General features: G+C 48.0%; 3 protein-coding genes and 1 long non-coding RNA gene across 17 annotated transcripts; 2 read left to right on the top strand and 2 right to left on the bottom strand.

Annotated features, from left to right (window-relative positions):
* Window positions 1–16,475: 16,475 nt before the first annotated feature.
* Window positions 16,476–18,508, bottom strand: C17H8orf33 (chromosome 17 C8orf33 homolog). Its single transcript, XM_061172149.1, has 6 exons — window positions 18,424–18,508; window positions 18,299–18,338; window positions 18,063–18,211; window positions 17,779–17,863; window positions 17,472–17,618; window positions 16,476–17,094 (listed from the first exon to the last, which is right to left on the bottom strand). The coding sequence occupies exons 1-6, from the start codon at window positions 18,427–18,429 to the stop codon at window positions 16,955–16,957; spliced, it is 567 nt and encodes a 188-aa protein (XP_061028132.1). The 5' UTR covers window positions 18,430–18,508; the 3' UTR covers window positions 16,476–16,954.
* Window positions 18,509–18,544: 36 nt separating this feature from the next.
* On the bottom strand, window positions 18,545–23,881 carry LOC133077379 (uncharacterized). 3 transcript variants are annotated; one of them, XR_009697707.1, is made up of 3 exons: window positions 23,798–23,881; window positions 19,089–19,284; window positions 18,545–18,710 (listed from the first exon to the last, which is right to left on the bottom strand). It is a non-coding gene; the product is annotated as an uncharacterized LOC133077379 (long non-coding RNA). The 3 variants fall into 3 exon arrangements; XR_009697709.1 differs by having other exon boundaries at window positions 18,545–18,707; XR_009697708.1 differs by having other exon boundaries at window positions 18,545–18,676.
* A 145-nt stretch (window positions 23,882–24,026) lies between these two features.
* Window positions 24,027–41,105, top strand: LOC133076843 (zinc finger protein 252-like). 10 transcript variants are annotated; one of them, XM_061171440.1, is made up of 7 exons: window positions 24,053–24,170; window positions 24,358–24,583; window positions 26,584–26,655; window positions 27,023–27,149; window positions 27,836–27,952; window positions 37,301–37,392; window positions 40,582–41,105. In XM_061171440.1, the coding sequence occupies exons 3-7, from the start codon at window positions 26,623–26,625 to the stop codon at window positions 40,591–40,593; spliced, it is 381 nt and encodes a 126-aa protein (XP_061027423.1). In that variant the 5' UTR covers window positions 24,053–24,170; window positions 24,358–24,583; window positions 26,584–26,622; the 3' UTR covers window positions 40,594–41,105. The 10 variants fall into 10 exon arrangements, with proteins under 10 accessions (XP_061027418.1, XP_061027417.1, XP_061027423.1 ...); XM_061171434.1 differs by lacking the exon at window positions 40,582–41,105 and having other exon boundaries at window positions 24,049–24,109; window positions 37,301–40,009; XM_061171432.1 differs by lacking the exon at window positions 40,582–41,105 and having other exon boundaries at window positions 24,358–24,459; window positions 37,301–40,009.
* Window positions 41,106–55,077: 13,972 nt separating this feature from the next.
* Window positions 55,078–69,285, top strand: ZNF16 (zinc finger protein 16). 3 transcript variants are annotated; one of them, XM_061172176.1, is made up of 3 exons: window positions 55,078–55,200; window positions 58,186–58,390; window positions 67,203–69,285. In XM_061172176.1, exons 2-3 carry the CDS (start codon window positions 58,195–58,197, stop codon window positions 68,966–68,968), a joined length of 1,962 nt encoding a protein of 653 aa, XP_061028159.1. In that variant the 5' UTR covers window positions 55,078–55,200; window positions 58,186–58,194; the 3' UTR covers window positions 68,969–69,285. The 3 variants fall into 3 exon arrangements, with proteins under 3 accessions (XP_061028159.1, XP_061028161.1, XP_061028160.1); XM_061172178.1 differs by lacking the exon at window positions 55,078–55,200 and adding an exon at window positions 55,210–55,398; XM_061172177.1 differs by lacking the exon at window positions 55,078–55,200 and adding an exon at window positions 55,417–55,491.
* The last annotated feature ends 343 nt before the right edge of the window (window positions 69,286–69,628 follow it).

The raw sequence follows: 69,628 nt of genomic DNA, 5'->3' as shown, positions 1-69,628 counted from the left end.
GGGATGTGCCTGTGTAGGCTCACCTGCGGGAGGAGAGTCATGGCCTCTCCGCCCTCCAGGGGACTGCGGCTCAGGGTAGGAATCTCTCAGCCAGTGTCTGGACACAGGGTTCTGTGTCCTTGTTTGTTGTAAATCCCTTGGAGTTACCTCTAACATTTTTTAAATGGATCTCCCCCTCAGCCTATTTATGATTTAAATTATTTACCACATTAAAATACAGGAATGACATTATTAGAATGAGCAGGAAGATATCGGTTGCCCCCCCCCCCAAATGATCTATTACTTGGAGGATTTAAAATTCTAATGAGAAAACACTCACTCTCCTCACCCTCTTGGGCGTCAGCACAAGGCGGGAATCAGTTGCATTCTTCATTTATCCCTCTGATTTTCCAGAACCTTTCCTTCAAGGAGAAATCTCTGGGCTCTGCGGGAACTGTGAGTGGTGACCATCAGGTAAATGTGAGACTGAAAAGCAAGAGGAAAAGAGAGAGGGGAGGAGATGAGGATTGGTGATGGGGAGAAGCAGGGGCATCCACGTTCATTCTCAGGCTGAGAGTCTGGGTTATTCTCCAATGAAGCTAAGGACCACCAGGATCTGGCCCCACCGGCCTTGTCACCTGGTGTGGGGATTGGGAACAGCCAAACCACCATGGCCACTCTCAGAGAAATAAAGAAGGTGGGAGGGCACCCCTGAGAGTCAGGTTGAAAATGGTCATGCTGTGAAATAATAAGATGCCCTTTTCAGAAAAGTGAAGATGGTTCTCTTGGTTCTCAAAGACTTGCAAATACTCTGTGTCCTTCTGGAGGCATGCTGAAGCCTTCAGCCTTTGAGGGCAGTAATGGGAGTGCATCTGGGCTCAAGACCGTCCAGCACTCACTCCTTGAGGGTGCAGAGGATGACCAGTGTCCACCCCTCGGGTGCTGTGGGGCCTGAGATCCCCTGATCACCAAGGACGGGAGGGGCCGCACAGACACTCCACTGGGCCACCAGGGGCTTGGCTGGTGGGCTACAGTCCTTTATCAGATACATGGTTTGCAAACATCTTGTGCCATTTTGGATGGTGGATTATCTTATTCCTTGCTCCTTTTATACACAACTGTTTTTCATTTTGAGGAAGTCCAATTCATCTATCTTGTCTTTTGTTGCTTGTGCTTTTGGTAGCAGATCTAAGAAATCATGACTAAATCCAAGGTCATGAAGATTTACTCTCATGTTTTCTTCTACGAGTTTTATAATTTTGGTTCTTGCATCTAGGCCTTTGGTCCATTTTGCGTTGATTTTTGTATACGGGGTGAGGGGAGGTAAGGGTCCAAGTTTCTTCTGCATGTGGGTATCCAGTCGTTCCAGAACCTGTGCTAACTGTTTGGGAGAAAATACGCGCAAATGATGCGACCAACAAGGGCCTCATTCTAAAATATACAAACAGCTCATACAACTCAAGTAAGAAAAAAAATCAAAAAATAGGCAGAAGGTCTAAATAGACATTTCTGCAAAGACATACAGATGGCCAATAGGCACATGAAAAGATGCTCCACGTCGCTAATTATTAGAGAATGCAAATCAAAACTACAGTGAGTTATCACCTCATAGTGATCAGAATGGCCATCATTAAAATGTCTAGAAATAAATGCTCGAGGGGGTGTGAAGAAAAGGGAACCCTCCTACACTACTGGTGGGAATGTAAATTGATGCAGCCGCTATGGAAAACAGTATGGAGGTTCCTCAAAAACTAAAAATAGAATTACCATATGAACCAGCAATCCCACTCCTGGGCACATATCCAGACAAAACTATAATTTGAAAAGATACATGCACCCCAACATTCACAGCAGCACTATTCACAATAGCCAAGACATGGAAGCAACCTGAATGTCCCTCAACAGATGAATGGATATAGAAGATGTGATACATATATACAATGGAATATTACTCAGCCATAAAACAGAATGAAATAATGCCATCTGCAGCTACATGGATGGACCTAGAGATTATCATACAAAGTGAAGTAAGTCAGACAGAGAATGACAAATACCATATGATATCACTTATATGTGGATTATAAAATGAGACCCAAATGAACCTATCTACAGAACAAAAACAGACTCTCAAATATAGAAAACAGACTTGTGGTTGTCAAGGGGAAGACAGGGGAGAGGGATGGATTGGGAGTTTGGGATTAGTAGATGCAAATTATTATATATAGGATGGATAAACAAGGTCTTACTGTACAGCATAGGGAACTGTATTCAATACCCTGTAATAAACCATAAAGGAAAAGAATATGAAAAATATGTATATATGTATGTATGTATATATGTATATATGAATCACTTTGCTGTGCAGTAGAAGTTAACACAACATTGTAGGTCAACTATACTTCAGTATCAATTAGTTTGAAGGCACTTTTATAAATTAGGCCTTATTTCTCTTGTCCTTTCACCCTGGGACAAATGTATAACAGAAACTAACCTGGATTACTCCGGGATGAACTCATATCACACAGAACTTTAATTGTTGAACAAACCATGAATATCAGTTACACCATGGGATGTCCTCATCCAATATGAAGTTTGTATACCTTGTATCAAGCCTGCAGAATCCACTAAATTTGGAAATTCAAACTGAAATGAAGCCACCTATCCCATGACTTCTCCACAACTAGTTATACAACATCAATTGGAAACCATATACAATCAAATGAATGCAGACAGAAACAACTATAGCCTTCCTTTTTTTTCCTTTTAGATAAAGACAGTATTTAAGGTGATGTCTTGGGCCGTTTCAGGGTGTTACTCAATTTCCTGGGTATCTGCCATGCACACAGGAGGTACACATGTTAGTTAACTTGTTTGTGCAACTATATGAAGGTAGTTAATACCACAAAACTGTATACGTAAAGTGAATTAAATGCTAAAGTCATGTTTTGTATTTTTAATGACAAAGAAAAAAAAAGTGTAGCGCTGATATTTGTTACAAAAATGAACATTAAAAACATTCTTAGTGAAAAAAGCCATACAGAAAAGGCCACCTAGATCCCATACTCATCTTGTCTGCTTTAAATCCATCAAGGTTGTCCAAATGAGGGGGAAACTCAGTAATGGTTCCAGAAAAAGAAAACTGGATCAGGATCGAAAAAGACATTTTCATACAGTTGGGACAGCAGGTGAAAGTTGAAGTGGGGCTGAGTATTAAATTATAATGTGGACACCAGGATTTCCTCATTTAGGGGTTATGTGCTGGTTCCTTGGGCAAAACACACTGAGCATTTTGTGTGAAGTGGCGAATGTGAGTACTTTTTGCCATTACTGCAACTTTTCTGTACATTTTAAATTACTGGAAAGTAAATTACTTTTCTAGACAACCATGTCAGTATCATGCCAGAAAATCAGATAAGACAGACATCAAATTTTGTTATAGAGGCCAAGACTCACCCAGACCAAGTTCAACCAAAGTTGTGATACTTATTTCCCTTGTAGGAGTCCGCATGGTATTAAGAGGCACCGTGGGAAGAGTATATTAGTAGCTACCGTGTCTTGGGTCCTGTGGATTACCTGGGGTGCAGTAGAAACAGTGAGATTTTAGTATTGCAATTTTTCACATTACTTCAAAAAATATGTTAAAAAATAAATTCAGTAAAGTTGCAAAATATGGAATCAATATACACAAATCAGTTTTGTTTCTATACGCTAATAATGAACCACCAGCAAGAAAAATTAAGAAAACAATCCCATTTACAATTCCATCAAAAAGAACAAACTATTTAGCAATAAATTTAACCAAGGACCTGAAAGACCTATACTCAGAAAACTGTAAAGCATTGATAAAGAAACTGAACACACAATAGAAAACAATATTCCATGCTCATGCATCAGAAAAATTACTATTATTAAAATGTTTATTCTACCCAAAGCCATCAACAAACAGTGCCAGGAAAACTAGACACCAGACTCCAAAGAATGACACTGGTCACCATCTACACTGCACATAAAACTAACTAAAAGTGCACAGTATTCCACATTAAACCCTTTCTCTCCTGAGTCCCCTGAAGAGGCACCCCACCCACCCAGCAGTCAGCTGCACAGGAAGATTCTCCACACTTGCTCATTTTTTCCTCTTGTGGAGTCTCCTCACCAGTGGCTCCTGAGAAAACCCAGCTGCTGTCAGTGTGGACAATGCCTCATGGTCCAGAAACCTAAGCCCTGACAGGAGACAAAGCTCCTGTCTGCTTGTCACAGAGCAAAGTCTGTGGGCAGGGTGCACCTGTGCCCCCAGGGTCAGAGAGGTGGGTTCGGCGCCCCCTGTGGGACGTCAGAGAAGTGCCGGGAGCGCCGCACTCACAAACCCAGAGGCCTCATCCGGAAGGCAGTTCTGCTGTATATACTAAGTTTGGAAATCCAAACTGAAATGGAGCCAAGTATCTCACTGTATCTTCTCAAAAGATGGTTAAGGAGTTGGGGCTTCCCTGGTGGCGCAGTGGTTGAGAGTCTGCCTGCCAATGCAGGGGACATGGGTTCGAGCCCTGGTCTGGGAAGATCCCACATGCCACGGAGCAGCTGGGCCCGTGAGCCACAATTACTGAGCCTGCGCGTCTGGAGCCTGTGCTCCGCAACAAGAGAGGGCGCGATAGTGAGAGGCCCGCGCACCGCGATGAAGAGTGGACCCCGCTTACCACAACTAGAGAAACCCCTCGCACAGAAACAAAGACCCAACACAGTCATAAATAAATAAATTAAAAAAAAAAAAAAAAGAAAGGAATGAACCATCACCCCATGGAAAGACATGGATAAATCCTCAGTATATATTGTTAAGTGAAAGAATCCAGTCTGAGGAGGCTGCACACAGTATGACCCCATTGATGACATTCTGGGAAAGACAAAGCTACATAGATGATAAGCAGATCATGGGGTGGGGGATTTGAAGTATTCCATGTGATACTTTAGGATGGATACCTGTCACTATGCATTTGTCTAAGCCCATAGATGTGTATAGCCCAAGGGATCAATCAAACTCTATTCAAATTTAGTTATTTACGGTATAGCAGTATTACAGGATGGAATACTCAATGTGACAGAATCTAACTGTATTAGAAATGCATGGAAAAAACTCACTGTAGGAGATGGGATAAAAGGTGCTGACCAAAGTTAACTTTCGAAGTGAACGCAATCTCTAGACCAAACGCAGAATGGACTGTACACAAACAGTGGACTTTATTTTACGAAGTTCTGTCCAGGCTGTAGCAGCTAACAATTCTGAAACCTCTGCACATGTAATCTGGAAAGGAGCAATGCATACGTAAATGGCAGATAGTGGGCACCAAGCTCCTCATTGTTGGAGTGGGAAGTTACAGATAAGCAAGGGGAGAGCCTCTACCCTCATGATACTTGACTGAGCTTCCTGGGAGGATGGTGTGGGGAGTTGACTGGCCGCAGGAAATGCACAGATCTTTACACTGCGAAGGCTCTGCAGACATAGGAACCACACACACCCCATCTTTCCACCCATACCTGCTGCAAACACTCAGCCCTCTGGAATCAACAAGTTGCAGCTTTTTAGACATTCTCGCCCCCAGGCACATAAAGGAGGGTAAGGGTCTTGCATTACCCCTAAGCTGTCCCAGAATCCAGGCCCTGGGGGATGGAGCCAGGATGGGGGTGCCTAGACCTCTGACCAGTGGGTGAGAGGAAGGAGGAAGACCAGTCCTGAGGGCAGAGGTTCCCTGAAGTCTGGAAGCCCCGGAGCCCTGATCGGATTCATCCCCAGGGGGGACATGGGCAGGGCCTGCAGTGGTTGTGTTTTCCACCCGGGCCCCTTTGATGAAACCACGGCAGCAATGGGCCCAGAAGTCTCCTGGTGGTGTTTCAAACTGACACAGCGGTTTTACAAAGGAACAGGAGAACGAAGCTGAGCCCCTGACGGCCACTCCTTCTGGCTCTGAGTTGCTTCTATGAGGGCCACAGTCACATCCGTGGTGTCTGCTGTAACCCGCCTTCCCCAGCCTGGTCTTTCCTCTCCCTCCCTGCGATGAGTCCCGTGACATTTCCAGCCCGGACCCCTCTCCCAGGCCAGACGCCTCTGTCCAGCCACTGCATCCCCATCTCACCTTGGGGGCTAACAGGGCCCTCAGGGGACCGGGATCCTGCAGCTCCCCACACCCAGGAGCAGCCCCACCTTTCCTGGTTGCTGAGCCCAGGCACCGGGTGTAACCGAGCAGGACCCTACGGGGCCTTCCCAGGACACACCCCTCCCCCACATCCTCTGCTGTAGCTCCTCTCTGAAGTACCTGGATAACAGCATCTGATGCACGCTTCCTCGGTTGTTTTACAGACTTCTACCAGATGGAAGACATTAACTACTATACTTGATGATCAAGAACCCCCAGACCTACTGGCACCTAAGGACTGATACTGTTCACCACCCTGTTACCTCACCATCAACCAACCAGAGAATTGTGCACCAGCTGATCTCATACCCTGCGACCCCCTCCTCCAAATTCACACTAATTCCCCTCTACACCCACAGCCCTGGCCCAAGCCCGATCTAGTGCCTGGTTCCTCCATCAGGCCCTCACAAAGCTCCCTGCCCCCATGGTGCGTCTCGCATCCCACCCCACCGTGGTCTTTCTGAAGCATAAACGAGACCGTGACTCTCTCCCACATGTAATCCCCAAATGTTTCCCCACTTTTGCTGGAGTATCTGCTGGGAGAAACATCTGCCAAGGCCTTGAGAGTCCCCGTCATCCCTACGACGCTGGTGGCTCTTGGGTTCCCTGATACTGAGCACCTCAGCAGGCCAGGAGACACGGCAGGAAACCCCAGAACTGCTCACCTCAGGATGGGGTTGGCATTGCTGCTGCCTGATCAAAGAGAGCAGAGAAGGGTTCCCCAGCTGGGACATAAACACTGCACGAGTGGCCTCTCCCTGAGCTATTACACGATCCCCATGGCACTTGAGGGAAGGAAGGACCGAGGCACATGTTAGTTCCTAAGCAGGATGCTGTGGGTTCAGTTGTGTCCCCCAAAATTCATATGCTGAATCCCCTAACCCCCAGGACACCAGTATATGACTGTATTTGGAGATGGGTTTTTTTTTTTTTTTTTTTTTTAAGAAATTCATGTTCTTATTTATTGATTGATTGATTGCTGTGTTGGGTCTTCATTTCTGTGCGAGGGCTTTCTCTAGTTGTGGCAAGCGGGGACCACTCTTCATCGCGTTGCGCGGGCCTCTCACTATCGCGCCCTCTCTTGTTGCGGAGCACAGGCTCCAGACGCGCAGGCTCAGTAATTGTGGCTCACGGGCCCAGCTGCTCCGTGGCATGTGGGATCCTCCCAGACCAGGGCTCGAACCCGTGTGCCCTGCATTGGCAGGCAGATTCTCAACCACTGCGCCACCAGGGAAGCCCGGAGATGGGGTTTTTAAAGAGATGATCAAGGTAAAATGAGGTCACTAGGGTGGATCCTAATCCAATAAGACTGATGTCCTACAAGAAGAGATTAGGACACAGAAGATCATGTGACGAGAAGATGGCTGTCTACACGCCAAGGAGAGAAGCCTCAAGGAGAAACCAGCCTGCAGACACCTTGATCTCAGACAGCATCCAGGACTAGGAGGTAGGTTTGTTGTTCAAGCTGCCCGGTCTGTGGTATTCGTTATGGCAGCCCCGAGCAGACTCACACACAGGGTAAAGAAGCTCTCACACTAGACAGCCCACTCTCCATTCCCCTGTATGTGAGTTACAGGAGCCTCAGGAACTGAGGAAGTTGTCCCCGAGGAGAGGCACAAGATATGAGATTTTAGGCATAACACGACTGCACTGATTTTAAACGAGCCTGATCTACATTCACACGAGATGGTTTTGTCCTGTATATACACCCACATTAGCACCTTCAGTCTCAAGGGCAGACCTTTGGCTTCACCACCTCCACTGAGAGCATTACCTTAATCTGCTCTGAACCACCTCCTGTAGGATTTCCACAACCACAAAGCATCAAACACTGCATGCTGATGCGTAATCACGTTTCACAGGACCCAGAGACTGTGCGCTAGCTTCGGGGTGACCCTGCCACAGCAGAGCCACCCAGCTGCCCACCAGAACCCATGTCCCTTTTTCCTGTTCACAGCCACCCTGCACCTCCCAGCTTTCCCACCCATTGCAGCTCAAAGGGGAAGTGGTGGAGGTGGTGAGGGCCTTGGCCAGCCTGTGTCCTAGGATGGAGGGCATGGTACCATGTGGTCACCCCATCCCCTGCTGGTTGGACCCCTCCACCTGAAAGCAGGGAACAGAAACAAGGAGGACAGTGTGTGGGCCCCAACACCCACCTGCCCTGAAGTATCACAAGAAAGGGACAGAGACATCTTGAGCTTCAGCCCATTTTGGGGGGGACACTTTGTTCCAGTAACAAACCTTTGCTTTAAGAACCAAGCTGCTTTACAGATCCCTCTCCAACTATAACAGAAACTGAGGCTTAATTTCATCACAGAATAAAGTTATGAGGAACTTACAGGCCTAAGAAACTTAGGTTTGGGATACTCAATTAGTGAAGAATCTAAACAGAGTTTGGGCTTGGGGCAGTAAATTAAAGAAGTACCAAGGGTTGTTCATACAGGCTTCTGTACCTTTCACATGAGAGACTTATTTCCTGCTTTCAAGGAGATAGAGAGTCAGAGTGTCCCTCTTGCATCAGCCATTTATTAAGGAACTGTAATTCAAAATAATCGATATGCCACTGTGGAGCAGCCCTCCCTGAGACCCAACAATACACAGAGGTGGGAATACATGCATATATTTCCTTGCATTATCAGCTGAGCACTTTTAGCTCCTATATGTAACTTTTTAATAACATTCTCTAGTAAAAGGAACCAGAGCTCTTTGAAATAATGGCTGACACTAGGACTGACACAGTAAATATATGAGCCAGGACAATCTTGAATCTTATATCAGAAAATAAGGAAGTACCAAGAAAAAAAATCCACAGGATGGAATGATGTCAAAGGAAAACAGGAACCAATGGAAAGAGCTCTCAATAGCCAAAGTAAGAATGAACTTAGCAACAAAATCTGGACTGCTGGATTATAACAAAAAGTTAAAAAAACAAAGCAAAACAAAAAACACTATCCACAGGTGTCCATGCTGGTAAAAATAAGTAACTGCACAGGGTTTTGTTTGTTTGTTTGTTTTAATGAATAGGGTTGAATAGAAATCTCCTATGTGGAAGTCCAAATGATCGATGTGGACACTCAGCCATCCATGGATTGTGGAGGTGGAGCTAACTCCTGTCTCCATAAGTGCTGGTTCCCAAAGTAGCTTCCTCCTAAAGAAGACACACAGCACGGAAATGGGAAAAACTTAACTTCATTGTGGGGAAATCTGACAAACTACCTCAGCCAGGTGACAAAAGTTAATATTAACAGTGATAAGTTGCCCTGAGAGCCTGTTCCCTTGATATAAAGTGATGAGAAAGCACTTCACCTCTGTGATCTGCTTACTCAAAATGCATAACTCAAGCCTAATCCTGAGAAAAACACCAAGTAAATTCCAATGCGGGACAGTCAACAAAATACCTGACCAGTACTCCTCACCAATGTCAAGGTCATAGAAACAAGGAGAGACTCAGAAACTGTGAAAGCCCAGAAGAGCCTAAACAGACATGATGACTACATGTCACATGATACCCTGGATGGCATCCTGGAAGAGAAAAAGTTAGAATGAAGGAAACCCAAGTGAAATATGGATGTCAGTTAATAATAAGGTACTGATATTTTATCATTAATTGTGACAATTCGGTTGAAAACTAGAATGAGAAACCTATTGCATCACACTAGAAATCTAGACGAAATGGGTAACCTCCTAGTAAAAACACACATTAACAAAATGGAACGTAATAAAGGAAAATACAAACAGAACAGTTAGCCACCAAAAGACCTCTTCCCCATTTTGCTTCTCCTTTCATTGTTCCGGGATTTCACTCTCCTGGGACAGGGAAGGAATGGAGACAGAGCAAGCTGGCAGTTCCCCTAAGTTCGGACCGCACTCAGTGTCTTCATCTCGCCCAGCCATGCCCCATCCAGTAAGGCACCCAAGGGAGTCTCAGGGATTATTGGTTCTGATGTTATCAGCTATGACTTTTGTGATTCCAATGGACTGGACACACTTACTAAAGTAAAATAAATCATTATTTTTAAATGATATAAATAAATTAATAACTGCAAGAGACAGGTTTAAGAGTGGATTTGGACCTGGCAGTTCTGGTGACTCACTCTCTTGCAGTGTGATCTCGTCTCTCTCCAATCCTCTGTCCTGCTAAATGCCTTTGGGTGGCCCCATTCACAGGAACAGTCTCTCTCACTGCATCCACGGCTTCCAGAAACTCCAGGCGACACCCACTCAATGTCCATTTTAACAGAAAGTAAGAGGTTCAGTTAAGGTCAGGGGCTGTGGTCACCCATCCAGGGGTCTTGCTGTCCTCCCTTGATGGCAGGAAGCTCTTCCACTTGCTAAAATAGTAACTTTGCTGTTGGTGGTAAACTCAAGACTCTTGCTTTGGGCATCTGGGCCTCACATCAGAGGCTGGCCCTGATTGCCTGTGTGCCTCAAAAGGCACACAGACTTCATTTGTGTCCCTGGGAGGTGGGGGCCCAGGAGTCACACCTGCCCTCTGACTATATTAATCACCCATCTCCACAGAACACATTTGCTCATTTTCCAGTCTCTGCTCTCTCCTTTACAGAGAACAGAAACCAAATGGTAGGTGGTAAGGAAACTGTTACTCAACGGAGCAGTGTCTCAAGGATTATTCTATACCGTGGAATCCACAGTTGGCTGGCTTTCCAGAGGCCACAGGGACTGGGCCCGGGATGCACATGGCTCCTGGAGACCACATAGCCTCAGAGGGAAAACACCAGTTGGGAAGCCACTTGCTCCCATACCTTTGATTTTTAATGAGTATGAATGTCAAAGGTTTGCAACAACCCGAAGGCCAAAGGATGGCAGGGCCACGGTCTGCTCTATGCTGGTTGTGGCCAGGGCCACACTCAGTGTCTGGAGGGTTATTTCTTCTCAGAAGGCTGAGAGGCTATGAGGGAGGAGGCCCTTTTCTCAATCACGTGGATGTAGGGAACTGAAACATCCCAAGGGGCCGTCTACGCTGCCCAGGTAGCTGTTCAATTGCCCAGCAGCAAGGTCAGCTCAGTGATTGGCCACAGGGGCTTGACAGGGCCCAGGCAGGCCTGAGCTGGAGGACCACAGATGCCTGCCTGGATGGTCAGGGGTCAAGGGATATTCTGAGATTTTGTTATCTACTACTGCCCACTCAAATGGGACGAAGGATGCAGGCCAGTCCTGAAGGGCACCGCCAGCCCTCAAGAAGGCAGCATAGGGGGGCTGGCAGCGCTTCAGCCTTGCAGACATGCCAACATGTCCCACTGAGCGTGCTGCGTGTCAGGGCTGGGCCGGAACCTGGGCCCGGCCCCACCCTCCCCATGTTGGCGGCGGGGGACCTTCCTGACTTCTGAGGCCCTCCACAACCACAGACTGAGGTTAAGTTGGAGATGAAACAGTCAGCAACCAGAGCAGACGTTTCATTCATCTTCTTTAGAGTCCAGGATGCGGAGAGGAAGCAGAGGCGGAGCAGAAAACCAACAGTCCAGCTTGACCCTGCGTCACTTGTACCAGGTGAGTCCCGTCCATCGTGGAGGCTCAGATAGACGAGAGAGGGGAAGGCGAAGCAGGCCCATTAGATCGTGAACACTAGGTGTGTAAAGTATGAGTACTTTCTGGTTTTCTTTTTATTTACAGGAATTTCTATTTTTCAATCATTAAGATACGCTATTAGTAAAATAAAAAGATTAAAATTGTGTATATCTTTTCACATTCCCCTCACTAAATGTGAATTCTGTAGAAGGTACACATCTTCAGAAATCTCTTCTTACAAAAGTCACGGATTTACTTACTAAAAGCTGGCTGGAATCAACACAGGTGACTTTGCAGTCTCAGGATTGCCTGGGTCCCTGGCTTGCTGGGCTGCAGTTTGTACTTTCCACCTCTGTAAGATGCAGATGGAGAAGCAAGAGTGAGACCTGTCTCTCTATTGTTAGGGACGTTGTCCCTAACTCAGGGCCTGACGAAATCCCTGACTCAAAGCCTGTCTCTCTCACTAACTCAGGCTCTGATGCTGTCCCTACCTCTAGCCCTGACGCTGGTACTATTTGAGGCCCTGATGCTGGTACTAAATAAGGCCTTGATGTCTCAATAACTAAGGTCTTGACACTATCCCTAGCTCATTTCCTGACACTATCCCTAGCCCTTAACCTGACACTGTCCCTAGCTAATGTCCTGCCTCTTATCCTAACTAAAGCTAGATTTACTACTTACCCTCTTATTGAAGAAAGTAAGCTCTGTGTGTTCAGCAATTCCTTCAGGAATGCCAGCCCCTCAGTTATCAGTTTCAAAGGCTTGAATGTCATTTTAGATATGTTCTTCCCAGCGTGTGGAATGAATTATAAAATTCTGCAAATCTTCCCCACACTCCAGTCTTCAACATGTTTTCTCGCTTTTTTCCCAGCATTTCTAGAGGTTAGTTTACAGCTTTAGATCTACTCCTCCAGCGTTCATTATTGTGAATGGTGAGTGAGAAGCTAGCATCCCTTTCGAAGGAAGACAACAGGAGTGTCTGGGTGTCACCTGTTTCTGAAGCTCCCCAGGTGTGCGGTCCACATGACCAGAGGGGAGTGGGCAGCTGGGGCCCAGGACTGGAAGGGCAAGACTTGAGGTGGGGATCAGCTTTTGGCGAGTTCCATGGGGGCACAGCAAGCAGGCAAACTAGGCTGGGACCCCAGGATACCAAGGTATGTATCGTTGCAGGTGGACATAGCTGGGGCTCTGAAATCTCAGGGGCAGAATGCGTATGCCTGAGCCAAACCTGTCCAGGCATCCAGAGGGTGGGGGACACACCTCCATTTTTCAGGAGACAACAGGACTCAAAGTGAGGGGGAGGGCCTCCCTCTGCTGGAAGGAACACAGTCCTCAGAACAGGCCATAGGGAACAGAGCAGGTGCTGATAAAATTTTGTAGGAAAAATAAATGGTCTATTTTACTAAAAACCAATGTGTACATTACATTTTACAAAACTGCATCCATTCTGACCTCTTGGCCCCTTCCCTAACTCCACAAAAAGGGGGTACTCAGTGAGCTATGAGGACAGGGTCCCTCCTACAATGCTCAAGGCTGCCCCAGGCACCCCCAGAGCCCTGGTCCAGTGCACACAGGGATGTGGGAGCAGTGGAGCCAGAATACTGCTGCCACCAGCTCAGGACACCTAGAGCCTGTCCAGAGTCCTCGCCGCCATCCCAGGTGAGGGTCCTGCCAGGACCACAGACACGGTGACCCACAGGCTGAACCTCAACTGGATTCACAGGTGGGCCCTGCCTGGGTGGCTCCCAGCAGCAGGAGGAAGAGACCAGGCAGCACAATTGTGGTCAGCACTGCCCGGGGCCAGTGCAGGGACAGGCAGGGTTTCCATCCCAGCGCCGCCTCCTCCACGCAGGATTAAAGGAGTCCAAGATATAGCTGATCTAGAAGACGGCGAGAGAGCTGACTGGATGGGGACCCGGGTAGGAACAAGGAACCTGGGGGCGGGGGGTGGGGGGCAGGCGGACGACGGGTTTCTTAAAGGTAGGAGGCAGATGTCTCCAGAAGGAGCAGGAGCGGGACACTAGGTAGAGAGTGGGGTGAAAGGAGGAGAGAGTGGGGTGAAGTGCAGGGGTACTAAGTGTGGGGAGCAGTGAGAAGAGTAGGGCCTGGGGGCGGGGCATGGGGAGCGGGACACCAGGGGAAGAGTGGGGTGGGGAGGACTGGCTTCTCAGAGCAGGAAGGAGAGGATGAGAGGAGCCCCAGGAAAGTAGGGGCTAGGAAAAGAAATAGGGTCCCTGAGTGGCGTCACTGGGCAACTGGGGGGGTCGGGGGGCTCACAGTGTGGCTGGACACCAGCACCCCTGCAGGGGTCAGACCAGGAGGACATCGTCCAGTGGTCTGTGTCAGACATGTGGGTGTAGCTCACACAGAGGGCAAAGGCCACCTGGAGGATCTGCAGGTGAGCCGCTAAGCCGTGGAGCTGCTGTCGGCCTGAGACCCCCACCCCACACCAGGGCCTGCTGCACAGACCAGAACACGCTGAAGAGCATGGCAGGTGGGTGAGGGCCTCCAGTTCACCTCGCCCACCACTACCTGCACCCGCCCCATGTGCAGATGGCTGAACAGAGGACAGGGGAAGGGATGTGACTTAGCTGTAGTTGCGCAACAAAAAAGTCACAGAGGGCACCCCGCCAAGACCACCACTGGGTACAGGCCAAAGGAGGAGCATCCCAAGTAGAAAGATGATCCCAGACTGGAGAGGGCGGCCTAGCTGACTGCCCACCCAGAGGCCAGGCAGTTCCCCCACATCTCTGGTCTCCAAATGCGTCCTGTTTCCTTGTCCCGTGTTTCCCAAAGTCCAGGACCTGCTGCAGGTGGACTCTATGGAACCTGCCGCGCTGCACCTCAGAGCTGCTCACCTCTGTGTCCCCCTCCCCAGCTCAAACTGAGGAGTGGCAGGGTGGAGCTCCTTCTCCATCAAAGCCATTTACTCTCCAGAGGCCAGTCCTGCTAAGATCTGAAGGAAGAGCAACCAGGCAAAGGGAGCAGCAGAACTGAAGGCCTTTCAGCAGGATTAAGTTGGTTGCCTCAGGAGCAGACAGGAAGCCAGCAAGGCAGGAACGGGGGTGGCGGGGAGGGAGCCACATCAGACAGGCGGTCAGGAGTCTAAATGTGTGCAGGCCCCGTGTGGGGCCTCATCCACCAGCCTTCATATGGTATCCTAGGTACGATCAAGTCACTGGGTCAGAGGAACAGAACCCAACACACATGGAGGAGGAACACTCTGGCTGGTGAACAGAGAGGAGGCAAGAGTGGCTGTCAGAGGGGACTCACACCTGGAGGCTCACGTAGCATTCAGGGTGAGAGACGGGGCCAGGATGAGAATGCTTAGCAGAGAAGACAAAGAAAGCACGGAAGATCTGAGACTTATTTTGAAGACAGAGCTCATACCAGCTGAAGTACTGAACACACGTAGGGGAGAAAGGGCAATAGAGGACGCAATACCATGATTTATAAGAAATGTATATATATATATATGTTCATTCAAATGATCAAAATATTTATTTCTCACATGTATTTGGTCTTCATCCAGTTTCTGGCTCACTGCTCCAAAAAACCCTTGGAATCTCCTGAGGAACAATGGCAATAGGCTATTTGGTCTCTTGTCCTCAGTTCCTGAAAACACTTCAGGGAAGGTGACTTTCGAATTCCGACAAAAGATGGAGGCTGGCTGGCAGAACTAAGCATGTGATTAGAGGGTTAAAACTTCCCACCTCTGGGGAGTGGAGAACGGCTAAAAGTTGAATCAATAACGTCTATGTAAGGAAGACACCATAAAATACAAAAGGACGGGGTTTAGAGAGCTTCCGGGTGGTGAACACGGAGACCAAAGGAGAGTTGGATGCTTTCCCTGTGCCTGGTGATATGTATCTGGCTTTTATTCATATCCTAGTAATAAACTGGTAATCTAGTGAGTGAACAAGTTTTCCTGAGTTCTGGTATTCATTATAGCAAGTTAACTGAACCCAAGAAGGGGGTCACAGGAACCTGATTTATAGCCAGTTGGTCAGAAGTATAGGGAACAACTATAGGACTCGTGACTGGCATGTGAAGTGGAGGGGGTCTTGTGGGACTGAGCGCTTTTCCTGTGGAATCTGATTCCACCTCTGGGTAGACAGTGTCAGAATTGAGTTGCATTCTTGGACACGCTGCTGACATCCAAGAATTGCTGTTGGTGTCGGGAACCCTCAACACAAACACACACACACGTTGGAATTGGATCCACAAACCCCTTTTGCAGAGGTGACACAGATTTTTGGCCTGATCAACTAGTTGGGCAGTAGTGCCACTCACTGAAAAGCAGAAAACAAATGGAGATTTAGGAACTAATCGGATGTTTTGGACACGTCAAGTTTGAAATGCCTGTGAAACAGCAAAATAGACATGTTGAGTAGGCAGGTGGGCTCCAGGTGTCTATCTAGTCTAGTCTGCAAGTCTGGGAGACACCACCAAAGATGGCATCACAACCACTGAAGAGGATTAACCCCCGTGAAAACCCAACTTAATGCAGAAGGCCTGGGACGATCACCTGGAGCAGCTGACATCAGAGCTTGTCCACTGAGGCTCAATGCCAGTGTCTGGCCGGGATTCCTAGGGCAGGAAGCTATCTGCTCCTCAGAACAAAGCCTGGGCTGCTGGGGGCTACGATGGCTCCCCAAGGATGATACCTGCTCAGGAATGAAGGCAATATACACAAAAGACCAAGCACTGGGGTGAGAGCCTGGACCCAGCAGTGCCACACACCACCTCAACTATATAGACAGTTAACACACGTTTTCACTCCTCCACTTCTATGAGGAATACTTTTATTATGGCAATGTGACACAATGGCATGGAGCTCTACACCACTTGACAGAACATCCTTCCATAAGTGAGCACCAGTGTACAACTACATAGCTTCCCCACTAATCCTTATCACCAACATCTACCTAGTCTGCTCCTAAGCCTGTTAAAAGAGTCCTTCTACAACATGCTAAACACTCACTTCAGTTTACTGTAGAAACTTCTGAATGGACCTCCCTCTTCTGGCAGGAGAGACATTTCAGCTGAAAACCTATAAACGGGGTCCTGGGCTTGTCTCACAGTCAGGTCAGTACCCAACATGCAGGTCTTGCATCTGCCCAACAGCCATGGCACCAGATTCACTGACCAGCCAGGGACAGAGCAACCCCACATCTGTCTGACAAAGCATTCCTGGGAAAGCTCTGCACTCAAGACAAACCCCTGCACCAACTGCAGAGGAGGACCGTTCCAGAATGGGGAACAGGCTAAAAGAAATTGAACCTAAACTCTTCATAAGGAGTGTCTAGGGTGTCCTTGGCTCTCCCTGTTAGACGAGGCCTGCAGACCCTTCGGCTCTTCTTTCTGGCGGCCTCACCTACAGGCTGCAACTGGACTGAGTGGGCAGCTGTACGGGAGGGGAGAGACCGTATCAGAATTGAATGATAATGCCTAATGTTAACTGTGCCCATACAACTCTATCCCCATTGTAAAAATTAACTGACTTACTTCTCAAAATTATAAGGTATCACACTATCATCACACCCCCTTGAGAATCACAGAGAGATTCACTAACTCTCCTGCCCCTGCCTCCCTGGTCCAAGCCCGAGCTCTGTGTTCCTGAGATCCAGGCTTTCTCTCTCCCTGCTCCCTGACGCTTTCCTGAGCCATCTTCTACCCCCGCCAGCCCTACTGCTCTGGGCTCCCTCCTTCCACTGCCCAGGCTCTCCCTCCCCGCCCCCTTGAACTAGGCAGGTGTGCACCAACCAGTTCCCAGGTCCTCACCAGTCCTGAGAGCCCGCAGGGCCACGCACCACTCAGCTTCCATCTGAGCCCTGTAGTCCCCGAACAAGGAGCGCATCAGCTGCCTCTTCCGGGGCAGGGGGGTTCTTTGGCTGCGCAGGGTTCGGATTGCCCCAAGAGCTTGCTCTTCTGCAGATGAAAACACAGGACTAGTAACCTTCTCTATCCTCACCTCCAACTGTCCTACCGCAAGGGTAACGATTCCATCCCTTCGGAGCACCTGCAGGCCACAGGACTGTCACCGTTCACCCCCCCCCCCCCCCCGCAACTCTACAGACAGGCCCCTCACTCTGCTTAGGGGTGGGTCTCTGCATCTTCAGCCCCAGCTCCAGCTTTTCCACGCACCAGGCCAATTCCCGGGCCAGCTGCTCCGCCTGCGGTGGATCGGGGATAGTGGCTGTGAGAGGGCACCTGGACCCCGCGGCCTCCAGCCCCATCCCACAGGAACCCAAAACGCCCCGTCTCATCCTCTCCCCGCTTTAAGTCCGCAAATCCGAGACTACACCCACCGGCGGATTCCCACCCAGAATGCACCCCGAGGCTCCACCCTTCCCGACTAAGGCCCGCCCTTGCCTGGGCCTCCGCACTGAGGGGGGCTTCCTCTGGGGCCGGCGTTTCTGTGGCCTTCCCGCCTCCATTCGCCGCAGAGGCCCCATTCCGGGTTTTCTTCTTTTTCTTTTGCTTCTTGGTCCTGGAGACAGCGTCACTGCACGTAGGGTGCCCTAAGCAGACAGACTGGATAGGGCCTTACAGTGGAAGGACTCGGGGCGCCGGGGGGAACCGGGGGCTGCGGGGTGCGCGGGCAGTACCTGGGGCTGCCGATGTCTCCCGAGCAGGATGTCCTGGCGCCTGGAGAAGGGGGGACAGTACGAGGGTCACGAGGAGCCAACGGCCCAAGGCCCCGCCACCGGCGCGCCCTCACCGCAGCACTTACCGCCATGCGCTGCAGCCGTAGCCAGAGACTGAGGAGGGCCTCGGGACCGACGCCAAATTCGCTCCCCGCCAAACACGCCTGCGTAGCAGAGTTCCGCAGGGCGCGGGCGGCGCGGTGGGCGGGCCCGGGCCTTTCGGCGCGCGGTGGGCGGAGCGCGGTGGGCGGAGCCCGGGCCGTTCGGAGCGCCGTCTGCAGGAGACCCTCCCCAACACTGACTATGTTGCAGGTACTGCTCTGGATAAAAGGACGACGCCTACACAAGGGAATGTGCCCTTAAAGCTCACCTGCTAGTGGGGAGGGAAAAGCAGGTAAACAGACATAAAAAGCTGTCAGCCACAGCGGCGCTGTGAATAACAGCGGCCCCAACGGGGCGGCGAGAGGTCAGCAAAGTCCTGCAAGGAGTAGCAGCCCTGGAGGGGCTGGTCCGGCAACGGAAAGGAGGGCGGGAGCCGAGGTGCAAGGTGAGGTGGGGTAGTTGCAGGGCCCTGGACCGCAGCGGGAGGCGGCTTCTGTTGTAAGCGCAGTGGAAGCACTGGGGGACGTTCATCCATCCGAGGAGTGACGCGGCCTTACCCAGATGCTGCTGCGTGGTGAGGGCCCAGAGGGGCTGGGGCAGGGGAGGGGAGGACCTGGAGGGGATTCAGAAACAGGAAGACCCCGCGCACCTGCTGACGTCTCGACGTGGGCACCATCTACCTGCCCTTCTGCGCTCCCTGCCCAAGGCCGCCCCACCACCAGGCGCCGCTCCTTGTCCCGCATCACAGGCGTCAGGAGGACCCGGGTGCGTGGTGCTGCTTGAGAGGACAGGAGTCTGAGGTGCTGCTGTCCGATGATTCCTGTCAGTGAAATCGGCGTTGTTTCCTGAGGAGAGGGGATGGGAGGTCTCAGAAGGTACAGTTTGGTCATCCCAGTAGTTAGTACCGGGTTGGTGAAAAAGTTCCTTAGGCTTTTAAGTAAAAACAAAAGACACATTTTTCATCTACACCAAGAACTTTATTGAACAACGTATTCACCGTTTTGTTCCACTACCTCCTGCCATTTTTCAGGCAACTTCATAATTCCGTCTTCCCTAAAATTCTTATCTTTTTGAGCAAAGAATTGTTCGAGGTGCCTTTTACAGTCTTCTGGAGAATGGAAATTTTTTCCAGTAAGAGAATTTTGTAAAGACTGAAATAAATGGAAATCCAAAGGTGCAGTGTCTGGTGAATACGGCAGATGAATCAGAACTTCCCAGCCAAGTTGTAACAGTTTTTGCCTGGTCATCAAAAAACATGCAGTCTTGTGGTATCCTGATGGAAGATTATGCGTTTTCTGTTGACTAATTCCAGACGCTTTTCGATGAGTGCTGCTTTCATTTGGTCTAATTGGGAGCAGTACTTGTTGGAATTACTCGTTCGATTTTCCAGAAGAAGCTCGTAATAGAGGACTCCCTTCCAATCCCACCATATACACATCACCTTCTTTAGATGAAGACTGGCCTTCGGTGTGCTTGGTGGTGGTTCATTTCACTTGCCCCACGATCTCTTCCATTTCACATTTTACTACAGTATCCACTTTGCATCACCCATCACAATTTGTTTTAAAAATGGAACGTTTTCATTATGTTCAAGTAGAGAATCGCATGCAGAAATACGGTCAAGAAGGTTTTTCCCGCGTAACTTATATGGAAGCCAAACATCAAAGCGATGAACATAACCAAGCTGGTGCAAATGATTTTCAACGCTTGTTTTGGATCTTTTGAGTATGTCAGCTATCTCTCGTGTGGTATAACGTTGATTGTTCTCAATCAATGTTCTCTCTTTGATCGCTATCAACTTCAACTGGTCTACCCAACCATGGAGCATCGTCCAGCGAGAAATCTCCAGCACGAAACTTCGCAAACCACTTTGGGCACGTTCGATCTGTCACAGCACCTTCTCCATACACTGCACAAATTTTTTTTTTGCGTTTCAGTTGCGTTTTTACCTTTCTTGAAATAATAAAGCATAATATGCTGAAACTGTTGGGTTTTTTCTTCCTTCTCCAATATTAAAATGGCTACACAGGGACTTCCCTGGTGGCGCAATGGTTAAGAATCCGCCGGCCAGTGCAGGGACGCGGGTTCGAGACCTGGTCCGGGAAGATACCATGTGCCGCGGAGCAACTAAGCCTGTGCACCACAACTACTGAGCCTGCGCTCTAGAGCCCGCGAGGCACAACTACTGAGGCTGTGCGCCACAGCTACTGAAGCCCACTCACCTAGAGCCCGTGCTCCGCAACAAGAGAAGCCACCGCAATAAGAAGCCCATGCACCACAACAAAGAGTAGCTCCCGCTTGCCGCAACTACAGAAAGCCCACGCACAGCAATGAAGACCCAACGCACCCAAAAAAAAAAAACCTAAATTTATTTTAAAAATTTTTAAAAAGTAAAATAAAATGGCTACACAAAAATTCACCAATTTTCATAAGTTCTTTTTAAATGTATGCTGATATGACTGCTGTCGCAATACAATCTAACAAAATTATTTCGAATGAAGTTAAGGACAACTAAGCACTACTATAGCCATCTTACAGAAAAAAACAAACGAACTTTTTGGCCAACCCAAATAGCTAATATATTAGCTATTTACTGAAGTGTAACAAATTACCACGAAACTTATCAGATTGAAAACAACAAACATTCTTTATCTCATAGTTTTTGAGGGTCAGGAACCTAGCAAAAGCATAGCTGGTTGGTTCTAGCTCAGGCTCTCTTTGAGGCTGCTTCACCTTTTGGAGGAAGACCAGAGACTTTTTAGACATATTTTAAAACAACCACAGTTAGGATGTATTTCAGTCCTGGGAGACTGAGGTTTTGGTGGTGAGTGGACTCAGACCCTAAGGGGCCTCTCCCTGCCTCCTTTGGCTGTGAAACCCCTCTATGACTTGGCCCAAAACTGCTTCCTACAGAAGCCTTCTCAGCCCAGACATGTGTGCCTGAGCACAGGCCTCAAACCAGATGCTTCCCCTTCCACAGCCTCTATTCCCAGTCAGCCACTGAATCCTATCAGTTTATCTCCTAAGTAATCTCCACCCCTACCCACCCCCACCCCCCCAACACACACCGTATCTGGCCTGAACTGCAATCGAGTTCTCACTCATCTCTCTGCCTGCACTTTCACTCTCTCCTGTCTTTTCTGAACCACCCTGTGGTGACAGTGGTCTTTCTAAAACAGAAACTGTGTTGCTCTCCTGCCTAGAAACCTTCTATTTCCTCCAGCATAAAGTCCAAGCTCCTTACTTCCAGCCAGCACATGCCCCATAAGTCATACAGAAGCAACTATTTCCAGACCTCACTCTGCTCTGGCCCTGCTGATCTGCCAGCCTTCCGAGCCTCACCCCCCACCTCTCCTTACAGGCCCCTGCAGCCCCCACTGCCCTCTGCCCAGCCAGCCGCCTCATTTTTCTTCCCTGACAGTACTAGCACCTGTTCAAACCCCCAAACTCGGACAGTAGGTCCTTGAAGAGCTCTAGAGAGGAAAGCATAGACGATCTAGTCCTCCATGTCACTAAGTCCCCAAATCTCCTCTACATTGCCTCCCACCCTGGCATGTAATAAAGGCTCATAAAATGAACAGCAAGTCTTCATCTAGCTGTGCCTGGCTGTCTGCACCTCCACAGCCACTGCAGGAACCATGCCTAACGTTTCACTCTCAACCATCATGGCTGCTTTCTGTCTCTTGAGACACACTAGTCTCCATTGACACAGTCTTTCCTTGGCCTACTCCCCTGGCCTGTTTAGAAAATATACTATAAATTTCATATGTGCAAATATAAATATTTACATACAGCCAATTCTCATCATCCACGGTAGTTCTGTAAAGTAGCTGAGAACGCTGAATTAGGGAATAACAAACCATTGCTCCTAGGGGAAATAGAGTTAGGTTCCTCGGAGCCTCTGGTCACGACATTTTCATCAACCAGTCAATACATAACCTTGTTTTATGTGTGTTTCTGCTTAAAGACACCTTATTTAATATATACTGTTGATTCATAAACACTGAACTCGGCCAACAGCACTATAACTTGTGCTGAATGAAGTTCATCTAGCACGCTTCCTCTATAAAGGCATCACATCACAGCCCTCTTGCACTTAGGGACATTAGACAGCACTTCAGCACTATGCTTGAGGGCCATTTTAAACAGTGAAATCCCCAAGAAAAATCATAAAAATACAAAAAGTGTGGCAGTTAATATACAGGCACACCTCAGAGATAGGGCAGGTTCGGTTCCAGACTACCGTAATAAAGTGGATGTTGCAATAAAAGTCACACGAATTTTTTTGGTTTTCCAGTGAACATAAAAGTTATGTTTACACTGCAATATAGTCTGTTAAGTGTGCAATAGCATTATGTCTAAAAAACAATGTACATACGTTAATTAAAAATATTGCTAAAAAATGCCAACCATCATCTGAGTCTTCAGCAAGTCATAGTCAAAACATCAAATATCACTGATTGCAGATCACCATAACAAATATAATAATGATAGGTTTGAAATATTTCGAGAATTACAAAAATGTGACACCAAGACATGAAGTGAGCAAATGCTGTTGGAAAAATGTGCTGTGCTATCAGTTTTTGTCTCATGTATTTTGATGCTCTGTTGTTAGGTGCATACACGGTAAGGATCCTTGTGTTTTCTTACAGACTTGATCCCTTTATCATACTTAATACCCCTTTTTGTCCCTGATAATTTTACTTGCTCTGAAGTCAGCTTTGTCTGAAATCGATATAGATACTTCAACTTTCTTTCCATTAGTGTTAGCATGGTATGCCTTTCTCCTCCCTTTATTTTTAATCTATCTGTGTCTTCGTGTTTAAAATGGGCTTCTTATAGACAACATATAATTATGTTATATGTTTTATTTTTTTTAATCTGCTTTGACAGTTCTGTCTTTTAATTGGTGTATCTAGACCATTCACTTTTAAAGTGAGTATTAAAAAGGTTGCTACTGTTTTTTATTCATTACACTTGTTTCTTTTTAAAAATCTTTCCCTCTTCTCCTGCCTTCTCCGGTTTAATTGAGCATTTTATCTGATTAGATTTTTTTTCTCCTATTTAGCATGTCAATTATACTTCAAAAAAATTTTAATGTTTGTCTTAGAAGTTTGCAATATATATTAGGACTAATGTACGTCCACCTTCAAATAACACTACACCGCCTCAAGGGTAGCACGGGTACTTATAACCCAGTGTCCCGATTCCTCTCTCCCGTCCCTAGGACACCGCTGCCACTCACCTTACACATGCGACAGTTACCCAATACACTGTCACTAATATTCAATATTACTCTGAAAAACAATGACCTTTTATTTTACTTAGGAGTAAGACAAGTAAAAGATTTTATTTTACCTTCACTTATTCCCTCTCTGATCCTTTTCCCTTCTCTGGGTACATCCGAGTTTCTTGCGTCACTTCCTAACTCTCTGACGAACTTCTAAAGCCTCTCCCAAGACGAGGGGGCCAGTGGCATAGAGTCCTCTGGGCCGCCTAGAGCGGCCCGACAGATCCCTAGGATCTGATTGGCCGGTAAGCTGGCGGCGGGGCGGAAGTTCCTAGCGGGCATTTCCGGCCTGGTGGGTCCGCCTTCCTCGGCGCGGTGTGTGGGGCACGTCTACCTTTCTCGGCGGAACCGAGGGAGTCCTGGCCTCCCCTGGCGCGGAGGTGCCTGCGGCGCTGCGACAGGCGGGACGGCGCGGGGCTGGGCCGAGCCGGGGGAGCACCTGTTCGTGTGGCCTGAGGGGCGGGCCGGGCGGAAACCCGCGCGGGGGTGGGGTCCGGGCTACCCCGGCGCGGAGGCGGGGCGGCGGGCAAGAGCCAGGCCTCACGGAGGAGGCGAAGTTTGGGCGCGGTCAGGGGATGCACCGAACCTGTGCTTTTTCTCAGCTGAGAGAGTACTTTTCACTTATCAGGGGTAGGTTCCGTGAAAGGATGAAGTCGCGAAGGCTGTGCAGCGAAGGGACGTTGGTGCACATCCCGGCGCTGAACAATCCCAGGGCTCATTCATTCGCTCGGTGGGCGCCCAGTACACACTGCCTTGCTGATGATTAAGATTTACTGGGTTTTGTTTGTGGTTTGCGAACACTATGCGAGGCACTTTATACATTTTTCTCACTTAACTCAAAATAGTCACTTAAGGTAAGTGGTGATGTTCTCATTTTATGGTTTGTGGAGAAACACGTCACTTGCTCGAGACCCTTGCGTTAGGAGGTGGTGTATTTGAGATTGGAACTCAGTCTGGTGGAGCCCAGAGCCTATGCTTCTAACAGGAGTGTTACGTGCCTCCCACATGAGGCTGAAAGGGAAGGCAGAGTGCATTTGGAAGGACCACTTGTGCACAGCACACAAAGGGCGTGAGCGCCAGGGACCTGTCAAAGGCAAGCCCTGGCTGAGGACCGAGAGGCTAGCTCTGGCCTGGGTGGCCTGAGGTGGAGATTCCGGGATGGCCCAAGAGAAATGAACTGGGCATTAATAAGCTTGGGTTCAGCTGTCAGTTAGAGCCCAACAGAGGCTTAAGTGATGAAGGCGGGGCAGGCAGGGTTTGTTCTGGGTTGTGTCTCTGAGGTTCCCTGGGTTTTCCCCTCATGGTCACACTAGACAGAAGTGTTTCTCCCTGTTTCTTTTTTATCATCAGGGAGGAAAAGCCTTTTCTAGAAGCCTATTTGCAAACTTCCCTTAACATCTTGTTGACCAGAAGATGGGCCTAGGGCCAAAGTAGCTGGGGCCAAGGAAAAAGGGCACATTTCTACCTGAATTAAAGGGTCTGTTTGCATGGAGCAGGCTGTGGGGGTAGAGGCTGACTGTGTATCAGAGACCAGTTGGAAAGGTTTCCATGGGAGTGACACTTTGTGTCACCTGTCACCCTAAATTATCACCAGATCTGTGGTTCTAAATGTCATATGTATGCTGACAGTTCCCAGTATATACCCAGCCAGCTTCAACTTCTCTCCTGAAATTTGGACTTGTGGATCAAAATGCCCTCATTCTCCACTTGTAGTTCTAATAGGCATGTTGAACATAACATGTAGAAGACAACTTTTAATTTTTATCCTTCAGATATACTTCTACAGTCTTCCTGAGTAATTGGAAATTTCATCATCTCAGGTGTTTGGGCCAAACATCTTGGTGTTTCAATCCCACATCTAATTTGTCAGCAAATCCTATTGACTACCTTTGAAAGGCATCTGCAATCTGACTACTTATCACCTGCTACCACCACTGCTCCAAGACACTATCGTCTCTAGCTGTGTTATTGCTGGGACCTTCCAGTTGGTTTTCCTGCTTCTACCCTTACACCCTCCTCCCTGCCCCCTAGTCCATTTTCAAAGCAGCAGCTGGAGCACCCGCATGTCAAGTCATATCACTCTGCCCAGACCTTCCAGATGCTCCCAATCTCATTCAGAGTAAAAGCCTAAGTCCTATAGCCCACAAGTTACCCCACCCCCCTCTGTCTTGCCCTCCCCTACTCTGCTTCAGCCCCTCTGGCCTCCTTGCCCTTCCTTGAACACATCAAGTGTGCTTGCACCTTGCAGCCTTTGCACTTGTGCCTCCCCCTGCCCAGGATGTATCTCCCCTGATATCTATTTAGTGCCTGCCCTCACTCCATCCATATCTGTTTTGATGTTACTTTACCAGAGGTGCCTTCCCTGGCTGCCTTTCGTAAAAGATCTCCTCCCAACAGTTGCTGCCCTCGTGCTGCTTATTGTTTCTATTCCTTATCCCCTGACACAAGCATCATGTCTGTCAACCTCCCTACGGCTGTGCACTGCTGTAGAGTAGGAGCTTGTTCTTCTTCTTCTTGGCTGTTTGCCCACTGCCCGGGATTCTCCTAGGTGGGCCTGAGATGCAGACCGTCGTCTCCCTTGGTCAGGTGCACTGCCGGGGACCTGGCTTTCACGTGTGGCCTTGTTATGCTGTCGTACTATGGGCTGCTGGGGAGGCTTCATGGGAGGCAAGGGAATATATAGTCTCAGGCCACTGGGTGCTGGGACCATTGTTCCTTCCTGGGGATTTCAGGTAGCCTACAACTGGGTCTCTGCTGCCACAGACCTCTCGAGGTACAGGCCCGGGAGTCTCAAAGTTGCCATGGGGAGCAGAAGGCGGGTCAGGCTCCATCACACTCTTCCCTTTTGCTACAGCTCTGCCTGCCTCCTCGGGACAAGCTTGGAGACCCAGTGATGGCCCACAAGCAGCTTCTTCCTGGGCCCCAGGTGAGTGGTCTTCGTGGAGACGCCTCTGTGTGGCCTCAGCCCTTTCCTGGCTGGAGTCTCCACGGTTCCCTCTGAGGCACTGGTCTCAGGGTAGATGGCTCCCTGTCTTCATTGATGTCCTCAACCCTCGGGTTCAAGTCCCTGAAATGCACTCTGGACTGTATCATCTCACCCCTGGACTGGGCACAGAGGAGGGCAAGGGATGGGCAGGTAAACACGAGTCAGGATGGTGTCTGCCTCAAAGAGCCCGCTCTTGTGGGGAAGGCAGTCTGGTGCATGTGCTCAGAGGGGTTTTGCCCATCCTGAGCCTAGTGCCTCCCTACCCCCAGGCCTGTCCTGGGGTTGCAACAAGATCTTGTCATTCCAGGTCTTGGTTTCCTTCGAGGAAGTGGCCGTGCTCCTTTCCCAAGAGGAGTGGGGCCATCTGAGCCCTGCTCAGAAGGGGCTCTACAGGGATGTGATGCTGGAAACCTATGGGAACCTGGTCTCGCTGGGTGAGGCTCTTCCCAGGAGCTCAGCTCTGGGCTTCCTGCTCCATGAATGGCCCTGGGGACGGGGACTGGGGCTGGGGCTGGGCTCAAGGCTCAGAGGCTTCTCACCCCCTGGGCCCAGACATGGGGCATTTGTGACCCTGGGCCCAGGCAGGCCCGGTCTGTGCAGAGGAGGGGACAGGTGGTGCCAGGGACTCCCCCAAGTTCTTTGTAGGAAGTATAGAAGGAGAACATTATTCATTGAATGCCAAGTATGTTCATATCCCCTCAGTTAATCTTCATGCATCTTCGAGGTTGGTGGTAAGATACATAGTTTATAGGTGAACCTGAGGCTGACAAATATCACTTTATTAAGATCACACAGGCTGTCAGGGCAGATCTGGGATTTGCATCCATTTGGCTTCAGAGCCTTGCTTTATACCTGCCTTATACTTAGTCCTTCTGCCGTACACCAACACCTCCTCTACCATGAGTCTTCTGCCATGATGTGTTCAGGCCCCAAGTCTGTCCCTTATCTGTGACCCCCAGAAGAGCTGGGTTTGACTTTTGTTCATCTGGGACAGAGGCCTACATCTGTCTCCATGCTTTGGAGACCAGGTGGCAGGCAAGGTCAGCACACAGGCGCTGCCCATGGGGCCATCCTGCCCTGGACCTGGATGAGTTGTCAGTCTTGCTTTCTTTCTCTGGAGCAGGACTTCAAGATTCCAAACCTGATGTCATCTCCAAGCTGGAGCAGGGGGAAGAGCCATGGGCCCCACACTCACCAAGAATTGAGGGGAGCTGGATCTGGAGATGCAGGCGTGCAGGTGAGTCTGCAGGAACACCCCCACACTCTCGTGCCCCTGCTGGCAGGTGCCGCCACTTCACCAGGCCAAATTGCGTCACCACCAGAGCTTTGCTTTCCTTCTCCGTCTTCTTTCTCTTCTTTTCTCTTTTTTGCTATTAATGGCCCCTATTCTGTGCCCCTGAATGGGATCATGTTTACCTTACCCTAGAAGGATGCTCTTTCAGTTCCTGAAAAGAGCTCGGGTGTCTCCCTGGCAGCTGCCTCCCTACCCTGGCTGCCTCTCAGTCGCTTCCATGTCACCCAGTCCTCAGGCCTTGCTGGCCAGCTCTGCCTTGGCTGCTGGAGACACCAGTTGGAGAGTCCACCTGGAGGCTTGCCATCCTGCCCAGACTCTCACCCCTGCTGTTCACTCAGAGTTCCCAGGCTGATTCTGGGCTTCGGAGAAACGCGTGACTTAGGGCTGCTTCTTGTGTAGCGAAGGACTTGGGCGTGTAAATAGTAAGCGGAGCAGAGTTCCTGTGCTCTTTGCTGCATGGCAGCTAACATCGCCTGGTCTGTTGTGCATTCCTAGCACTGTGCTGGCACAGTGAACTTACACAATCCTCCAGCATCCCTGCAGAGTCGGTGCTCAGGAAAATGAGGCACAGAGAGGTTCAGTTGCTAGCCCGAGGTCACACAGCCGGCCAGGGACAGAGGTGAGTTGGATCTCTGGTGGACTGGCTCCCTACCACACGCCTTTTTTTTAAAAAAAAAAAACAGCTTTTTAAAGGTATAATTAGCATATAATATGCTATGCATATTTTTTTAAGGTTTTTTTAAATAAATTTATTTATCTTATTTATTTATTTTTGGCTGCTTTGGGTCTTCGTCGCTGCGAGCGGGCTTTCTCTAGTTGCAGTGAGCAGGGGCTACTCTTCGTCGCAGTGCACGGGCTTCTCATTGCAATGGCTTCTCGTTGTGGAGCACAGGCTCTAGGTGCGCGGGCTTCAGTAGTTGTGGCACGCGGGCTCAGTTGCTCCGCGGCATGTGGGATCTTCCTGGACCAGGGATCGAACCCATGTCCCCTGCCTTGGCAAGCAGATTCTTAACCACTGCGCCACCAAGGAAGTCCCTGCTGTACATATTTAAATGTACAATTTGGTAACATTTTTGCATATGTATGCACCTATGAAACTGTCCACTGTGGTAGAGATAGCAAGCATATTCATTACCCCCAAAAGTTTTCTCATGTCTCTTTGTAATCCCTCCCTCTCACTGCTTCCCACCTCTATCCTGAAGCAATTACTGATCTGCTTACTGTCACTATAGATTACATTTTCTAGAGTTTTATATAATTGACATCATGGAGCATGTATTTTTTTTTTTTGCCTGGCTTTTCTTGACTCACATAATTATTTTGCGATCCATTCATGTTGTGTGTCAATAATTCAGTTCTTTTTCATTTCTGATTCGTATTCTGTTGTATGGATATACCACAATTTGTTTGTCCATTCTCTGTTAATGGACATTTAGATTGTTTCCAATTTGTGGTTAATACAAATAAAGCTGCCATGAACATTTGTGTACAAACCTTTGTTTGCTTGACCATACATTTCCTTTTCTCTTGGAAATACCCAGGAATAAAATGGCTGGATTACATGGCAGGTGTTTATTTAAGCTTTTAGGAAACTGCCAAAGTGCTTTCCAAAGTAGTTGTACTATTTTACATTCCCACCAGCAGTGGATGAGAGTTCCATTTCCTCAACTTCCTTGCCAACACTTGATGTGGTCAGTCTTTTAATTGTAGCCACTGTGATGGATGTGTAGTGGTATCTCATTGTGGTTTTATTTTTAATTTCCCTAATGATTAAAGATGTTTAGCATCTTTTCATGTGCTTGTTTTCCTTCTGGATTTCTTCACTGGTGAATGTCTGTTCAGATCTTTGCCTATTTTTTAACTGTGTTTTTCTTTCCTTATTGTTGATTTTAAAAGAGTTCCTTTTTAAATACAGGAATGTTCTATTTTTTTTTTTTTTTTTTTAAAGATTTATTGATTGATTGATTGATTGCTATGTTGGGTCTTCGTTTCTGTGCTAGGGCTCTCTCTAGTTGCGGCAAGTGGGGGCCCCTCCTCATCGCGGTGCACAGGCCTCCCACCATCGTGGCCTCTCCCGTTGTGGAGCACAGGCTCCAGACGCGCAGGCTCAGCAGTTGTGGCTCACGAGCCCAGCTGCTCCGCGGCATGCGGGATCCCCCCAGACCAGGGCTCGAACCCGCGTCCCCTGCATTGGCAGGCAGACTCTCAACCACTGCGCCACCAGGGAAGCCCCAGGAATGTTCTATTTACAGGTCCTTTATCAGATATATACTTTGCATGGATTATTCTCCCACTCTGTGCCTTGTCTTTTTATTCTCTTAACAGTGTCTTTTGAAGAGTAGAAGTTTTAAATTTTGGTGAAGTCCAGTTTGTTAATTTGTTCTTTCATGGATTGTGCTTTTGGTGTCATATCTAAGAAATTTTTGCCTAACCCAGAAGATTTTCTTCTTTGAAAAGAAAATTTTATAATTTAAAATTTTTGTGTGTTGCATTTAAGTCTTGATTCATGTTGAGTTAATTTTTGGTGTGAGGTATGGATCCAAGTTTAAATTTTTACAAGTGAATGTCCAGTTGTTCCAGTACCATTTGTTGAAAAGACTATCCATTCTCCACTTGCATTGCCTTTGCACCTTTGTCAAAAATTAGTTGTCCATGGGAGCTCCCCGATGGTCTAGTGGTTAGGATTTGGCACTTTCACTGCTGTGGCCTGGGTTCAGTCCCTGGTTGGGGAACTGAGATCCTGCAAGCTGCGTAGCACAACCAAAAAAAAAAAACAGAGAGAGTTGTCCCTATATATATGAGGTTATTTGGAGTTCTCTGTTCTCTTCCGTTGTTCTATTGTCGATCTTTATACTCCGACACCACACTGTTGTGTATGCTTCATTAAAAGTCTGGAATCAGGTAGCACTTGTCCTCCAATTTTGTTCTTCATTTTCAGAGTTGTTTTGGCTATTCTAGATCCTTTGTATTTTCATATGAATTGAAAAATCAGCTTATTGCTATCTGAGAAAAGTCCTGCTAGCATTTTTGTTAAGATTGCATTGAATCCATAGATCAGTTTGAGGGAAATTGACATATATTGTTTTCTGACCCATGAACAAGATGTATGTCTCCATTTATTTGTTTTAATTTCTCAGTAGTATTTTATCCTTTTCTATGTATAGGCATTTTACATCTTTTGTCAGATTTATCCCTAAGTATTTCATTTTTTTAAAAACATTTATTTTATTGAAGTACAGTTGATTTACAAAGTTGTGTTAATTTCTGCTGTACAACAAAGTGATCCAGTTATATATATATATATTCTTTTTTTTTAATTTATTTATTTTATTTATTTATTTTTGTCTGCGTTGGGTCTTTGTTGCTGCGTGTGGGCTTTCTCTAGTTGTGGCGAGCGGGGGCTACTCTTCGTTGCGGTGTGTGGGCTTCTCACTGCGGTGGCTTCTCTTGTTGCGGAGCACAGGCTTTAGGTGTGCGGGCTTCAGCAGTTGTGGCACACGGGCTCAGTAGTTGTGGCTCGCGAGATCTAGAGCGCAGGATCAGTAGTTGTGGCACACGGGCTTCGTTGCTCCGTGGCATGTGGGATCTTCCCGGACCAGGGCTCGAACCCATGTCCCCTGCATTGGCAGGCAGATTCTTAACCACTGCGCCACCAAGGAAGCCCTCTTTCATATTTTTTGATGTTTTTGTACATGGTATTTTTTAAAATTCCAATTTCCAGTTGTTCATTACTTATATATAAAAACAGAATTGATTTTTGGGTGCGTACCATAGGCATGTAGGGGAATGGGCCCATGATGGCAGGAAGGAGTTAGGGGTAACAAAGTGCTGGAAATAAACAGGTGGTACCATGGCCTCTGTTTCTCTCACCTGGATTTTCCCTGATAAAACATAACCAGTTAAACTTACTTTTAGGGTCCCCCTTAGTTTCTCCACATACAATGCATCACCCTCTGTGGGGCACACAATCTGTTAAACATCGTCCCCTGGTGACCCTTTTTTCTATCTTGTCTTTCCTCCTTACCTGGACTAAGAAGTGGTTCATCTCCCAGGAGACGTCTGATGTCTCAGCCCATAGTGTGCAGGGGAGGAGAGACATCAGCCGAGACAGAGGTGTCCAAGGAGGAGTAGACAGGACCACGTCAGACTGTGTTGGATTCTTATCCTAGCAGGGTGGAAAGCTATGGAATGTGTGTTTAAAAATAATTTATTTCTGTGCAGTGAACATGTGTCATTTTAGTAGAGCAACAGAACTGATCCCTGTAGAGAAGTGTGGTGACAAGAATAAAACATCACCCCAAATCTTGCCTTGCAGAAACGTTCATTCTCGGCATTAAGTGATAGTATTTCATGCATTGGCTCGACCAGATAGAAGTTTGTCTCCCTCGTGTAACAGCGTCCCTGTTTGGTGGATTCTCAGTTTGACATGCTTGTTAGGAGGCCAGCTCATCTGTCTTGTTTCTCTGCCACCCTCTAGAGTGGCATGCCTAAACACTCACCTCCAGGTGTAACACTGGATTATGGGAGAGGGAGAGAGTGGAGGAGGCCATTTCACTGCCATGGAGTCTGTGACCTTGAAGTTGCCCACGTCGCTTCTACTCACATTCCACTGCTGAGAACTCAGTTACGTGGCCACACCTAATACTGCTATTTTCTTAGTGGTTGCTCTGGAACTTACCGTGTACATCTTAACTTATCAGAATCTACTTCTGGTTTATACTATTCCAGTGACTATAGAATAGTTATTCCTGTAGAATGCCGTTTCCTCTCCTTCCTTTTTGTTTTTTGTTGTTGTTGTTGTTGTTGTTTTTAAATATTTATTTATTTATTTGGCTGTGCCAGGTCTTGGTTGCAGCATGCGGGATCTAGTTCCCTGACCCAGGGAACCTGGGCCCCCAGTCTTAACCACTGGATCACCAGGGAAGTCCCTTTCCTCCCTTTTTGTGCGTTGTTGTATATCTGTGTGTGTTACAAATTCAACAATACATTCTTATAATACTTTATATGATTTTATGTTTGTTGTGGAAACTAAAAGAAAAAAATGAGACCAGCATATATGTATACAGTTTGTTATATCATCTACTTTCTTATTGACCATTTCTCTTTGTTTGTTCCTGTGCATTTAAGTTACATCTGCTGTCGTTTGCTTACTCCAGTGTATCTCACCTCTCACCCACGTCCTTTGTGCTGTTTTTGTCACGTGCAATACATTTCTATCTGTGATATTGTGATTTATAATAAGAAGTATATATTTGGTCCTCATCCCGTTTCTGGCACAGAGCTCCTAAAACCCTCGGAATTTCCGAAATAATGAGAGTAGTGAAAATTGCTCTGTTGTTTTTGAAAATGCCCTAGCAGTCCAATCCAGTTAAATTTGGGCAGCAGTATTTTTAAAAGTTAGTCTTGGAGGTTTGTTGTGACTCAAGGAGGCTGGATGCAGGACGGGATCCCCCGCCCTCTCAGCCACACTCGCCAGGAATTTCACCTCTTCAGGTTGGAGTTGGAGGGGATGATAGGTGCTGGTGGCCTAGCCTGGTGAGATGTGGGGAGCTTTCCCTGGGAGCTGCGGGGAGAGGGAGCTCCTTCTTGGCCCCACCCAAGAGGAGTAGAGCATCTGCCATGCTGAGCTGGGCGGGTGGAGGTGCGGCGGGTTAGGACTCACATGCCACACACTCTTGCTGCTCTTGCCAAGTTTTAGTAGATTTTCTTGAATAAACGTTTCTTCATTTGCTTTTTGCTCTTAGGACAATTTCCAGAGTCATTAAAATGGTTGTTAGTTGGGGTTGGGTTTTTTGTTTTGTTTTGTTTTAATAGTTCTTGCCAACTTTGTTTTGCTGTGACTTGGACCCATGGAGTTTATTACACTGTCATCAAAGTGGAATTTCCTGGCTTTCAATTTTGAAGAATATTTTTGCTGTATGTAGAATTCTAGGTTGGCAGTTGTATTCTTCAGTACATTAAAAATGTCCTTCTGTCTGCTGTCTTCCACTTCTGAAGTCGAAAAGTCAGCCTGCGATTTTATTTTGCTTTGAAGGTGATACATCTTTTTCCTCTTGCTGCTTTTAACATTTCTTTTTTTGGTTTTCAATAGTTTGGCTATGTTATACGCATGTGTGGTTTTCTTTGCATTGACATTACTTAGGGTTCTTCGAGCTTTTTGAATCTATGGTTTATAGACTTTTGTCAGTTGTGGGAAAGTCTAGGCCAAAATTTCTTAAATTATTTCTTCTATCCTATTCCTTTTCTCCTCTCCTCCTGGGATTGTGAGACTATACACATTATGCTTTCCACCTTGTTGCACCTGCTTCTTATACTCTTTTCTGTATTCCCTGTCCTATTTTTTTCCTTGCTGTGTTTCAATCTGAATACTTTTCAGATATTACTTACGTACCTTCCAGTTACGTAATCCTCTGTTTTGTTACCTGCTATCTGCCAATGTACTCTCTTGTCTGTTGAACTCTTAATTTCAATTTTCATTTGCTTTCTAGTGAATTCTCTATCTCTTTGTTTTCTTACATATACTAATGGTTTGTTTGTTTGTTTTAAGCTGGTTCTTGATAATATCTGAATTGCCTGTGGGTTTGTTTCAATCATATATTTTTCTCCTGGTTTCTTGTCGTTTAGTCTTTTTTTTTAAACATGATTTCTGATATTTAATTGTGTTAGTTATTATAGATTAAAAATTATAGAGGCTTTATATGATGTTACATTCTTGAAAGAGGATTAAGTCTCCTTCTGGCAGACATAAAATGCCATTGGATCACCTTCCCATGTTAAGGGGTTGGTCTTAAGCTTTGTTAGGGCTGGTCTGATACTCAGGGGAAAATTCCCTACTCATTGGTCCCCTTTGAGGAATGTTAGGAACCTGATTCATTATTCTGAAAACTGGTAAATAAAAGAATCAGGGATTGATTCTGCCTTTACTAAATGGGTTATCCCTCAGGATAACTAGACAATTGATGAGTAAAAGTTTCTTCATAGAAACTTTAAGGGTTTAAAAAAAAAAAGGTCAAGCCTGAATCCTGAGATACCAGCTAAAAATTCTAAATACAGAAGTCAGCTAATCCTACCACCTCCTTCCTCTGACCCTGTACAAAGAACACCCAGCAGTAAAATATCTTCCACCTAGGGCAAAAACAAAGAAATTGCCTCAAAAAACCAAATAGCCCTAGGTAAATACTTGCAAATTTTGGCATTTGGAGGTGCCCTGGACTTATAGCCACCATCTCACTCAAATGCCCTTCTGATTCATAAATACCCTCATTCATAGAGTTCCCAAGTATCTTTTTATTGCCTCAATTTAAAATACAAACAGGCATCAACTATAATTCAATTTTAAAAAGAGCTAAAAAAAATAATAAAAGCAAATATAAAATACAAACAGGCAACCAAGGATCCCCTGACATCTGAAGCAACGTGAACTGGTGTGAGACGTTGCTTTTTTTTTTTTTTTTTTTTTGGCTGCTTTGGGTCCTCGCTGCACGCAGGCTTTCTTTAGTTGAGGCGAGCTGCGGCTACTCTTTGTTGCGGTGCGCGGGCTTCTCACTGCAGTGGCTTCTCTTTGTTGCAGAGCACGGGCTCTAGGCACGTGGGCTTCAGTAGTTGTGTGCGGGCTCAGTAGCTGTGGCTCACGAGCTCTAGAGCACAGGCTCAGTAGTTGTGGCGCACGGGCTTAGTTGCTCCTCAGCATGTGGGATCTTCCTGGACCAGGGCTCAAACCCGTGTCCCCTTCCTTGGCAGGCAGATTCTTAATCGCTGCGCCACCAAGGAAGTCCCGGAGACGTTGCTTCTTGACTCATAGATCACTTTGTTTTGTGGTCTCTTGTTTTGTCACATTCTTCATTCTGTTTCCTACCTGGTGAAATAGCACCTCTTGACAAGGATCATCTTTTTAAACTCTAGTCCCAGGATGTTGAAGACTCTTAACTCCTCAGATACTCCTGACAGAAGCCACAGGAATTCAGGACCTTTACCATCCACAACCTGCCCCTTCAGGCTGCTCCTAGGTTTCTAGAATGAAGTATTGTTTGCTTTTTACCTTTCAGACTTGAATGGTAAAAATCAGTCCCTTTGAAGTACTGGGCCTAGTTCTGCAAAGACAACTTAGCCCAATGTTAGGTCCCACCCAGTTAATATTTTCAGCTCAGTCTCTGTTCTGGCTAAACAGTCTCAAAGTGACAGCTCTAATAATAACCACTGTTTACAAAGGAGAGAGTCCATTGTGCTTTTGCGGTCTCTCAAAACAGGGCTACCCTCTCACAGTTCTCACCAGGCTTGTCCTTCCACTGGTCTTTGTAGCCACATGATTCAGTGCTTTTAGCTGGGTGGTTTTGTTTTTGGTACATTTCCTTTCATTGAGTCTCAGAATTCAGTTGTGTCACAGTTTTTACAAATTTTCAGGTACTTTTATTGGGAACGTGTGGTATGGACTGGTGTACACATTTGGCTTTTTTGCCTTGTGCTGTACCTGCTATTTGAATCGGTAGGTTGCTTGTTTCTATTTTTCTCTATTTTCCATGATTTACTTCTGTGAAACCAAGTTGTCCAGATCAAATAATTTTTCCCATTATGTGTTACTCAGTATACCCTTCATTCATTATAAATCATTTATGATACATTTATTTTTCAACAAATGTTTGAATTCCTGTTATGTATAAGCCATGGAAGATGCCTTTTTTTACAGAGTGTGCAGCAGTGACATCAGTGTAGGTGCTGACCGTCCAAGCCTCCACCACTGACTTCCCCATCTCCCTCCTTGCCTTCTTTTTTGTTTTTTTGATGTGGACCATTTTTTTTTTAAGTCTTTATTGAAGTTGTTAACAATATTGCTTCTGTTTTATGTTTTGGTTTGAGGCATGTGGGATCTGAGCTCCCTGACCAGGGATGGAACCCTCACCCACTGCATTGGAAGGTGAAGTCCTAACCACTGGACTGCCGGGGAAGTCCCCCCTCCTCGCCTTCTGAGGGCGCCTCTCCCTCAGGTCACGCCTCGAGGTTCCTGCTCCACCTGTGCCTGGTTAGCCCATCTGAAATGGAGGCATTTCACCTTGGGTTTCTTCCTTCCCTCCCTCCTTCCCTCCCTCCTTCTCACACCAGCTTTCATTGCTCTGAGAGCATGCTTCTCTCTCCTCGCCTTCTCTTTTCTCTTCCCAGTAAGGTCATTTTTGGTTTTGCATTCTGAAAATCCAAATCCTCCTAGGAGATAATTGTTTCATATAAATGTTTCTATTTATGCTCTAAGTATTTCCCATAGTAAAACATGAGTAACTTTTTTTTTTTTTTTTTTTTTAGGTTATGACTCTAGGAAGGAAAAAAAAGAATTGACTCCAAAGCAGGAAATTTCTGAAGAAATGGAATCCCAGAGAACAAAATTAGAAGAGCATGTAAGGAATATTTCCAAGGAATCTGATTTTGAAGAGATGACTAAAACTGAGGGAAAGCTAAAGAATTGCTGGGGGAAATATGCAGTGGAGGGACTTAAGAAGGATTTCCCCCAGAAGAGTAATTTCAGGCCAGTGACAGTGATACATGTGAAAACCCCCTTGGGGGAAAGAGGTCCGAAATTCAGTGCAGCTGAGGTAAGTTGTGCTGCAGACACAAGTTCTGTCAGAAACTGCAGGCTGTCTTCAGGGAAAAGTCTCCACCAGAGCGTGTCACGTGTAGAAAACTTCCAAACAAGTATGGACCTCACTAACCTCCAAAGTTTCTGTGTAGGAGAACAAGGCTGTCAGGCAGATGTGTTTGTGAAAGTGCCCAGGCAGAGTTCAGTTTTCAGTGAGAACCAGAGGATTAACAGTCCAGAAAAAACCTTTGAAAAGTGTGCTGTGTGTGGAATAGCTTTTGATCAGAGCAGAGCTCTCATTCAGCACCGGAGAATTCACAGTGGAGAGAAGCCCTGCGGGTGTGAGGAAGGTGGCAGAGCTTCCCATGCCCGTCCCTACGCCATGCAGCACTGTAACACTTACACTGGAGAAAGACCCTGTGAGGCTAACGGATGTGAGAAAGCTCTTAGCACATGTCCGTCTTACATTCAGCATTGTGAAGTTCACACTGGGGTGAAGCCCCACGAGTGCAGTCAGTGTGGAAAAGCCTTTAGTCATAGCTCTAACCTGATCTATCATCAGAGAGTGCATAGTGCAGAGAAGCCGTACGTGTGTGTGGAATGTGGGAAAGCCTTCCGGAGACAGTCACACCTCACTCAGCATAAGAGAACCCATTCTGGAGAGAAACCCCATGACTGTGCTGAGTGCGGCAAAGCCTTCAGCGCACGATTATCTCTCATTCAACATCAGAGAACTCACACAGGAGAAAAACCCTATGAGTGTAACGAATGTGGAAAATTCTTTAGCCTGAACCGAACCCTTATTGTTCATCAGAGAATCCACACTGGAGAGAAACCCTATAGATGTAATGAATGTGGAAAATCCTTCAGTCAGCGCTCACAAGTTATTCAACATAAGAGGGTTCACACTGGAGAGAAGCCTTATATCTGCAATGAGTGTGGGAAATCCTTCAGTGCTCGCCTGTCCCTCATCCAGCATCAGAGAATTCACACTGGAGAGAAACCTTATGGGTGTAAAGAGTGTGGGAAAACCTTCAGTCAGAAGGGACACCTTGTTCAGCATCAGCGAATTCACACTGGAGAGAAGCCCTATGAGTGTAATGAGTGTGGAAAAGCTTTCAGCCAGAGTTTTAATCTCATTCACCATCAAAGGACACACAATGGTGAGAGGCCCTACGGGTGTAATGAGTGTGACAAAGCCTTCAGTGTTCTCTCCTCCCTTGTCCAGCATCAGAGAGTGCACAATGGAGAGAAACCCTACGAGTGCCACAGCTGTGGTAAGGCCTTTAGTCAGGGCTCACACCTAATCCAGCACCAGAGGAGTCACACGGGAGACAAACCCTACGAGTGTAGCGAGTGTGGGAAAACCTTTGGACAGATATCCACCCTAATTAATCATGAGAGGACACACAATGGGGAGAAGCCCTATGAGTGCGGCGACTGTGGGAAAGGTTTCAGCCAGAGCGCACACCTCATCCGCCATCGAAGAATTCACACTGGGGAGAGCCCTTTCACGTGTAGTGACTGTGGGAAGGCCTTCAACGTCCGCTCCTCCCTCATTCAGCATCTCAGGGTTCACACCGGCGAGAAGCCTTACGAGTGCAGTGAGTGTGGCAAGGCCTTCAGCCAGCATTCACAGTTTATTCAGCATCAGAGGGTTCACACTGGAGAGAAACCCTACATGTGCAGTGAATGTGAGAAATCATTCAGTGCACGCTTGTCCCTTATCCAACACCAGAGAATTCACACTGGAGAGAAGCCCTATAAATGCACTGAATGTCAAAAATCCTTCCGACAAAGCTCTCACCTCATTCGACATCAGAGAATCCACAGTGGAGAGGGACCTTACATGTGTAGTAGATGTGGGAAAACTTACAACCAGAGAATATCTCCTATTAGTCATGAGAAAGTTCACAGACTCCACGGTGGAGAGCAAGCCCGTCGGTGTGACGAGTGTGGGGAGCTCTTTGGCGCACAGGCAGCGTTCATGCAGCACCGGAAGGTTCACAGTGGAGAGTGACTCACTCTGTCTGATAGGTTCTTCACAGTTTTACAGTAGGAGAGTTCTACTGATAAGAAAGCTCACTTTATGACTTTCCTTTTGGAAATGCAGCTCTTAAGGAATTAAACTATCTCCCAATGTGCTGCTCACTGAAGGCAGGCTGCTGAATTATGTGGTAAACATTCCAAGGTAACATGCCTTCCCTCAGACCCAGAGGATGGCTCTCTGCTTGAGTGTTTTAAATGAATGCAACTTAAATATACTTTCCTAGATCATGTTATTATAGCACCAGACCTTAGTGTACAGTTAGGTGTTTCATTTGGCCCCTGCCTTTCTTTTCTTTCCTCTTCATCATCTATTTCAGCTTCAGGAAAAGTAACTGGGATCCTTGGACTTACGAGTGTGATGGAACTGGGTTGGGGTTTTCTTATCTGTTTGTAGGGCCTTTTCAAAATGTTTTTGTTCTATTGTGAGGGATATGATACCTTTAATTTCAAAGGGGTTGTCCCTTTTCAGCATCTGGTAATCCACAGAGGTAAGAAGGTATATGAGTATAAGCAGAGTTTGTTATGGAATGAGGTGAGGCTTGTGCGTAGATTCAAACTGTTAAGATCGTGCTAGGAAGTCAAGTGACTCATGTAAACTGGGGTTTCCTACAGGGTAATTTGAAAACAAAAAACCCCATGAATTGGAAGGGTGGAATAGGCATAAAGTAGACACAGGCTGGCGTGGGACCCGGGACGCAGCTTACAGATACTGTTGGTATATTCTGGATCCACTTCTAAGGGAGAGGAGGTGAGTGGTTGGAGCTGTTCCCTTTCACTGGGCGGCCTCGCACTGAGCAGACTCTGGTGAGAAGGGCAGGTCCTCCTGCTGCCAGAGGACAGGACTCCAGGTGAGGCAGGGACACGGCATTAAGCACCTTTTCGTGGGTAGGTTATTGTGCAGGCTGTTTGTCAGCCTTGGACCCCTGTCTGCATGCTGTAAACATGCTTTTGTCCCTCCCAGGAGCTGTATTAGTCAGTGGTGTCTCAGTTCCCCTGGTCCTCCCACCTGATGCTTGAGGTGATGCTAAACATCCTGGGAGCTGATTTCCTGAGCACAGTCTTCAGAGTGGCTGCCCCTGGTTCATCACGTGTGGTTCACTCCAGTGTCCTCAGAACCGCATTCTCCAGAAGTTTCTATTGCACTTCCTAACTGTTTTTGTGGAGGAAAGATTAGCATCAAAATGGGCTGAAAAAGGGTTGTAAATATGAGAGATTCAGCAGAAGGAGTCTGTGAGAGACAGTTCTAGAAACAAATCTGGCAATTGAAAGCGGCTGTTGAGAGTCTGATGAGAAGCTGGTACCGTGTGTGAACCCTTGAGAAGGGACTAACAGGATCTGGGACGGGCTATAGTGGGATGGCGCTTTATGAATAAGGCAGGGTAAGAATGGAGTGAAAGAAGAGCAGTGAATTGCTTAATAGCTGGACATTCTATTCCTTTATAGTATCCTTTTCAGTAATAAGTTTATTCCTATTTTCCTGCTTTATTAAAGAAACTTTCTCTTAGAAGTTAACTGACCTTTTCTCCTTATGTTGACTTGACCTGTGGCTCAGGCCTTATTTTCCAGGCTCTTGTCTATATAGCAGTAGCATTGGTCTTTACTCGTTTTGGAATTTTGAGGAGCTGATTGAAAAATCTGCCTCTTAATGATACTTCTCCTAAGCACACTTCACCACAAATAGCTTTGACATTTTTTAAAACTGGAATTAATACACTGTGATAATAATGGTTATCACGTGCTAAACAAAAATTCTGATTGAGTCAACAAACCTTTACCTTTTTACCTTAGTATGTGCGAGGCACTGTGATGAATGCTTCTCCTGGGTTTTCTCATTTAATCCTCACATCACCTCAGTGAAGTAGGTACTTTTATTAACCCTGTTTCACAATGAGACTGAGGCACAGAGAGGCTGCTCGGGGGCGGCTCTGGTACCACATGGCTCTGCCGCCTACAGTCGTGGATCCCCCACTGGGCGCCTGCCCCAGGCCCACACCCGCTGCACCCCCGGCACCCCAGGCAGGGAGCTTGCAGTCCTGAGGCTGACCCATCTGACTAATTCTGGCCCATTGAAGTTGTATGTTTCACTTAATGTGGTTTGGTGGATAGGTCTTCTAGATGTGTTATCAATGAAGGAAAATGGGAAAATGGTCCAAAGTTGGGAGCCTCTGGCTTGTGACTTTACTAATCATTGCCCGATCGCCGTGTTCCAAAAAGAGAGGGCATGTCTGTCTTTTCTTGAGGTGACTGGACACCTTAATCTCCTGAGCTGTGTCAGAAGCTCCTCCTGTGGCTCTCCTGGCTTCAGTCTGAGATAGGGCCTTGGAGCTTTTTATCCAGTTACAACTTCTGCTTGTAGAGAAAGAACTTCTGGGAAGGAAGAAAAAGAAATTCCCTGTTCTTGCTCCAAGGATCTCCTTGGCATCCTTTCAAGAGACAAAAGGACTCGGAAGCTGTGGCAGTGTCTTCCTCGAGGCCATATAATTAGAATGCCAAATCGGGAGGAAATATGTGGGGTTTTTTCCTTTATACATTCATTTTTACATACGGTGGACAGTTTACTTAATTGAGAACCTCAGCTTTTATTCTAATTCTCTGATTTAGGTTGTGTGGCTAAAACGTCTTTATGAGTAATTCCTGCAGTGAGTTTGGATTATGTTTTAGTTTTCAGTTAAATGTTTTACCCAAATTGTACTGAATTTTTTTTACATAGCTAATGTTGTCGATTTCAGTCATAAATATCCCTGTTAGCCAGTCTTACCTAGCTTGGTGATGGCATTAGTATTGGTTGGAGCCAGACTGTCTCCTGACGGTTCGAAGCCTCTCTGTGCTGCATGGTGAGGAGCACAGGGCGCCCATCCACCTGGTGCCGCCTGGCGTCTAAACCCAGTCGATTACCTGCGGTTGAGAAGGGCATTTCGGTTTCCCCAGTTGATGCGAAGAAGCTGTTTCTAAAGGAGTTTTATGCCAGTGCCAGCAGATGTACAACCTTCCAAAATCCCCACTGTGGCCCAGGCTCTCATCACCTGAAAGGTACTAGAAACAGGGAGATGGACAGTGGCCAGGACAGTTTTGACATGCAGGAGGTTGAGCTCTGGTCAGCGGACATCGTAGCATCTGTCTAGTACTCATCCCGAAGATGCCCCTATTGCTGCTGCTCTATTTGGTCGGGCTCGATACCCTCACACGGGGAAGAATAAGGATATTTTCAGGTCCCCCTGGAGCCGCTGTTCTGGTGAGGTGACAGGTGTTCTCTCTCACCTACCTGCTGCCCAGCAGGTGGGTGAAGTCTCCTGCCTTAGATCTCCATGTATTGGTAGTTCTTGCCGCAGGCTGTGTGGGATTATGACTGGAAGGAACTCAGGGCAGTTAATACTTGGAGGAAGACATTGTTTACTACTCGTTGAACTAGCAGAGTTGATTGCAGTTTGGATGGTCTGCTCCCCATGAAACCCTTTTGTAGCCTGACTGGACTTGGGGGCCGGACATTGGCAGCAGGTGGGGATGGTGTGGGGGTGTTGAGAAGGGCCCCTACCTTCAAGCTTGTGCTGCAGGAGCTGCCCAAGGACTCAGCCTTCCTGGCAGACAGCCGTCACCATGAGGGTGTGGGTCATGGGGCCCAACCAGGACCTGCCCCCTGTGGGGGTGTCAGGAGTGTCGTATTTGTAAATCCAGAGTTGTTTTGTTAGTTCTGGTGTCTGCCTATTGCCAGAACATGGGATTATTATGTAAAATTCCCAGAGACTTCGGGCGGCCTTTGCTGTCAGGAGAAAGGACACCCCAGACAGTGGGGGCAGGTGCTGAAGGGTCACAGGAGCCCTTCACTTTTCCTGTGTCTGCCTGTCTTATGGCATTTCCACTGATGCCTTGGTGTGGTGGACTCCTGAGGATGACCCATGTCCTTGACCTCCACCACTAGCTCTTGAACCACAACTGAACATGTGAATCATAAGGGGACCAAGATCTGCTCTTTCTGCTGTAAAAGATGGTCTGCCCTTAAGTGCCTGTTAATGTGTTGTGTGTTCCCCTGCCAATCCTACTGGTTTATCATGTGTAGTTGACATTTCTTCTTTCCCCACCAATTCTAGGGTTTACTTGAGTTTCATGCGTTTATTCACAAGCGTTGAAAGGTAGCGGGTGGATTCCATTATTGCTTATGTTCATGCAACAGTGAGTGGCAAGTGACTCAAGCTGCTGCCTTGAGTCTGAGGACCTGAGTTTCCAGGCAGCAGGACTGCACTGGGATTTTTTCACTTTAACGCTGCATACGTGCAGCATCTTCTGTGTATCTGAAGATGGGACCAGAAGAAAACTGCAGGATGGAAGTTGGAGGGGTTAGTTGTGTGCACTAGGGCTCCTAGTTATAAGTAACAGACACCTACTTAAGATAACCCGAGCAAAGAAGGGAGCACCATCTGTCAGGATCCAGGGATGTCTTATGGGACCCCAGGTAAGGAAACAGCTGGAGTCAGGAACTGGAAAGGTTTCTGGATTTCCCACCCCTGGATTGTATCCTGGTTTCCCTGCAGACCTGCCTTCTCAGTTTAATAGTGCACTGGGCTGAAAAACTGGCTGCCACCACAGTTACTGGGTTCACATCTGCTTCTTCCAAGAGACCTGCCAGAATGAGGCTGGGAACTTAGTATTTTAATTCATATTCTAAGGAGAGGATGCTGGCCAGTCTCTGGTCTGGTGTCCATTCATGTACCCATAAACCTGTGAGACTCCAGTGAATGTGGCCATGGGTGCAGAGTTTGAGGAATGGACTCTGGCCCACCTGGGTTGGATGTCAACACCTGTCCAGTTGGCTGTGTCCAGAGGGGCAGGATGGCTGCTGGGGCTACTGTATTTGTTGAGTGGACAAGAGCAGATCCTTGAATAGGGCTTGGGGGCATTAGAAGGCCATGTAGGTAGCGACCCAGGAAGGGATAGCTGGAGGACAGGAGGGCCTTGTGAATGGGAAAGGGGCTGGAAAGGGACCTACTGCTCTTAGCAGAACTTATGAGCCCCCAACCAGCACCAGGCTCTACGGGAGAAATAGGCACCAGAATTGGCCTGGGCGAGTCCTGCCCCCACCTTAGCAACCTGCTCTGGGGACTCAGATAGTCCTACCAGCATCGGCCTTGGGCTTGGCCACGTCTCCATGTGTTGGAGCATCGTGCCAGGTGTGGCCTGGTCTGGACAGAGGGTTAGAGTGAGCGCAGGGGGTGGGGGGTGGGGGGGAGGTCTGGGATGGTGCACAAAGATGCTGACACAAGGGCAACTGGACTGAGGTTCCAACTCCCTAAACTGTGGGCTTGGGGTGGGGGGCGTCTCAGTTGCTCCTGAGTCTGTGAGCTCTACAGAAGAGCTAGGATTAGCAGTTGTGTTCCAGGCCTGACTCCTGGAGACGTTCCTTCAGCAGTGGGCGGAAGTGCTGGCAGATGCCCTGTCCCTAGCATGGGGGCTGAACCACGTGGTCTAGCATCCACCCCTGTATCCAGCCTTCAGGATTTCCTGCCTCCGCCACCAGCCTCTGCTACAAAACCTGCTAAAGCTTCTCCACTGCTCGAGGTATTCCCACAACCGACCTGTATGAAAAGATGGGCAAAGCTCATTAGTAATCGCGGGCGTGCAAAATGATATCACTATGAGATGCCGTGTTACACTCACCACATTAGCAAAAATTAAAAGTTTGATGACGACAAGTGTTGCAAAAAATGTAGGGCAACAGTTACTCTCACATACTGTTGATAGGAATGAAGTTGGAACAACACACTGGAAAATACTTTGGCACTGTTAACAAAGATGCAAATAGCCCACAACCCAATTCCACTCCTACACATACACACAGCAGAGACTTGCATGAAAACCAGGAGATGTGTCCCAAAATGTTCATAGCAGCCGTGTTTGTAATAGCAATACCTGATAACAATCTAATGTAGGTGGAGAGAAGACAAAAGGTTTTATTCATACATACAATGGAAAACTATCAGAATGAATTACCCTCAGCTACCCGCCTCAACATTCTTGAGCTGTTACCTTGCAGTGGAATGTGGGTTTTCCTAAATACACACCAACTTTGATTGCTTCTAGCAACTGAACCCCAGCGTACCCAGGGGATGAGTGCAGTTTGACCTGAGAGGGAATGCCTCATAGCAAAGGATGGCAAGACTTTGTCAGTTTACTATCAACAGAAACCTGGGTAATGTAAATGGGAATAGATTCTAGGGCTGTTAGAGGAGAGAATGTACTGAATTTGTTACATGGCAGATGGCAAATTCAGGGAGCTATCTCAGCAGTGACTAGCTGATGGAAGTCTGTATGCGGTGTGGCCTGCATTGATGAGGCTGGCATGTCAGATCTGCCTGAATTCACAATGCAGGACAGTCAGAGGCTTGGGCGATGGGAATGCTGGAGTGGATGCTGTGGGACCTGCCCACCCACCCCTGCCTGTGTCCTCCAGGAGAGTCTAGAGACACTTCTTTCACCCAGGCTTTGAGAAATGTGTTGGTGAGGGGGGTGCCACCATCCATGAAAGACTACAGTGGCTATTTTCTGTAGGCTGGGAATAATGGTAAGAGGGGCTATCATGAAAATGGTTTCCATGCTCAGTGGGGGTGGTCAAATAGCAGACAGTAGCATGTAACCCTTTCAAAGACAGGGCAGTCATGTCACTGTAACAGGCCCAGGGCCAGAGTAGTAATAGAATTGTTTGACCACATGTTTTGGCCCTGGATAATGGTGATGGTGACTGAAATAGGTAGGCAGCCTACTAAAGGTTATATCAATACTAGTGAAAAAAACATTAAATCTGGTGAAAAGACACCTGAACCTCATGAAAAAAGAAGAGGCAAGCTTTCCCTTGGGGAAAGACCCTGATACGCTCCCCAAAATTTATACTATGTTTTATTCTCTCCCCCAAAGGGAATGTGGCCATTTGATGGGGTAACTGTACATTAGAGAACAGGAAATACCCACACTTTTCAAGGATGTGAAAGTAAAAATTAGCTCAGACTCAGAAAGAAAAAATCTGGTGAACTGTTCATCAGGCTAGAATAACAGACACAGATAAAAAACCAGCTTTAGAGTTAATAGGAAACAATATTTCTCCCAAAGAGATGTGCAGCTACAAAATGTAACATTCTACCTCTGCTTTCTTGCTCGTGGAGAAACTTTATAACATCAGAAAGTGTTGGAAATGACATCAAGAATGAAACACCCCACTCTTGGTGAATCTAAGTCACTGACGCAGAGGAACAGCCTTGATTTACAGCTGGAATCAGATAAGGAGTTTTGGACACCACGTTCCACATCTATCTTAATTTTGTGGTTTCCAAGGAAACAGGAGCTTAAGTCCATTTCACAGTCCAGACCTGAGGATGACCCACGATGAGTCAGCCCTGCCTTGCCTGCCCATCAAGACACTGCTCCGCTTAGATTTCACCTAAACTCCACCCCTCCCCAAGTCCTGTAACAACTGTTTTCCTTTCTTTGGTGAGACACTCGCCGTTCATGTGTTTGTCGCCCTCACTGTAATGGATCTATAACCCTGACTTTGTCAGAGTATAAGTGGTCTGAGGTTGATTGGGCTACGGCAGGGGTTACTGGACTCTGGCTCTGAATTGATGTTAATTCAAAATCTTGTTCAGCAGCCAGTGTAGGAGCTTAGGGAGTCAATGGGCAAATGAAGTTTTAGCTCAGGACCATCTCATGGTAGGATCGGAGGGACCCAAAAATCACCCCATGGTATTTACCCAGATCAAGAATACATAGGAGGGGTACACACACTGCCCATGTCAGAATCCTCACGTGAGTTCTCTGGCTCACGGAGCAAGGGCTGTTATGATAGGAATATTTGGATTAGACAGGACAGGAGGTGGGTCCAGCTCCCCGCCTTGTATACTGGATTACTCTGAGCAACCTAACCTCTCAGACTGCGCTTGTCTGCAAAATGGGGATAAAAATACCAATCTCTGAAGGAGTATTAGGGGATTAGGTAGAACCAAGTTTACAGAGTAACCGGGGTGCTGCTCAGAACACAGCAGGGGCACAGCAAAGCCAGATCTCTTCCCTGCCACCCTTGTCAGAGCAGCAAGAACGGTAGAAAGAGCATATCGTATCCCTTTGGAGAGGGACAGCCTGGGTAATAATCCTGCCTCTACCTCACTGGCCTGTTTTCTCATTTGTAAAAAAGAAAAGGGGGTGGGGGCGTGGGGCAACGTGTATTACAGAGAGATTTATGTGTGATAACCCATGGAACGTTGTGGCACGGTTTTTCCCCAAAGAGCACTCTCTTACCTTAACAGAACTAGTATCATTGATTCATGGGTTCATGTAATCACAAACATATATAATTAGTACCTATTGTGAGTATGGTTCTAGATGCTGGGGACAGAGCCATGAATGAAACAAAATCCCTGCCCTCATAGAGCATACATTCTAGCTGGGACAAAGATGGTGAGCAGATAAGTGGATGGTGGTGAATGCTCCAACACTCTGTTTTTCTATGAAGAAAAACAGAGGGAGGAAGGGAGTAGAATAGCTGGGCATGGAACAGAAGAAGTAAGGTATCCTTTCCATCTACTATGGCCGAAGGAACACCTCAGGAAGCTCTCATCTCAGAAGAATACAGCAAGTAGCTGCAGGGCCCAGGTCCCCAAGCCCTGCAGGCTGGGTGCCCTGGGATGGGCACAGTTGTTTTCCCCTCAACACTGTGGGGCCTGCTTGAGGGTGGGGACTGGTCTTTATTTGCTTCCATATCCTAAGCATTTCATGTGGTGGTCACTGCGTGTTTCAAACACTGGCCAACCATGGAGAAATCTCAAGTCACTCATTCCCCACCTCTTACTTCCAACTCCACACCCTTGGGAAGAAGTTAGGGGATCAGATTTCTGGGTTGGGGATCACAGGCTTTGATCTAGTGCACCCAGGCTCCAAGGACTGACAGCTCCCCTAGGTCCCGGCAGCTAAGGGAGAACAGGGCAGTGGGAGGAAGTGCAGGCTGCCCAGAACCCACCTCTACCAGATCCTCCCTGAGGCAGCAGACCTGCTGGTCGTCCGCATGGCATTTATTGTGAGAAAAACTAGAGAACCAGGCTATGGCAGCCCTGAGACCCAGGAAGCAGCAGAGAATCAACGTGGAAGCCAGGAGCCTCACGGAGCTTCCGTTCAACCCACGCGTTCATTCTCACACCTCCAGGTTCTTGGCCCGTAAAGCCCTGGGGGAGGTGGGAGAGGGGCCGGAGCCAGGCTGTCTCAGGCGTGCACACGTGTAGGCGGCAAGTGCAGACAGTCTTCTGTGACATCCCGAACCGAAAGAGCCAGGGCCAGTCTAGCAGTGAGGCTGGGTAAGGGCAGCAGGAAGGGCGTGGAGGGCAGTGAGCTGAGGGAAGTCCGCACGAGGGCATGAAGCACGGGCCCCAAGGTCTGAGAGAGTGCATGCACCTGCAGTGAGGCTTTGGGGCGGGCACAGGAGGGCTGCTGGGGAGCCGGAGTCTAGTCCTCAAAATGTGGAGCTGCTTGAAGAGAGCATGGTGTTGGCCACTGGGAACACTTGAGGCCCCAGGTGTAGAATGGGGTGCCCTGGAGAGGGGCAGTGGAGCTGCTGCTGGCACAGTGAGGGAGCCAACTCTGCGGTGTTAAAGCAGTGAGGGGCCTCCGCAGAATGGAGCCATGGGGAGTGAGCAGTGACCCCCCGGGGTCGCATCAAGAAAGCTCCAGAGAACACCCCCAAGGCATCAGTTGGCCACTATTTGGCCTGTTGGAACCGTGGTGATGGGCTCCCCCTTTGAAACCGAGAAGGTGGCCCTGATGATACCTGAATCACCTTTATGACCATTCTTCCCACGTCTTGCAGAAAAGTGCACGTCATAGCCAAATAGCTCTATGGTTCAGTCCTGCGGGAGCTCAGAAGTGTTTCTGCTCATATAATCCCATAATCTCTTTACTGAGTAATAACCTAGCCACATCCGTGGTGTCCTCTTCCAAACGTACTTTCTCATTTTTTGCAATATGGACAGGCTGAGAATTTTCCAAATCTTTACATTCTAGTTCCTTTTTGCTTAACAATGCCTCTTCAATTCACTTCACTCCTCTCACATTTTACTCTAAGAGTCACTCCTTCAACACTTTGCTTAGAAATCATCTCAGCTAGGGACTTCCCTGGTGGTCCAGTGGTTAAGACTCCACACTCCCAAAGCAGGGGGCCCAGGTTTGATCCCTGGTCAGGGAACTAGATCTCACATGCCACATCTAAGAGCCCACATGCCGCTACTAAAGATCCCGTGTGCCGCAACTAAGACCCAGTGCAGCCAAATAAATAAGTATTAAAAGAAAACTCCTCAGCTAAAAATCCAGTTTTATTGCTCAAGTTCTACTTCCCACAAACACAATTCAGCCAAGTTCTTTGCCACTTTATAACCATGGTCACCTTTCTTCAAATTTCCGATAACATGTTCCTCTTTTTCATTTGAGGCCTCACCAGAATGACCTCTACTGTCCATATTTCTACCGACATTCTATACATGATTACTTATGTATTCTCCAAGAAGACGGGACCTCTCTCTACAGCTCTCCTCTTTTCTTTCTGTGTTCTCTCCAGAGCTGCCCTTTACATCCACATTCCTTGCTTGCACCTCAGGACTCCCAGCCTTGACCCACCACCCAGTTCCAAGGCCACTTCCACATTTTTAGACATTTGTTACTCAGCACTCCTCGGCACAAAAATCTTTATGAGTCAGCTTGGGCTATCGTATCATGACACTATTGACTAGTTGGCTTAAAAAATAGGAATTTTTGACTGGGAAGTCCAAGATTAAGGTGGTGGGCAATTTAGTTCCCTGGTGAGGGCTCTTTTCCTGGTTTGCAATCTGACACCTTCTTACTGTCTTCACATGGGGCGGGGGTTGGGAAGGTGGGGGGGAACAGGCCAGAGAGCACCCTCGAGCTCAAATACTCTGGTCTCTTCCTCTTCTTATAAGGACACTAGTTCTGTCAGTGGCCCCGCCCACATGACCTCATCTAAACCTAATTACCTCCCAGAGGTCCATCCTCCAGATACCATCACTTTGGGAAGTTAGGCTTCAACATATGAATGTAAGGAGGACACAAACATTCAGTCCATAACAACTAGTTTTGACTTCTTCATTTTATGCTTTTATCTAGTTTTATGTTTTGGTTTTGTTTTTTAGCAATCAACCATTTAACAGAAATTTTCAGGCTTCACTATATAGTTTGTCTTGTGAAAAGCAATTTTGGGTAGTTTTTATGGCCCATTCTTATTTTCAGTTTTTTCCCCCTTTCTTTTCCTTCTAAATTTATTAAATAACTTCTTCTCAATACATTTCTTAGTGGTCTATTATGTATTACAGTAAAAACACCACCATCTCATGAATTAGTCTAGAATTAAATGATTTTATTGCAAGGTTGATGAAAAACACTACTATTCAGCCAATCTGAACTGTCACAGAAAAACAAAGGTAGATGTGCTGACACTGAGAGGGACAGCCAGTGCTCCTAAGGTGGTGACTTTCTAACCACCAGCCTACACCCCACCCCTGACCAGAACCTGAGGCCCACTGGAGAAGGGGTTTGGGCAGAGCCTGGGAATCAATGATCAACCATATTCTATCAAACGTGCTTTTCACTGGGCACATTATGGTGGGGTTTTGTCTTGGACATCTATCAGTGTTTTCCTCCTTAGTTTTCTGATGTTGCTGCCTGGTTTTGTGTTGACTGTGTTATTTTCCCCTGTGGTGGACATGCAGAGCCTGCTGGTTCTTCCTGACTGTCTTTGCATTCTCCCTGTCCTTTTCAGACATGAAATTTTACCTGACACTTGCCCATCCAAGCAAAGGTGATGTTTCCAAGTTGCGATGCTGTGAGATGTGGCATGTGGGTCACAGGCAGAAGGGATACGTGCGTCTTCAAGGTGTCACCTTGTCCTGTTCCCACTGGCTGAAATGGTGACTGAGCTCTGGGCAGGGTGGAGCCCTCAGGTAGAAGGGGCCTGTGCCCCTCCATCTTCAAGAGGACAGCCACCACAGCCATGTGGTCTATCACAGGAGACAGAAACAGCCCTCTGCCTCACTGAAGCCAATGTTAGTTTTGAGCCTCTTTACATCAGCTGAGCTTTATTCTAACTAATCCAGTACTTGATACCTGGCAGTAGGTAGGTGCTGAAACAGAACCTACTACTTGTGCAGTTGGCTTAATGATCAGGCAGTGAGGGCAGAGGTGTTACAGGTGGAAAGCTGGTGACCCTTGCTATGCATGGAAAGGTATTTGGTATGACCCTTGCTTATGATGTATTAGGAGTAGACAATGTGTGACTAAAACTATAACCCTAGAGAAATTGGTTCAGAATTGTTTGGAATGTTGGCAAGGGTTGGTTACTTCTTGCCACTTTCAACAGAGCCCTCCTAGAGAGACTCAGGCTGCAGGAAGGCAGATGGAGGCACAGGTGGAGGAGAGCAGAGATGGACAAGGGGAGTTTCCCTCTGCCTATGGCCTGTGATTTGTGCTGACCAAGTCTGGTAAGCAGGCCTGGCATTGCAGGTGGCCTCAAGGTACCTTGAGCTGGAGAGAGAGAGGAGGAGGGCAAGCATATAGAGGGCAATAAATAAAAGACAAGGGACCTCGGGCTTTAACCCGTGACTAGATGGGGCCTTTGCACGTGGAACTAAATGGAAGTATGCAGACAAGAAGCTGACCCAGGCTTCCAACTGTCAATGAGGAGGCCCCTGTAAATCTGGACAGTCCCAGCCAGGGCAGCCTATCACCTCCCTCCTCAGGTGGGCAAGAGGATGGGCCATGGACAAGGAAGGCCCCCGGAGGGCCAAGTCAGACCTGATGAGGCCCAGGGCCCATAGAGCTCCTCCTGGAGCTGAGTCTGGGTACCGGGTGCTGTCCTGGAGCTCCTCCCTGCCAGGGAGAGGGGCTCCAGCACTCATGTGGAGTTGCCCACAGGGGACTCTGTACACCCTGCACAGAGATGATGGCTAAAGTCACTTACACGTGTGAAATCATTGCATTTAAAATATGTACCAGGGACTTCCCTGGTGGTGCAGTGGTTAAGAATCCGCCTGCCAATGCAGGGGACATGGGTTCGAGCCCTTGTCTGGGAAGAGCCCACATGCCGCGGAGCAACAAAGCCCGTGCGCCACAACTACTGAGCCTGTGCTCTAGAGCCCGCGAGCCCCAACTACTCAGCCCATGTGCCAAAACTACTGAAGCCTGCGTGCCTAGAGCCCTTGTTCCACAAGAGAAGCCACCGCAATGAGAAGCCCGAGCACCACAACGAAGAGTAGCCCCCGCTCGCCGCAACTAGAGAAAGCCCGCGCGCAGCAACGAACACCCAATGCAGACAAAAATAAGTAAATAAAATAAATAAATTTATTTTTAAAAAATATATATATGTATATCTACAGGGACTTCCCTGGCAGTCCAGTGGTTAAGACTCCGCAATTCCAATGCAGGGGGCGCAGGGTCGATCCCTAGTTGGGGAATAAGATCCCACATGCCACAGCGTGGCCAAAAGATTTTTTAAAATAAATAAATAAATATTTAAAAATAAAATATCTACACAGTGTGCACAGCAACCCCACATCAGACTTTTCCTCGGACCCAGCCAGCATAGTTTGGACACTGCTGTGTTTCCCATCCTCCTCTTTCTCCACACTGCAACTTGGGTGTCAGGGGGCAGGCAACTTGCCCTTTAGTTATAGGACCTGGTGGAGAGGCTGCACCTTGTACAGAGGGACTCACCTGAGCTGCATCAGGGACTGGATGGGACTTGGGTTGTTCTCTTGGCAAGGGCTGCATCCTGCTGCAGCAGGTGACCACGTGGGAAGACTGGGAGAAGCAGCTCCTTATCCCTATTATCTGTTCTCCTCTTCCCCTCCAAGTCAGCAAGCGGAAAATCCTCAGCCAAGGAACCCCGGTCCCTGATCACTGCATAGGGGAACCTGCCATACAAACTTGTGACTTTACTTGAGAGAAAAATATTTGAACCTCAAGTGCCAACCCCGGCATTACCTAGGCTCCTAGCTCTTCCAGCCCAGCAGTGTGAAGCAGTATCTCATTGTCGTTTAATTTGCATTTCTCTGACGGCTAATCAGCAGAGCATCCCTTCCATCCCAGGGTCTCAAAAATATTTCCTGTGTATTTTTCTGCTAACCTCATTTCTTTACTGTCCATTTTTAGGTCTTTAGTTCATTTAGGAGACTACCACTGTTTGTGTTGTTAGATAGGGGTCTGGTTTTGTTTTTCTCCATTGCATGAAGTCATTTTCTCAACACCTTCTGCTAAACAACCCATCCTTTTGCCATTTATGGTGGTGCCACTTTTACCATCTATTAAATTCCATCTGTACAAAGTCTGACCCTGAGCTCTTTGTTGTGTCTTGAGTGCTCTTTGTTAATTCGCCAGTATTTCATGGTTTTTGTTGCTATTGTGGAAGATATTTCATTTTTTTAAATATTTGTTTATTTGGCTGCACCGGGTCTTAGTTGCGGCACTCGGGATCTTTTTTTAGTTGCGGCATGCGGGATGTAGTTCCCTGACCAGGGGTCGAAGCCAGGCCCCCTGCATTGGGAGCACGGAGTCTTAACCACTGGACCGCCAGGGAAGTCCCAAGACATTTCATTTTTGTTACATTATCTGATTGGTTATTGCTGGTTTGGAGAAATGTTCCTTTTTCTAACTTCTTAAGGATAAATGCTTTTGTCTTCTTTCATAAAGAAAAAGTATTTAAGGCGATATAGTCATATATATTTTTCTCTGAAAATATTCAGTGGATATTATATATTTTACACTTTACACTGGGTTCCGTAGGTGTGAGAATGAAGTGTTTTGCTTTTCATTGCTTTATAAATAGTCTGTAATTTTCCTGCTAGTATCATTTTTGATTCAAAGGTTATGTAGACAGTGTTTCGTAAACTCCAATAGTTAAAGAGTTTTGGGAGTCAACTTTTTATTATGTATTTCTATTTCTATTCTAATTTTGGTAGTTTAAAATGCATACTTTAAAATATTTGTATTCTTTATGTCTAACTGTATAATCAATTTTTGTAAATGTTCCATGGACAGTCCCACGAAATGTATATTATCTACTTAAGGAATTTGAGTTTTTCCATCTATCTGTCGAATCATTTACTGATTGAGGGATTCAGTTTCTTCCACGTGCATCATCATGTTTTTATCAAGCAAAACCTGTTCCGATTCTAGGTACCTGTGTATCTAAGTCCCTGGTTCTCCCTGCATTTATAATCGCTTGTCTATTTTTAGGTAGTTGCCACCTGGTTAGTTGCACGAACCGACTCTGATCGCGGGGCTCCCGGCGGCTCCTAGCACCTCGCGGGGGTCAAGTATGGATCCACCGAGTCGCTCGTCCTCCCGCGGCCTAGAGCGGCCACACTGGGCGGGGCTGGGCGGGTCCGCGAGCCGGAAGTCGAGGCGGGACTTCCGGGGTCCGCCTAAGGGCCAAGCGGCCTGGGTCCCGCAGCCTTGCCCTCTTCCCGGAGCGACTCCCGGAGTTGGCGATTGGCGCGGTGGCGCTTCGGCGTTGCTGACCGCGCTCGCTCGTGACTCCGATGCCCCCGCGGTGGGTGCCGGCCCCGGGAGACCTAGGCTCGGTGTGCGGGGGGGCCGTAAAGGGGCGTGGGCGGGTCACAGCCTTCGAGGGCCCCTCTCGGGAGGGCGTGCGAGGGGCGCCCTGCAGAGGGTGCGCGGCGGAGCCGAGCAACCCGTGAACTGGAGCCGGGCTGCGGGACCGCGTGGCGAGGCTGCTACAGTGCGACGGGCAAGTGTGCGCGAATAGTGTCCTGACGCGCGGGGCTGGGGCGGAGGAAGGGCCACAGGAATTGGTGCGAACGTCGGAACTGTACGGAGCCGGGTGAGAAATGAATGGGGTTGTCGCTTGGCGCCAGGTGTCCTGCCTGGAGGCCCAGTCGGTGGTGGATTCACCCTCCAGGTGGAGAACGGGCTCTAGGGATGGGGAGGAATTTATTCTCCCCCAAGGGAGTGGGACTGAGGCTGGGTCATGCCCATCCCGTGGATGCCTGCTATGGACAAGTGGCTGCTGGTCTTCACAGTTGTATCTTTGCTTAGCACCAGGTTGAGCCCTTAGCCAGGAGAATCAGCTTCCAAACTCACTGGTAGCCTCCAATTCCTGAGGTTGTTTTTTTCTTGCTGACTGTTCTTAGCTCTTGGAGGCCCCACTCCTTGCATATGACCCGTGCATCTGAGTCAGCAACGGCTCATGTGATTAGATTGGGTCCACCAGGATAATCCAGGCCCGTAAACTTAATTTCCTCTGCAAAATCTCTTTCGCTGTGTAGTGTAGATTCTAGGGATAGGATGTGGACATGGGTGAGAAGGAGCAATCTGCTACCACTGATCCAGTCTATGTCCTCCTGGGCAAGATCCCACAAACACTGAAGTGAGAAAAACAAAATGTAAAATGAGCTTAGTTTTCGGGGCTTCCCTGGTGGCACAGTGGTTAAGGATCCGCCTGCCAGTGCAGGGGACACCGGTTCGAGCCCTGGTCTGGGAAGATCCCACATGCCGCGGAGCAACGAAGCCCGTGCGCCACAACTACTGAGCCTGCGCTCTAGAGCCCGCGAGCCTAGAGCCCACGCTCCGCAACAAGAGAAGCCACTGCAATGAGAAGCCCACACACCACAACAAAGAGTTGTCCCGGCTCACTGCAACGAGAGAGAGCACGCGTGCAGCAACAAAGATCCAACTCAGCCCTAAATAAATAAATAATTTTTTTTTTTTAAATGAGCTTAGTTTGGTACAATTTATAGTAAAAAGGCAAAGAAAAAAATACCCATATTTGTTTGTGTAAGCTTAGAGTAATCAGGAAGGACACGTTGGAAACTGGGAAGGAGTAGTGTGGCTGGCTGGGAGATGTTTCACCTTAAGTCCTCTTTAACTTTTTGAATTTTGAGCCATATGACTGTGCCCCTGTTCAGAAACTGATGATAACTTCAAGATTTTAAAATAAAATGAACTGAATAAATGTTACAAATGATTGACTCTCTCCTTGGAAGAAAGTGAAGGTTCGCCCCTTGGAAGCAGCATCTTCTCTGTCTGCTGCTACATGGATGAGTGCCTTGAGTCAGTGCTTTCCCTGCTTTCAATCTTATGCACCATCCCTCTGAGTGCCCGCGCCAGGTGAATCTTCCTAAGATGTTTCATTAGTTCTGTCTCCCAATGTAGAAATGTGGCTGGTGCCTCACTTTCATCAGGCAGTCAAGACCTCTTATAGTCTGTCCCCCAGCAACTGTCTCTGAGCTCTGTTCACATCTCTGCCCCATCTCACCCTTGCCTTCTTCTACCTTTCCAGCCAGGCATGGCCTAAACCCTTTCTTCTCTGGGCCTGGTTAAATGCCCGCCTGCCCCAGGCTCCACCCCTTCTCTGCTACCTGTGCCCAGAGCACTTGCCCATCTCCCTGATGCATTTGCTATTATCTGTCTCCCCACTGAAACCCATGAGGGTGATGGTCACATTGTCCCCGGAATAGACGCTGGCATATAGTGGGTGTTTTGGAAACACTGAAAGCATGTGTCCCAAGAAGAGAAATTGAGTCCAAGGGTTGGCAGGCAGTATCTACAATGGGCTTCTGCCTCATCTTCTCCACCCCTGAAGGGCAGACGGGTCACTGGTACCTGCTCATGGTACAATATGAGTAAGGGGCCGAGGGATGTTGCCCCACTCCCAGATGGGCTGCTGGGCAGGGCATGGTGCATCTGCTCAGAGACAGGGCAGTGGGAGGGGTGGAGGAAATCAGTAACTTGGTCCACGTGGGGGACCCGTCATGTGTCTGGGTGGGAATGTCCTGTTCCTTGCTCAGAGAGACCACTTAAACCTGGAGATGAGCCCAGGTTTGAGAGTCTTCACAGGATAAAGGATGTTGATGCCTCAGGACTGGACAGATTAACCAAGGAAGTTGGTATAGATGCAGAAGTGAACCCTGGAGCACCAATGTAAAGAGGGAGATAAGGAGGAGTCTGGGAGGGAACCACTGGTGCAGTGGGAGGACAGCCCAGGAGGTTGGGGATGGGGACACACACTCTGGATGCTGCCAGGGGGACACAACTCAGGGCTGACCAATAGGGTGGCACTGTGATGACTTTGTGCATGTCTGCAGCTCAGGCTACCCCTGCCAGCCCAACCTTTGCAGTTGCTGCTCCCCCGTGGGTGGGTCCGGTGGTCCACCTTCAGGGCATTGTGTCAGGAACAAGCCCACCACAGCAGGCGCAGGCTCCATGGGAGCTGCTTTCCTCTTATCAGGGAAAGCTTGGGCCCTTCCAGGTGGTGCCAACAAGGCACTGTGTGCTCACCTTGCTCTGTGGTCAGCATCTCGCCGTTTCCCACCTGTGGCCCTGGCTCGTGAGTCTGTGTCCCCGTGGCTGGCTGACCCTTCCCTTGGTTCCAAGATCAGGGAATGTGGCACCAATCACCAGGCCTTCCAGAGGTCTCAGGCTGCAGGGGTGAAGGAAGTGACCCCTGCCTGGTGGGTGGGTGAACCCCTGGAGTTAGCCCCTCTGCACGCTCACCTGTGTCCTTGCTGTTCTCCAGGTCCCAGCCATGCCCAGCCTCAGAGTACGCCCTGAAGAGGCAGAAATGGAGCCCTCAGTTCCTGGACCATCTCCTTGGACCCCCAGAACACAGGCCTGTGTGAGTGATGCTCCCGCTGTGACCCACCCTGGATCTGCACTTCATGGTCCCCTCTGCTGTGGTGACGCTGAGCCAGAAGCCACCCCCCCTCACCATCAGCAGCCAGGTACTGGGTGTGAGTTCCCCACTGATGCCCTTGTTCTGAGGAGACTTTGTCTACATCACCCTGCACTTACCTCAGGAGGTGTGTGTGTCACCATTAGGGGCAGAGTGCCTTGTGGACTTGAGGGGCCAAGGCTGGAGGTCAAGGGGCCAAGAGAGGAAATTGGCCTGGCACCTGGCTGACCTGGTGCCCTGAGTGGGACACTGCTTTCCTCACCTGACATAGAGGGGTGTGACCTGATGGTCACCAGCTGAGCCCTGCCTAACTTACTCACCAGGCTGGTGGTAGTCCGTGCCCTCAGGTCTCTGCCCTAATCCAAGCCTTGGCCCTGTTCCATTCACACTGCCCAGCTGCTCCCATCCCCGTCAGATACCAGAGAGTCCTTCCTGCACACCACTCACTAACTCTCCTCTTCTGTGGACCTCTCAGCAGTGATCAGGATGGTTACTCATTGTTAGCTTTCCTTACTGGGATCTGATGGTGGCTGTTTTACAAGAAGACACTCTTAACTACATGGGACCTTTTATCATACTCAGGACATCTGAGCAGAGTACGCTGTTCAGACACTGTGTGGCCAGGGAAGGTTGGGCTAAGGACAGAGATGGCGCAAGGCAGTCCTAGGTGTGTTGGAGGGAGGAGATGGATAGAGGATGAAAAACATGATGGAGCCAAAGAAGTGGCCCTGAGGGACAAAGCCTGCTGCCAGATGGCCAGGGGTATACCAGGCAGAGAATTGTGAGTTAGGCCAGGACTCTTGCTCCAGGAAAAAAAACAGATTGATGGTAGCTCATGTTTTAAAAGCCATTTTGCTATAGAGCAAAATGGTGGAGTAGGCAGCTCCAAACACCCCTTTCTTCACATAAACTATTTAAAAAAAAAACAAGTAGAAGCCATCAGGACCAACTTTGTCAGAAATCTAGAAAACAGGTTTACACAACCAAGCAAATGCTGAGTCAAGAAAAAGGCAACTTAAGATGGAAAGCTTTACACACACTCCCTGGTTCAGCAGCATATTGAAAGTGAGCAGCCTGTGTTCCCAGTGTGGGACCTGGTCCCTGGTTCCTGAAGGAGCAGAGCAGAACTTACTCAGAAATTATCTTCTTTGTTCTCACCTGTGTGAGGTTGGATAAAGAATCAATGCAAAGTGTTTGTCCCTGTGTTGCCTAACTCAGAACATACTCAGCAGAAAAGTGGTGGGCTCAAAAACACTGAAAGGTGAACTAAAATCCCACAGCCACTTGGGACATCATTTAACAGTATAGTTGACCTCCTAAAGCCTAGCAGGGAAAGTTGGAGAAATGAGGGCTTCAAAAGCACCCTTGTATATCAGGGAATTTAGAAAGCCACGTACCTGCCCAGGATAGGATATATACTCAGAAAAGACCTATGAAAAACAAAAAAAAAAAGAAAGAAAGAAAGAAAAGGTCTATGAAGATTGTAGCGTAACCTGTAGCTGATCTCCAAGATTAATGAAAGCAGGAAGCCACAGCAGAGTAATAGTGTTAGTGTCCCAGGAGAGCCAACCCACAAAGGCTGGGAGAGGTGTATTATTTTTAATTTACTGTTAGTGTTCAAGGAACTCTCCATTCAAACAGTAGCTGTACACAAGCTAAAGAAACAGAGACCTTGGTGACCACACATGACAAGGAATGCAGTCTTTGCAAAAGTAGTTTGGAAAGTGACTAAAAGAACAGATGACTGGAGCCTCCAACAATTAAGAATAGCAAACCCTGGAGGCAGGAGAGACTGATTTACAGAGTTATCACAGTAAATATTCAAATGTCCAGTTTTTAACAAAAAATCATAAAGAATACAAATAAGCAGGAAAATATGGCTGGCCCATTCAAGGGAAAAAAATTAATTGGCAGAAGTGTCCCTGAAAAAGCACAGATACTTTACAGACTAAATCAGCTGTCTTAAATATACTCAAAGATCTGAAAGAAACCATGGGCAAAGAACTAAAAACCATGTATGAACAAAATGAGAAAATCAGTAGAGATAATTATAAATATACAATTTATGTTTTATTTATTATAAAAAGAAACAGAGTGTAAGTCCTAGAGCTGGGACTTCCCTGGTGGTCCAGTGGTTAAGACTCCATGCTTCCACTGCAAGGGGCATGGGTCCAATCCCTGGTCTCCCACATGCCATGTGGTGCAGCCAAAAATTTAAAAAAATGAAGTCCTAGATGTGAGAATTATAATAACTGAAATGAAGAGTTTGCTGGAGGGTTTCAACAGCAGATTTGAGCAGGCAATAGGATCGGTGAACTTGAAGACAGACAATTGAAGTTATCCAGTCTGAGGAGCAGGAAGAAAAAAAGTTGAAGAAAAGTGAACAGTGCCTAACAGACTTGTGGGATACCATCAAGGGAACCAACACACGTATGGGAGGCCAGGAAAGAAGGGAGAGAGAGAAAGAATATTTGAATAGTGGCTAAAACATCTTAAATTTCATGAAAGACACGAACCTACACATCCTAAAAGCTCAGCAAACTCTGACTAGGACAGATTCAAAGAGATCCACACCAAGACTCATTATAATCAAATTGTCGAAAGACTGAATCTTGAAGACAGCAAGAAAGAAGCAACCCGTCTTGTATAAGGGATCCTCAATAAAATTAACAGCCAGTTTCTCATCAGAACCCTTGGAGGTTGGAAAGTAGTGGGATGACATATTTAAACTGCTGGGAGAATGAAACTGCCAACTAAGAATTCTACATCTGGCAAAATTACTTTTCAGAGTGAAGGCAAAGTTAAGATATTCTCAGATAAAAGCTGAGGATGTTTATTACCAATAGACCTGCTCTGTAGGAAGTGTCAGAGAGAGGGACTTTGCTGGTGGTCCAGTGGTTAAGAATCCACCTTCCAGTGCACAGAATATGCGTTCGATCCCTGGTTGGGGAACTAAGATCCCACATGCTGCGGGGCAACTAAGCCCACATGCTCTGGAGCCCACGCGCCACAACTAGAGAGCCCACGCACTGCAACTACTGGGTCCACTTGCTCTGGAGCCTGCACACCCCAACTAGAGAGAAGCCCACATGCCACAATGAAAGATCCCATGTGCCACAACTAAGACCTGATGCAGCCGAATAAATATTTTAAAAAAAGAAGAAGAAGAAGTGTCCGAGGGGTTCTTACCCGTTAAGATAAAAGGATATTAGACAGGAACTCAAAGCCATACAAAGAACTAAAGAACTCTGGTAAAATTAACCACATAGGTAAGGGTAAAAGCTAGTATTATTGTATTTTTGGTTTATAAACCCACTTTTTATTTCCTATATGATTTAAAAGACAAATGCATAAAAATAATCATAAACCTATACTATTGAACATACAGCACATAAAGATACATTTGTGACAGCAACCTCATAAAGGTGGGAACATATCTGTATAGGAGCAGAGTTTTTGTATGCTGTTGTGGCTAAGTTGGTAACAGTTCAAACTCGATGGCTCTATTCTGGGGATTTAATGTACAGCATGGTGACTATAGTTAATAATGTATACTTGGCAATTGCTAAGAGAGTAGATCTTAAAAGTTCTCACCACACACACATACACACAAAATAGTAACTATGTGAGGTGATGGATGTGTTAACTAACCCTATGGTGGTCATCATTTTGCATATAGACGTGTATCAAATCATCCCATTGTACACCTTAAATTTACATGATGTTATATGGCAATTATATTTCAATAAAGCTGGGGGCAGGGGACCAAAAAGCTGAAGGGGTTGGGAAACCAAACCAGATTGTTTTAGGATGTTAAGATATTAATTATAATCCCCATGATACCACTAAGAAAATATCTTTAAAATATACACAAAAGGAATAAAAAAGAAAATGGTACACTACAAAAATTAAACTGAGGGACTTCCCTGGTGGCACAGTGGTTAAGAATCCGCCTGCCAATGCAGGGGACATGGGTTCGAGCCCTAGTCCGGGAAGATCCCACATGCCGCAGAGCAACGAAGCCCGTTTGCCACTACTACTGAGCCTGAGCTCTAGAGCCCGCGAGCCACAACTACTGAGCCCACGTGCCACAACTACTGAAGCCTGCGCGCCTAGAGCCCGTGCTCCGCAACAAGAGAAGCCACCGCAATGAGAACCCCATGCACTGCAACGAAGAGAGGTCCCCGCTCGCCACAACTAGAGAAAGCCCGCGCACCGCAACTAGAGAAAGCCCGCGCACAGCAACGAAGACCCAATGCAGCTGTAAATAAATAAATAAATAAATAAATAAATTTATGTTTTTAAAAAAAGAAAGAAAGGATACCTAAATAATTGAAAAGACATGCCCTGTCCCTGGATTGGTCTTAATAGTGTTATGATGTCAGTGCTGTCCAGGGCAACCTACAGATTCAATACAATCCCTGTCAAAATTCCAACAGCCTTTTTTCAGAAATGGAAAAGTCAGTCCTCAAATTAATATGGAATTCAAGGGACCCCAAATAACCAAAACAACCTTGAAAAAGAACAAAGTCAGAGAATTCATTTTTCCCAGTTTCAAAACTTACTACAAAGCTGCAGTAATCAAAACAGTTTGGTACTGACATAGGATAAGCATACAGAACAATGCAATAGAATTGAGAGTCTAGAAATAAGCCCATACATCTGAGGCCAATTGATTTTCAACCAGTGTGTGAAGACCATTCAGTGAAGAGAGAGAACTCTGTTAAATAAATGGTGCTGGGACAAGTGGATTTTCATGTGCAGAAGAGTGAACTTGGCTCCCTACCTCATGCCATATGCAAAAATTAACTCAGAATCATCCAACTACCAAATTCAAGAACTGAAGTCATAAAACTGTTAGAAGAAAACATTACATTTTCATAACGTTGGATTTGGCAGTAGATTCTTAGATACAACACCAAAAGCATGAACAACAAAAGAAAAAGGTAAATTGGACTTCATCAAAATTAAAGACTTTGGGGGCTTCCCTGGTGGCTCAGTGGTTAAGAATCCGCCTGTCAATGCAGGGGACACGGGTTCGAGCCCTGGTCGGGAAGATCCCGCATGCCGCGGAGCAACTAAGCCCGTGTGCCACAACTACTGAGCCTGCGCTCTAGAGTCCGGGAGCTACAACTACTGAAGCCTGTGCGCCTAGAGCCCGTGCTGCACAAGAGAAGCCCCTGCTCACACCGCAACTAGAGAAAGCCTGCGCGCAGCAGCGAAGACCCAACACAGCCAAAAATAAATAAATATATAAATTTAAATTTAAAAAAAAATTAAAGACTTTGGGGCATGAAAGGACATTATTAAAAAAGTGAAATGACATCCTACAGAATATGAGAAAATCTTCGCAAAGTGTATATCTGGTAAAGGTCTAGTACCCAGAATATATAAAGGACTCTTACAACTCAACAACAAAAGACAAACAAGCCACTCTTTAAATGAGCAAGGGACTTGAATAAACATTTCTCCAAAGAAAATATACAAATGACCAACTAGCAAACAAAAAGATGCTCAAATTCATCAGTGATTTGAGAAACGAAATCAAAACCCGAGTAAGATTACCACTTCACACCCACTAGGATGGCTGTAATAATAAAGTAAATAATTAACAAGTGCTTTCAAGGATTTGGAGATACTGGAACCCTCATACATTGCTGGTGGGAACGTAAAATGGTACAGCCACTCTGGAATACAATTTGGCAGTTCCTCAAAAGTTTAAACATAGCATTACCATATGACCCAGCAATTCCACTGCTAGATATATGCGCAAAGAATTCAAGGCAGATACCCAAACAAGTACATGTACATCGTGTTCATAGCACTATTCACAATAGCCAAGAGGTGTAAACAGCCCAGACATCCATCAGTGGATGAATGTATAAGCCAAGTGTGCTTTAACTACACCATGGAACATTATTCAGTCAAAAAAGGGAGTGAAGCTCCCTTATTTACACCTGCTGCAGTGTGCCTCAAAAGTCACATATCATATGAGTTCATTCATATAAGATGTCAGGAGTAGGTAAATCCATGGAGACAAAATGCAGCTTTGTGGTTACCAGGAGCTGGGGGCCAGGAGATATGGAGATAAACTAGTGCATAGGGGCTTTGGGATGATGGAAATGTCTTGGGACAAGATAAAGATGTTGATCACACAACATTGTAAATGCACTAAATGCCACTGAATTGCTCATTTCAAACAGTTAATTTTATGTTTATCAATTTCACCTCAACAAACTATTAAGTAAAATGAAAACAGAGCCCCTGTGGGAGATGGGAGACTAACGGAGCCCCCGCCCAAGGCTGTGGTGCCACTGGGGTCTGTGTGGCAGACGGCAGGGTGAGCACTGGAGAGCCGCGGCTCTGCCCCTCAACAGCCACAGCCACACGTGGTGCTCACAGGCGTGGCTTTGATGGGGGTACTTCTTCACAAACATGGAAACAACTAATCATAAAGGTCTTTAGTGTTGTCTCTCAGGAAATCTAACAGGTCTGCTGTGTGCTGGAAGGGCTCAGAGTCTTCACCCTTTTCTCCATTTGGTGTCACACTTGGGGAGGCAGCACGGACAGTGCAAACAAGTGCATTTGTTTTCAAATCTTTTCCTTCACCATTAAACCCAATTTTTTTTTAAGATTTTTCTTAAGGGAAGCCATATTTCTATGACTTTATATTTCCTTTCAAAAGAGGAACTTTCATTATTTTTCCAATAGTTCTTATGTTGCAGAGGAGAATTGTATCCAGTTTAGCAAATCAAAAATGCCCTCTCATCATCCTCACCTCACTCGCTCTTGTTTCCTGTCTCAGTAAACTTCTTCCAGGTCGACAGTAGCTCTGGCTCAAAAACCAGTTCCTATTGCCACCACCTCCTGAGCCACACTAGTGACCTTACCTCAATCAGGGTTCAGCAAGCCATGGCCTACAGGCCAGATCCAGCTAGCCAGTCGTTTGGGGCCTGCAAGCAAAGAACCGTTGAAGGATTTTTAAGGATTATAACAAAGCAGACCATGTGACAGAGACCGTGCAGCCACAAAGCCCAAGATGGTCCCTCTCTGACCCTTTATGGAAAAGCTCCGTCCCTTCCCCACACGCAACCAGGAGAGGGCGGAGCCCCCCGGATCAGTCATGGGGTGCAGCGGGGGACATAGTGAGCCCTGTGTCATCCCATCCAGACCCTTGCTTCCTCCAGTGACCTCCCTGTCTGTCCCTGCAGCCCTCACTGTGCCTCCCCCCACCACCGTCAGTCCAGTGGCGTGTGGACATTACCACAGGTGCCCAGGGGCTGGGGCTCTGGGAGAAGACGGTAGCCTGCGTGCAGCGAGTGATGACAGGCCTGCCTGAGGGGCAGCAGGAAGGCGAAGCACGGTGCCTGCATCTGTGTGCTGGCCACATGGCCGAGCTTCAAGGAGGGGGTCCTGGCAGAGACTCTATGCAGGGGCTTCCAGCTGGGCCGTGGGTCAGGTGACCGGAACGTGAACTGTCACCACCAGACACGTGGGCGTGGTAGGCAAACAGGCTGAGCGTATGGCCAAGCTGGCTCTGCACTGAGATCCAAGGGTAACAGAAGCCTCCAGTCGGGGTGGGGGAGACAGACTGCTATTGTGGTGGTAGATTGAAGTTCCAGGTGGGGAGAGGCAGTTGCCTTGAGCTGAGGGGCAGGTCAGAGGGCAGCAGGCCCAAGGAGGCTGGGGGTAGGGAGGGGTGTCCTTCACCCACCCACTCAGCACCACTGGGTGGCCCCAGCCCTGGGGCACGGAGCCCTGTCGGGGGCAGTGGTCAGAGAAGTCCTCTCCTGTGAGGTGACTGAGCCAAGACCGGCAGAAGGGAAGGGAAGGAGGGAGCGTGAGGACCGTCGGGGAGGGCAGACCCCAAGGTGGGCAGGTCCTTCCTGCTCAGGAGAGGCAGGAGCAGAGGGGGGAGGTTGTCAAGTGCTCTTGTCACCAGACTGCTGTGGGCGGGAGGGGAAGGTGGGAGGCCAGGTGAGCTGCTCCCCATCCAGGCAGGAGCAAAGGGTGGTTTGGCCTGGATGTCTCAGTTATAACGAGAGAGAGAGATCCAGTAGAGCGAGTTTCCTTGTCCTTCAGGTGTGAAAAAGGGGGTGCCTCCTGGTGTGACAAGCAGCCTTGTGCACGTCTCTGTCACAGAAGGGTGTATGCAGCAGCTGAACCCTGGTACCAGCTAACAAAGTGCAGTCACAGTGCAGGTTCCGAGAGGTACAGGTTGCTTTGGCAGAATGGGGCACAGTCTCTGAAGGCTTCTCTGTCAAATGGGATGGAATCTGACATTCCAGAGTCATCACCATGCAGTCGGAGCCAGTTCTGCTTCCTTGAAGGGAACGGGCCCTGCACCTCCTGGCCTGGGCCCAGGCCCACACCTGTGAAGCCAGTGGTGGGCGCCCAGAGAATGAGAGCTGGGCCAAGCAGCTGACTCCAGGCTTGTGCGTCTGGAACAGGAGGCAGGCAGAATGTCTAGCAATGCGATGTGCAGGGAGCTGTGTTTTCCTTGAACAGGTGGGAGGGTGAGTGCCTGGGTTTGGGACACGCTCCGAGGTAAAGCCAGCAGGACCTGCTGATGAGCTGCTGTGGGTCAGGGGAAGGACAGCCGAGGGGCTGCCTCGACTCAGGCCAGGGTTTTGGCCGGCCTTAGTCGGGAGACTGCAGGTGCTTTCCTGGGATGTGGGGTCTGGGGGTCAGGTTAGGGTTGGTTTTCGGTTGCTGTGCAGCCTGGTCCCCTCAGCTCTGCCAGCCCCTCACAGTTCCCTCGAGAGACCTGGGACCACCCCCCCCCCCCATGGGTCCCATGCTCCCAGACTTGCCTGTGTTTCCCTGTTTCCTTCCATGTGACTTCCTGTTTGTCATTTCAGATTGGGACCCCAGGACTGAGGGCAAGGAGTTTCTTCAGAAGGAAGAAGTTTCTGAGGATTCGGAATCACAGGCAGAAACATCAGAAAACCACGCCAGTGATGTTTCCCAGACGCCTGAGCTTGGAGAACTCTGTGACAGTGCATTAGAAAGAGACTGGGAGGTCCCTGAGGATGAGAGACAGGTGCAGTCCGCCTGCTGGGAGGGGGACTTCACACCAGTGCAAGTGCTTCTCAAGAGCTCCTCAGGAGAGAAAGAGGTGGACTCTGACAACGTCAAGAGAGGCTTCAGTCTGAGCCCGAGCCCAGCGGCACGTCAGGGAGCCCCTGCAGAAGAGAGGCCACATCCGTACGACACGCATGCCCAGAGCTTCCCATGCAGCGTGGACCTAATCAGCTGCGAGGGGCTTCACGCAGCCGAAAGCCCGTTCATATGCAACGAGTGTGGGAACACCTTCCAAGGAGGCCCCGATCTTATTCAGCATCAGACAGCGCACACTGGACAGAAGTCCTTCATATGTAATGAGTGTGGAAGGCCCTTTAGCACACATTCAGACCTCCTCAGGCACCGGCTTACCCACCGCGGAGAGAAGCCGCATGTGTGTACTGAGTGTGGAAAGGCCTTCGGCCAGAGCTCCAGCCTTAAAAAGCACCAGAAGTCCCATGTGAGTGAGAAGCCCTACGAATGCAGTGAGTGCGGGAAGGCCTTCAGGAGGACCTCCAACCTCATCCAGCATCAAAGAATCCACTCCGGGGAGAAGCCATACGTGTGCAACGCCTGCGGGAAGGCCTTCAGGCGGAGCTCCAACCTTATCAAACACCAGAGGGTCCACACAGGGGAGAAGCCCTTCGAGTGTGACGAGTGTGGGAAGGCCTTCAGCCAGAGCTCACACCTGAGGAAGCACCAGAGAGTCCACACCGGGGAGAGGCCTTACGCGTGTAGCGAGTGCGGCAAACCCTTCAGCCGGGTGTCCAACCTCATTAAGCATCACAGGGTCCACACGGGGGAGAAGCCCTACAAGTGCAGTGACTGCGGGAAGGCCTTCAGCCAGAGCTCAAGCCTCATCCAGCACCGGAGAATCCACACTGGAGAGAAGCCTCACGTGTGCGGTGTGTGTGGGAAGGCCTTCAGCTACAGCTCAGTGCTCAGAAAGCACCAGATCATCCACACGGGAGAGAAGCCGTATGAGTGCAGCATCTGCGGGAAGGCCTTCAGCCACAGCTCTGCGCTCATCCAGCACCAGGGTGTGCACACGGGCGACAAGCCCTATGAGTGTCGCGAGTGCGGGAAGACCTTCGGTCGCAGCTCCAACCTCATCCTGCACCAGCGAGTTCACACTGGAGAGAAGCCCTATGAATGTACCGAGTGTGGGAAAACCTTCAGCCAGAGCTCAACTCTCATTCAGCATCAGAGGATCCATAACGGGTTGAAACCCCACGAGTGTAACCAGTGCGGCAAAGCCTTCAACCGGAGCTCAAACCTCATCCACCACCAGAAAGTCCACACTGGAGAGAAGCCCTACGCGTGCATCGAGTGTGGGAAGGGCTTCAGCCAGAGCTCGCACCTCATTCAGCATCAGATCATCCACACTGGCGAGAGGCCCTATCAGTGCAGTGAGTGTGGGAAGTCCTTCAGCCAGCGCTCGGTCCTCATCCAGCACCAGAGGATTCACACTGGGGTGAAGCCCTATGACTGCACGGCTTGTGGGAAAGCCTTCAGCCAGCGGTCAAAGTTGGTCAAGCACCAGCTGATTCACACCAGGGAGTGAAACCACATGAGGCTCCACCCCGACTCCCCTGGCAACGCCCCAGCCTCTCCCATCCCGAGACTTGAGCTGGGCTCTCTCATTCCCTCCACTCCACAGCCACTGTCCACAGAGGCCATTGTCCACAAACCGGAGACCCTCCTGTGAGTCAGGCTCCCTCCCCTGATTCCCCTGCCATTGCTCCTGCTTCATGTGACCTCATTTCTTTTTGGTTTGTTTTGCCAGTTTGTTATCAGACTGCCATATTTGTTAGAAGGGAAAAGATTATAGAGGCTGCATACTTATGAAGAGAGTTTATTACTGTAATGGAACATAACCAAGGAAGTAAACTGACATTTGGTTTGAGATAACCACAGTACTTCTTTTGTTTGGTCACTAGTCCTAAGAACTGAGTTCTTTGTCAATGGCTGTAGTTGGTATTCTGTTTACATAAAGTCAGGTCGAGAGTGTTTCAGGTCTGGTTGCTGTCACCCTCCCCCAGAGGTGGTGCATACTCGTTGCCACCAGCCCCTCACCCCCTCCCTCCCGTCCCATGGTGGGAGCCCCCGCCGCCCCTCCCCTGGGTGCCTGCAGCCTGAGGTCGCGGTTCTGCTCGCTCTGCTGTGCCTCGGGCCCCCCGGCCACACTCGGGGCTGCCGCGCAACGAAACCTGAGGCTCTTTCC

This window comes from Eubalaena glacialis, chromosome 17 (assembly GCF_028564815.1).
Source record: "Eubalaena glacialis isolate mEubGla1 chromosome 17, mEubGla1.1.hap2.+ XY, whole genome shotgun sequence".
NCBI classification, from domain to species: domain Eukaryota; kingdom Metazoa; phylum Chordata; class Mammalia; order Artiodactyla; family Balaenidae; genus Eubalaena; species Eubalaena glacialis.
Note: the sequence above shows the minus strand (reverse complement) of the source record. Positions and strands in the feature narration are given on the sequence as shown.

What these genes read in the sequence shown, in the direction of transcription:
- ZNF16 (XM_061172176.1), top strand. Translation starts at nt 58,195, where the DNA reads ATGCCCAGCCTCAGAGTACGCCCTGAAGAGGCAGAAATGGAGCCCTCA. An exon ending in CCCTCACCATCAGCAGCCAG is followed by an intron (nt 58,391 to 67,202) that starts GTACTGGGTGTG and finishes TTGTCATTTCAG; the next exon opens with ATTGGGACCCCAGGACTGAG.
- C17H8orf33 (XM_061172149.1), bottom strand. An exon ending in GGAGACATCGGCAGCCCCAG is followed by an intron (nt 18,212 to 18,298) that starts GTACTGCCCGCG and finishes CTGTCTGCTTAG; the next exon opens with GGCACCCTACGTGCAGTGAC. An exon ending in CCCTCAGTGCGGAGGCCCAG is followed by an intron (nt 17,864 to 18,062) that starts GCAAGGGCGGGC and finishes GATCCACCGCAG; the next exon opens with GCGGAGCAGCTGGCCCGGGA.
- LOC133076843 (XM_061171435.1), top strand. Translation starts at nt 26,623, where the DNA reads ATGGCCCACAAGCAGCTTCTTCCTGGGCCCCAG. An exon ending in AGCTTCTTCCTGGGCCCCAG is followed by an intron (nt 26,656 to 27,022) that starts GTGAGTGGTCTT and finishes TTGTCATTCCAG; the next exon opens with GTCTTGGTTTCCTTCGAGGA. An exon ending in CTGGAGATGCAGGCGTGCAG is followed by an intron (nt 27,953 to 37,300) that starts GTGAGTCTGCAG and finishes TTTTTTTTTTAG; the next exon opens with GTTATGACTCTAGGAAGGAA.